General features: G+C 37.5%; 1 pseudogene; it reads left to right on the top strand.

Annotated features, from left to right (window-relative positions):
- The first annotated feature begins 23,560 nt into the window (after nucleotides 1-23,560).
- Nucleotides 23,561-39,207, top strand: LOC141570131 (protein FAM13C pseudogene; annotated as a pseudogene).
- The last annotated feature ends 32,882 nt before the right edge of the window (nucleotides 39,208-72,089 follow it).

Genomic DNA, 72,089 nt, shown 5'->3' with positions numbered 1-72,089 from the left:
TAACATCTAGGCAGAGAGAATAGAGAAAACATGGGAAGCAGGAGGAATAATAATAGCGTAGGTATAGAAATGAGAAAATGATCAACATTCTGGTTTGGCAGATTAAATTCCAATATGAATTTAAAAACTTAGGTTTTGGGAAATCATTAAACTATAAGAACTGCATCCTTTTGTGTCAAGAGCTTCAAATACTGTTATATTTAATTTAAATATGTATTATTTTTTTTTGTTTGTTTTACACTACAGCCTCACAGTGACATAATTTTGGAATTCAAATTAGTTGAACACATTTTAATTGGAATATAAAGACATATAAGTATCCTGAGAAATCTGGTTAGTTCTTCCAGAAATAGCTTGCAGATATCAGGGACAACAGGACAAAATTGCAATATTGTTTTTCTCTTGGATGTGCGTGCAAAGTAAATTTCTGCTAAAATGTAAACAACATATAGGTTTTGTGGTGACCATAAAAATGCACAACTCAGTTCTCCTCCCAGGGAGCACAGCTGACCAACAGACCACTTGCTGCCCCTCTCGATCCACTAATGTATTAACATGGAGGCCACTTTCCCCACAGGTTGCTCCCAGCCAATGAATGAGCATGGCAGGGAGTGAAAAAAGCAGGCCCATTATGAGAACACATGGGACACCCCAATGGGTGACACTGGTTGTGGACTTCCCATTTGTTTGATTGAAACTTTTATGGAATAGTTCTGCAGTCCAAGACACTACCTACCCAATTCTTCCTTCTTCTTTCTCACAGGAATCAGACTTACGTTGCTCACCAAGCCCTCTTCTTTATCTTTTATAGGCCTTTCCTCAGTAACTCCCTAGTACATCTAATCATTTCTTGGAGTCTGTGTCGTTGGAGAACCTGGACTAACAGGCAGATTAAGTGGGTCTGAAACTGTATTTGACTGTGAACTTATACGTTATTAGTACACTTAAAAATCCACGTACTCACTCGTATCTTGAAATAGAGGAAAACTAAGGGAATAACCACCAGAATAAAGAGTGGTAAAGCTCCCACAATGACCAAAACTTTTCCAATAATATCCAGTGCACAATTCATCCAGATCGGTAAGTAGTAATACAAATGCATATCAACTATAAATATGTCCTGAAAAATTTGATATCAGGTCACTTCATTTTGAACTTCTCATAGTTTAAAATGAGAGGAAGCGAAGTATATCATTCAATGCAAAAATAAAAACCATTTGCCCAGATGTGACAATCTAATAATTAAATAAGTCTAACTACATGGTTGATACCTTCCCCAGTAGACTTCCACAGATTCTTCTCCATGGTCAATTGTAACCATTAAGAGGGTGTTCTAGTAACAAGATGCCTATGATCAAGCAATTTGTATTCCACAATGACAACTACCCAGCACATAATTTATAAGACTAAAGTCAGACTCCACTGGAAAAAAAAAAAGAAAGAAAAAGAAAAAGAAAAAAAAAAAAGAGTCCAAATGCCAGTATTGGGTGTTCAGGGGTATTGGCCTAACACTATTTACTGTTTAAAATTGTAAAACATTCCTGGGCCACTTATTCACTGAAAACTTGTCCAGCAGCCTTTTTGGGTAGTCAGATCCTACAAATATCAGAAGAGGCAGGAAAATACAATAATCTTCTTTTACAAGATTAGAACCCGAAAGATGAAAGTGAATAATGGGAATAAGAAAAGGACATGGGACGGTCATGCATCAATACACATATAATTTAATGAAATCTATGTTTGTGGTGTAAGGTATGACTTAAGAGAATCCAGGGAATAGGAAGACACCCAAACTTGAAGAGATGGATTACTCAGTTCAGGACAAAACTTATACAAAAATGGTGATGGAATTGTATTAATTCTTAGTCTTATTCTGAGATTTCCCTGATTAGCTCACAAACCAAATAGTGTAAAAGTATCATATTCATGTGTAACTTCCTGCCTATCTTTAGAACATGTCTTCCCATATTCTTGTCTGCTCCAGACCTAATCATTTGACACGCTACTACATAAAAACAATAGCTATTTATTAGAGTCATAGAGAAATGTCCACTGAGAGCCTCTCAGGACAGAATGCTGGTAATTAAGTTCTACTGATTTTCAAAGAACAGCATGTACATTGGTACGATTAAGCAAAATTTAATATTTCTTCAAGCAATTATTATGATAGATATCTCCATTTACATGTTCATGTTTAATCCTCATCTCCTCACATATATATAACATTAGCAATATGTGGCTATCGAGTATTTGAAATGTGACTACCACAAATTGAGATGTGCCATTAAGCATATGATACAAACCAGATTTTGAAGGCTTTGCAACAAAAAAAGAATTCAAAATATTTAGTTAACAATTTTATATTAATTATAGTTTGAAATAATGTCTCAGATATTCTGTGTTAAGTAAAATGTATTATTATTTCAACTGTTTCTTTTTACTTTTTTATTGTGGCTACTAGAAAATTTTAAATTACCTATGTGGTTTGCATTATATTTCTATTATACAGTACAATTACAAGTGCTTAATAGTAAACACAAATGGGGAAAACCTACAGGTAAGCAGAGACACTGTGGGAAGCTCCAGCCATCCCCCATTCACCATAAGCAAGGTGATCGTTTTCTTAAAGGCAGACTGATTAAAATCCAGATATCTACATATAGATTTACAGTTTCTTCCCCTTCTCACAATAAACCACTGATTCTTAAACTGTGTGTAAGAATTGGAGTTGTAAACACCAAAGCACATAATCTTCTTAGATTCCTTCAACAATTTTCAAGGGTTATAATTGTGTGTGTAAGATTTTACTCTGTTATATATACATCAATTATAAATGTCCCAAGAATTAGAAATAAAATAATGAAATCTAAATATAATCCCATCTTTTCATGATAATATTTTTTATAAATGTGATTATAAGGTAATAAATATAGATTATCATTTTTAGGTATGCTATTTAATAAGGTATAGCTTTACTTATTCTGGTGAACCAAATGATGATCTGGCCTATGGGACTGCTTCAAAAATTTGAAGTGGGAAGTGCAGCACATTATCCAGTAGCTGAGCATGCAAAGTTTAAGAGGCAACTGGGGATCCTTTGCTGAGTGCATAAGCTCCATAACAGACAAAGAGACCTAAGCACAAACTGTTATCAGGGCAATGTTACCATCTCAAAGGAGTTTTGTATTTTAACTCTCAAAAGGTTACCTATAATAACATTTATTTTTAATGGAGAACTTAAAACTTGTCATTTTGGACCAAACAAAGTATAAATGTATATGGTGCATTGAAAATAAATACAGACACTGATGGGTTGCTATGCTAGCAGAACAGGAGTCTCCTTATTCATCACAGGCATAGGTTCTAGATAAATGCACAAAAGATAAGCAATCAACCAGGTTCGCAGAACTTTAGCAACCTATTTACTTTATGATATCTGTGAGACAATGTGGTGTTGAAAGCCCAATAATTTTAGTTCTCTTGGCTGCTAGGTCCATGGTAGAGTTGCATTTTCTGGCCGTCTTATGATTGATGGGACCAAATGAATAGTTCTGAACAATAACTTGAGGGAGGAACAACACAAGATACTTCCATGTTAGAGTACTTAATTGCTGATATCAGACCTTCTAAAGCCCCTATTCCCATTGCGCAGCACCTGCCAATATTTCAAACAGTAGGTGGATTGCTTCTTCAACTTGGATCCCTAGAGTAAGCAGATTCCCTTTCCTGGGTCACAAGGGACACATGGTATGAGGCAGAAATATATATATTTTTTGGTCTCTTAAGCTACAGAGATGTAGTTGGTGGGAGGGTTCTTCTTACCACAACTTAAAAGGCAGAGAATATAAATAATAAGCACATAGTTTAGTGAAAAAGGTTGGGAAACAGTTATTAGCATTTATTGCTTATTGTTAGCTGCATTTATATGACAAAAGACCTGGTTAGGTCTTTTCTGAGCTATCCAAAATGGGAAACTTGGAGGACTGGAAGACAAAATGATTCATTACAATGATTGGTTTGAGAATGGATATGTGACTTAGATTATTTCAAGGAGAGTAATTTCTAGATTTCTATGGAAGGAAGTTCTTTGAAAGACAACAGTTCCACCACCATGTGAAACCTGAGAATTAAGTCAACAAGAAAAATGAGTAGAGGGCCGGCTCAGTGGCTCAGGTAGTTGGAGCTCCGTGCTCCTAACTCCAAAGGCTACCGATTCGATTCCCACATGGGCCAGTGGGCTCTCAACCACAAGGTTGCCGGTTAGACTCCCACAAGGGATGGTGGGCTGTGTCCCTTGCAACTAGCTATGGCAACTGGACCTGGAGCTGAGCTGCGCCCTCCGCAACTAAGACTGAAAGGACAACAACTTGAAGCTGAATGGCACCTTCCACAACTAAGATTGAAAGAACAAATCTTGACTTAGAAAAAAATCCTAGAAGTACACACTGCTCCCCAATAAAATCCTGTTCCCCTTCCCCAATAAAATCTTTTTAAAAAATGAGTAGAGATGATACATAAAGAGAAGTGGACACTACATTTGAGCCTGAGGATGAAGACCTATGTCTGAAGATGGTGGAGTAGATACACACTGTGCCTGTGTCCTTCCGTGTACACATTAAAATTACAATTAAATTATAGAACAATCAACCTGGAGAACCATCTGAAGCCTAGCTGAGCAGAAGTTCTATAACTAAAAATCTAAAGAACAAGCCAAGCCAAGGCTGATTGGAGGGATGGAGCTATGGAACGGGCCCCAAACCTCCATGTGGTGGATGAGAATCAGAAGGGATATCTCACCATGTTGGTTCTCCCAGAGTAGTGAGGGACCCCAGACCCCCAAACTAGGCTCCCCAGCCCGGAGTATTGATGCCCAGAAAAGGAGTCCCCACAATACCTGGCTGTTAAAAGCTGTGGGAATTCCAACACTTCAGGTGGGATGGAAGGCTGTGGGAAACTCAGATGTCCTCTTAAATGGCCAATGCACAAACCCACTCACTTGCAGGTACTCACCTTGAGATCCAGCGGAGGGACAGTGATGCGGGGGTTCTCAGAGACACATTTGTGGTTTGAGGGGAGGACGGGAAGATAGTCGGCATTTTCCCCAGTGTGGAGTCCTTCTCCCATGCAGCCGGCATGCAGGCGCCATCTTTCCTGTGTTGAGCCCGCCCCCCACAGGCCAAATCTGAATCTGATTGGTGTGGTGAACTCCACTGCTCTGCCCTGCTGACTCAGCTGGAACCCCAACTCACACACTTTCTCGCATCTGCATTGTACTATTTTTTTGAAAACTACCAAAGTCTGGGGCCCCAAGTGGGTGGTGACTGGCCTCGGTTTACTGAGACTTTTCCTGAGCAGTTTCAGACTCAGCACTGGCACCAAACCAGAATCTACATTAACCTGGTAACCACAATTCTTCCCACTCTAGTGACTCCCTGAGACCCTACCTCACCCAACTTATACACCACACGAAGCTCTATCAGTGGCTGAACTTTAAGGGAGACAGCAGGTGGCAGCAGATCTCTGGTGTCCTGGCTTTCTGAGGAGTTACCCCAGGCCTAGTACTGGTGGCAGCCATTCTTGGTTGTCAGCGTGGCCTCTCCTACACACCACTAGGGTTAGCACAAGCAGCAAACAACTGCAGATCACTTTATAGCTCTGTGGGGAAAGAGCCCCAGAGATGTTTCCAGGCTCTCGACCTCACATAGAAAGGTGCTGGCTCAGGTAGTAGATGGTCATCAGCTGTGACTAGTTGGCCATTGACTGTTACCGGTTAGCTATTAGCCACTGATATAACTGCCGTGGCTAAGCTCACAAAGTGGTGGTGTAGTGGCGTGGCATGGTGGAGTGTGGATTACGGATTGCAGAGAGGCAGATTGCAGCTAGCAAGTGAGGTTGGTTGGCAGAGACAAGTGGATGGTGGGTTGCGGATTGTGTGGCTCCTGCCTCCTGTGTCTCCAACCCAGCCGCCAGTGAGACTATAGTGGTATGACTCCCCTGTCTATGGCTCCATGGGTGTTCCTTTTTGGTCTCAGCATATCCTGCATGCTTATGTGGGGAGTGGGACTAGAGACCCTGCAGACCGCCCTGCATGACAAGCTCCTACCAGGTAGTCCCCAGCTGGTCATAGGCAGTATTTATGGATACAATATTTTGAATCTCTGAAGATATTAACTAGACATTTTAAATTTCTGTTCCAAATGTAATTGGTTTACTTCTGGGTTCAGCTGCTCTATTTGTTGGCTCTTATTTACTCTGTTGGTTTAATTAAAATACATGACCATCCATCATTATCAGTTTAAATGTGCAATAAAGACATGATTCATTAATAGAGTTACCTAGTATGGCTTTCTTCTGCTATTGCATATATTAATGTCCCCCAACATTTCTCTGAATGGCAAGGCTGCTTCAAATTCCAATTAAGTAGCTGATGTGACACTGGAAGTTTTGATATTGGCTGGAGCTTCTCCAAAGCCACTTAAGGAGGATTTCTTCTATGTATGTCCCACACTCTAGAAACCCTAATTTCCTCTTTAGATAACAGCTTTCTAGTTTTCATGGTACTGCTCTTATGCCAGTTGCTGTATACATTGGTGATGGTGGACGCTGTAGGAGAGGCTGACGGGCCAGAACAATGATCTAGTGAATTACTTTGAATGTTTTTATGCATCTCAATCCTATTTTCTCCAACTGTGATCACAAATTTAGTGTTTCTTCAGCTCAACTGAACATCTCCCTCTTCTGTTAAAACTTCTCCAGTATCTGTTCCTGGCTACGGGTTCTTCTACTCTTGATTATGTCAGTATAACTGCTTATGTAGAAATTTATTACTCTGAAATCCCCTGAAGACTTTCCTTTTATATATATTCACTGTCATTTCAGTAGAATTTTGTGAGGTAGGTAAAATAAACTTACTCATCTTAAACTGGAAGTAGCAGTGTATTCTTTAAACACTGTACTTGGGAAATAAGGTGCCTATATTTTACACATTGGATTGGAGAAAGGATATAACAATGAGGCATGAAACACAATAGATGGGAATATTCAGAGTGTCCTAGAGATTCTAAAGCAAATAGCTGTGACCCAGGGGAAAAAAAAAATGTTCAGGACTATTTCTTTTTCAGAAAATGAGGTAGGATCTTTATTATTGTTATAAAATATAGATTTAATGTTTTCTGCTTCAATACTCTAGTTTGTTTGAATGTTAGCCTTCTATATTATTCATAGTAGGCCTCTGGTATTAAAATGTGAAAATGCTGTTTATGCTTTAAAGCTTTAAAAAGAAAGTGAGTTAGGATGATTATCAGTGAATCAAAGCCTGCTTTTGATTGAACCAGATTGTATAAAATATAGCTGTGGTCTACTGAAAAAAAAAATCAGAAATAATAAAGTTTCATTTCTTAGGCTTGCCCTATTTATGGATAATTTATAATTGCATTTAATAATAAGTCTTGAGAAAACCTTAAATTTTTTTAAATATAAAAAATTAAAAATGCAGAAAAAAATTAGAGCAGATACATATATTTTCTAATGACTGTGATCATTACAAACAAAAAGTCAACCAGGATAAAATCTTTTTGATTAAACTGTCCACAGCCTGTTGCCTTTGTTACAAAATATCTCCTATATCTGCTGAAAGTTAATTAGCAAAAAGACTTTACAAAAATAAAATTATGAATACTAAACTTGCGTACCTTGTCTAGTATAGGAAATGGTATTTGCTCACTTAAAATATTCTTCAAAAAATATTGAATCTCCCTTAAAGGTGTAACATGAACTCACTGGATTAGTATGGGTTTAACTCTCATATGTACTTTTTTATAGAAATAGATACAGAGATGCATGTATAAATAGAGGTTTCTCTAGCTGTTCAGAACCTAGGCCTCTATATCTATTTTTTCCTCGCTAAGTTGCCGGCCAAAAAAACTCAACTCTGACTGATTCAAAACCAAACACATTGTCATTCCTATTCTTTCATACTATAGGTAACCCTTATATCTCATTTATTTTATTAAAGTAACATCTCTTTCCCCAATGAATGTTAACAGAATAACAAAACAAATCTATCTCACAATATTTGCTTATTTCTGATGGAAACACTTACAAGCAGTACTATCACCACACAATAAAGATAAGATGGGAGAGGAGAAAAGAGAAGCAAAGTGCTGTTTCATATTTTTTATTTTATCTTCATTTCCTTTTACTAAAAGTATGTATCTCTTTCTGTTTTCCCTGTGAATATCCTTAGATAACACAACTCCCTCCTAGATGACTGTCATTCTCTCGAAAGGTGCCTTCCTTTCTTCTTATAAACACACAAAAAAGTATCTCTATTTAAAAATCTTCTCTTTAATTGTACTATACTTTTGCGTATCCTTTTTCTTACTCTTTCAAATCACTTAACTTCTTTGGAGGACAATATGCCTGTACACCTTAATTATCAAACAATTATTCAACTATCTGCAATCTGTATTCTTTTCCCATCTCTTTCTTTATGATGTATCTTTGACTAAATTCGGAGTCTTTTTCTCAATTTTTTTCTCCTTAACATTTTTGCAGCATTTCAGAACCATTGAGAACTTCCTTGAAACACTTTGTTTTGCTTTTGTTACATCGTACTTATCATGTGGAAGGCATCTCATCATAGTATGGGGGTTCCCAAAGGATATTCTGTGGAACACAAGTTGCTCAAAATGTAAATGGAAAACACAAGAAAAAAGAGAAATTCCATGGTCAGATGGATTTGAGAAACATTGTATTAAATAGAATTAAATTGGTCAGTTTATTGTAAAATATCTCAAAACTTTTAACGAAATAAAGAAAATGTCAGAGACACAGAAAAATATAGCTCTGTTTCCTAGATCTATTGGAATATAGAGCATCTCTGCTGTTTCATGTACAAGTCTTTTGGAAATGTTAATTTAGTGGTTAAGAACAGAGGTTGGGAATCAGATAGACATGGATCCAAATCCTGGCTCTGAAACTTTCTAGCCATCACAAATTGTGCATATTGTTTATTTTCTCCGTTGTGAAATAATAGGTAACATTTATTGCACTCTTTCTATATATGCATAGCACTTTTCTACATGCTCTACATGTATTATCTAATTTAATCACTGGAACAATGTTTGATTAGAGATTATATGTATTATATAAATGATAATGTTGCGGAAAAGCAGCGAGGACTGAGAGACTCAAGCGGCACACAGAGATCAGGGAGAACACAGCTTTATTACGCCGGCGGGTTCAGTAGGATTATTCCCAAAGACTGAGCACTTACTGGGGTTGGGAGCTTTGTTTTATAGGGTTAGACCTCCGGATTTGGGGGGGATTAATGCCATTGCTATTGCAGCACTAGGGATTGGTTAAATCTGGCCGGGGAGGCCAGTCCCTAACAGCTGTGATCGCTCAATACTATTTTGACGGGAAAGCCTCTAACTGCTGTGCTTGCAGGAAAACTGCTCCGATAAGATATCGGAGGAGGGAGGGGGGCAGAAAGCTCCCAAGGCTGTGCTCGCAGGAAAAAAACCGTCCCAACATGTCACCCATGTTGATGATCGGAAGGGGAACCCTGAAGATCATCATTTAAACTGAGAGGGCGATAGCCCTTAGGGCAAGGATGGGGGCGGTGGTCAGACGGGAGACGGTATTTTCGATGAAGCGGACAAGGGCATTGAAGATGCATGGGCCAGTGGTAGCAAGGAGGAAAATAGAGAGTAAGGGACCCGCCAAAGGGAGGTTCCAGAAAGCCCAGGACTGAGAGCTAAAGCCCCAGGAGAGGAGCTCCTCACGGCGGTGCCGTATGCGATCCCGGAGTTTATGGACCTTCGTAGCGACGATCCCACACTGGTTTATGTAGTAGCCACATTCTTCTTGGAGGAAGAGACAGGTCCCACACTTTTTGGCCGTGAGCAGGTCTAGGGCTCACCGGTTCTGGAGGGCGACCGCCACCAGGCTGGAGAGTTGGGTCTGGAATGACGTGAGTGAGCCTGCCACCCGATCTATGTTATTATTGATTTCTTGAGAAAGTTTGTAGTAAAAGTCGATGGAAGTCCCAAGGCCGGAGGCACCAGCAGCGACCCCTGTAAAGATGCCAACACGTATGAGGAAAGGGATGAAAACCACCTGACGGGTGCGAAAGGAAGGGGAAATCCGAGACTGGAACTGCGAGTCAGTGTACAGGGAGGCGGAGGGGAATATAAAGGTGAGGATGCAGCCAGTGTCATTGGCCCCTCGGCATCTGAGAAGTAAGCCACCTTTGTAGGAGAGGAAAATGCCAGGAGGGGCACAGTAGGGTAGTGGCTCAGTGAAGGTAAAGCAGCGGAGGTCAGGGACCTGTGTGCAGCCTGGGAGCAGATAACAGGTTAAGTTCAAGGCAGGAGCTAGGGGATGGCGATAGGGCCGGAGATAATGGAGATGTTGAGCTGCCGGTTAAGGTCCTGGGTATCTGGGAGTGTGGCCCTGCGGAGGGAAGTTAGGTTGAGGCCATGGTAGCAGGGCTGGGGTGGGGTAGCCTGAGCTATCACAGGAATCCAGGTTGCTGCAGTGTCGTGGAGGGCAGTGTCCTGGACTCCACCGCCATCAGAGGACCCAGCCTGGGCCAGGTAGGATCAGCAGACAGGCCCTTGGGGGAAGGAATTGCCGGGGGATTGGAAGGTCTGAGTCAGAGTGGCAGTACAATAGATATGGCCGGATTCTGTGCAGGTATTCGGTGTAGTTCCCCAGTAGCATTCTTGGGGCAGGAGAGTGTAGAATTGGAAGTAGGCTCTTGTTCTGGACCCCCAGAAGCAGGGATATTTCGAAGAGAGACTTAAGGGGGAAAGGCAAAAGAGACTTAAGAGCCAGAGGGCCGCAGGCAGGTGAGCATGAGCAGAGGAGAAACCCATAGCAGAAATCTGAACAGGAGGAAACCCCTCTGGGTGGGGTTTCCAATCAGGCAGGGTCACAGAGATAAGAAGAAAAGAGGCCAGAAGGGTCAGCAGGCAGAGGGCAACAATGGTTAAGGGAGGTACAAATGAGAACTATTATTCAGTTGGTCTTCTTAAACGTAATCTTCAATGATTTGTCGGGCACTGGATGAGAAGTCCAGGCAGGCTGGTCTGACTCTGCTCACTTGACTCAGGAGTGGTGACTCCACGGTGTGATTCCAGAGACCTTAAGAGCAGTGGGGTGACAAGGATTACTGTGTGTGGGCCCATCCATATTGGGCGGAGGGGCTCATGCTTCTAATCTTTTACCCAGACCCTGTCACCTGGAAGGTGGGGATGGACGGGGGTCCCTAATGAGACAGGAGTTTTTTCTAGCAGATGTGAGTGTAGGTCTGTAAGGATCTTTCCTAGGGCAATAAGCTGACCTTAGAGGTGGGAGTCACCTACTACTCTGAGGTTGCCTGGGATGGATGATAGCAATGGGGGAGGCCGGCCGTAGAGAATTTTAAATGGGCAGAAGCTATCCTTCCGAGGAATACACCAGGAGTGGAGGACGGCTAAGGGAAGTAGATCTGTCCATCCCAGGGAGGTCTCTTGGCATAGCTTAGACAATGTCTCTTTGAGGGTACGGTTCATGCGCTCTACTTTCCCTGAACTCTGAGGTTGGTAGGCCGTGTGAAACTTCCAGGAGACATTGAGGGCTGAGGCCAGAGTCCGTAGTACATCTGAGACAAGGCTGGTCCATTGTTGCTGTGAATGGTGAGGGGAAGCCCATACCGTGGGATGATTTCGTGGAGGGAACTTTTGGTGACTTCTCTGGCTTTTTCAGTTTGGGTGGGAAAGGCTTCTACCCAGCCTGAGAAGGTACAGACTAAGACAAGAAGATATTTTGTCCCTCAGTGAGGGGTTATTTCTGTGAATTCTACCTCGATATCCTTAAAAGAGGCAGATCCCATTCGTTGGACCCCAGGTGATGGGGTGGGTCCGGTCTTGGGATTGTGTCTGGCACAGGTAGTACAGCGCTCTGTGATAGAGCAGCATAGGGCTGTGAGCCTGGCTATATAGAAGGTTTTGGCCAGCAGCCTTTCAAGTCCAGTCTTCCCTAGGTGGGAAGTAGAGTGTTGTTCCGAAATGATGCGGGGAGCGAGGGCAGCCGATATGAATAAGTGGCCAGCACGCAGTATCCACCAACCCTGAGGATGCCGGGTGGCCCCCTCATTCTGTGCCCAGCTGTCTTCTGCTGTGGTGTAGGTAGGGCTTGGCGAGGCTGGGGTGGTGGAAACATTGATGGCTGCGTCTGTGTCCTGGGCGGCTGCCCTCGCGGCTTGATCGGCGAGGCGGTTGCCAGCAGCCGGCTCATCGTTCCCTTTCTGGTGCCCTCGGCAGTGGATAATGGCTAGGCACTGGGGTGCCCAAACAGCTTCCAATAGTTGTAGGATTTTGCCTTTGTTTTGATGGTCTTCCCTTCAGACGTGAGGAGGCCATGTTCTTTGTAGATGGCCCCATGTATGTGCATGGTGGCAAAAGCGTACTTGGAGTCTGTAAATATTGGCCTTTTTGTCACTTGAAAGCTGCAGTGCCCGTATGAGAGCCCAGAGTTTGGCCTGTTGAGCTGACTACCCGGCAGGGAGTGCCTTTGCTTCCAGAACCTCCGAGGCTGTAGTCACAGTGTAGCCAGCTCTACGCAGCCCACCCTGTAGGAAACTGCTGCCATCAGTATAGAGTGTAACCTCTGTGTCCTGCAGAGGGGAGTCCTGTAGGTCTGACCGTGTGGCATGAACCTCAGTGATGAGTTTTAGGCAGTTGTGTTCTGGCTCGCCTCCAGCTGTGGGGAGGAAGGTTGCTGGGTTTAAGGCTTGAACAGTCTGGAGGCTTATGCGAGGATTTTCCAGAAGGAATCTTTGGTAATGGGTGAGCCTGGCGCTGGAGAGCCATCATGGACCCTGACAGTTTATGAGCATAATAACAGAATGGGGAAACTTGACTCTGTGTTGTTGCCCGAGGGTGAGCTTGTCAGCTTCCCTGATGAGGAGTACTGTAGCAGCTAAGGCCCGCAGGTATGGGGGCCATCCGGAAGCAACCGGGTCCAGTCCTTTGGACAGGTAAGTAATAATGTCTCATCCAGGGCCCAACTGTTTGAGTTAGGAGCCCCAATGCAGTTTTGTCTTTTTTATGGATAAATAGGCAGAAAGGTTTTTCTGTATTGGGTAGGCCTAAAGCCAGGGCTCTTCCGAGCAAGTCTCTGAGTTCCATGAAGGCCTTTTCCTGTGTCTCTCCCTATTTCCTTTTTCTCTCTCGCATTACCCAAACAAAATTGGTTTCACTGCAGTTTGGAGACTGGGCAAGGCCCACACTGCGCTTGCGGAATGCAGGGGCAGCTGGGGTGGCCGCTGGGGATGCTCCCGAATCCTCAAGCCGAGCTGGGGACAAGCCTGCGAGTGGCAGCAGTCAGGCCGTGGTTTCACCTAGGTACGCAGCGCGGGAGCACGTGGGGCGTGGTGGCAGTGGGGAGCCTGTGGGCTTCCTCAGAGGCGGCCGAGCAGGGAGCAGGGACCCCAGAGCACCCGGGGAGCAGCGCTCCTGTCGCTGTTTCAAGGCTCTCGGGTTTCTCCCTCCACCCTGATGCCCACTGAGCTTCCACTGCAGAAACGCTCTCGGTGTGGAAAAGGCAAAAGAAAGGGACACTATTGCCCCAGGTTCACGCCCTGGGAGCCCTGTGCTCCCAGCTTACGCTGCCCATGCCTGTGTCCCCGGGAGGGCGCCCCTGTTCCACGCTTCAGAAACACAGTGGATTGCGGCTTTCCTGGAATGTTTTTCTGGCACTCAGACGTCTATCCTCAAACATTCAGTGGAGTTTTCTTGTGTCCTCTTGGTGAATGGGCTTTGTCGGAGGGGCATTAGGAGTTCCTTTTAGAGCCTGGGTTACAAGAATCCTACACTGTCCCTTTTTACTAGAGTGGAACCGTACCCAAGATGGAAGGGTTCTGGCAACTTCCAACCAGGAGTCGATATATGGAAACTAATCCGGGTGACCAGGATTGCCGGTCACCACGATATAGATGCGTCGGAGGATGGCCAGGTCTAGGGTTCCCTCTGCTGTCAACCGACATTGAAAGTGGGCTATTCTAATTCACAGAGGTTTTTTAATTTTCCTGGGGTCATGCGGACTCCATAATCTCCGCCAAAACCCTTTTTAAAATTCTTTAACATGCAGTCTAAGACTGTGGGCTTACTCTGCTTCCCTCCCATAGTGTATGATGTCACAGACGGTGGGGAGGGGGATTTACTTGGGTCCTGCCCTGCTCGCATCCCTCGCGGGAACTTAGGAGTGTCTTGGCTAAGGTGTACCAAATAATTTCCAGAGTAGGCCACTCTGTGGAGTGAATCACCGTTATGCCAAATGATGCTCCGTGAGAATCAGGTGAAGCTTACTCAGGTTTCCATAGGCAAGGCCGGGGAAGCAAACATTCAGGTACACAGTCACTCATACAATTACACCGGGTTGACACCCTCCCATGGGCGTCCCTCCCTGGGTAGGTTATAAGAACCTACCGGGAGGTGATCAGGCTCCCCTTCTGTCACATGGGACAGGACTGACTCGGACAATGGCCCCAGGGCTTACCTGGTCCGATGGGAGGATCTGGCTGGTTGTCCCTGGTCCCTCTCAGCGGGTCCAGCTGGGGAGGCACGGGCCACGGTCACTGGGGGAAGGCCCGGTTTGGGGTCGCCAAAATCGGCGGGGAGCGCCTACACTCTTCTCGGGTTCCCTGTCGCTCCATGGCCCGCCTCTCACCCCACACCAGTGGCACAAGGCGTTGGTGCAGTTGGGTTTCCCGGTCAGAGAACCAAATGTTGCGGAAAAGCAGCGAGGACCGAGAGACTCAAGCGGCATGCAGAGATTAGGGAGAACACAGCTCTATTATGCTGGCAGGCTCAGCAGGATTTTCCCAAAGACTGAGCATTTACTGGGGTCGGGCGCTTTGTTTTATAGGGTTAGGCCTCCGGGTTTGGGGGGGGATTTGCGCCATTGCTATTGCAGCGCTAGGGATTGGTTAAATCTGCCCGGGGTGCCAGGGAGGTCCGTCTCTAACATCTGTGATCACTCAATACTGTTTTGACTGGAAAGCCTCTAATTGCTGTGCTTGCAGGAAAACTGCTCTGATAAGATATTGGAGGAGGGAGGGGACAGAAAGCTCCCAAGGCTGTGCTCGCAGGAAAAAAAAACGTCCCAACAATAAAACTGAAAGTTTAAGTAACGTGAACTTTAAGGAGTCACTCATTAGAATATATGTTAATGGAATTAGTCAATTAGTTTAAAAGATATGAAATTGCCACTTTTATGGGTCATACAAGGTCAGATATTGGCAATTTCATTTGGTTCAACCTCTAGAATTCTGTCTTTTAAACAAAAGATCAAAGAGATACTTATCTTAAGGCAAATCTAGGAAACCCTGAATTGTTCCCTTTCTTTTCTAATCTTCACCTTCTTCCTTCCCATCTGTCCATAGAAAACAACACATTCTCTACATCTTAAAATGAATACCATCATCACAAAAATGATCCTACTCTCAACTCTGTGTCCTCTTTCAGTTACCATCCTACTTCTTGTCTTCTTTTTTTGATCTAAACATTTTTTTCTGCCAAACCACCTTTTCTCCTCAAACATTCTGGGGTGGAAGCTGTTTCCATCAACAGGGCCTTGACAAAATAAGTAAAATATGTACTGCTGGCTCCATGGGATATCTTGAAAATTATTTCACTTAAATTCCCCATGCCATTTAACATCTTTGACGATTCCCTGTTTAAGGGACCTTTCCTTTTACTTCCCTGTCTCCACATATTTTTATTTTTTCCCACCTCTCTGGCTCTCCGTTAGTTTCTTTTTAGGTTCCTTTCCTGTTTTCCCTTTAATGCTATGTTTCCTTAGGCTCAGTTTTCGTCATTATTTCCTATACATGCACACACTCTCCTAGGAATCTCAGCTACTCACACAGTTTCAATAACCTTCTTCTTTGTGAGTGACCCTCGGATTGATTTCTCTAGTCCATACCTCTTTCCTGAACTCCGGATTCATACAGTAAAATGCTTACTTGCCATGTACTTTATCTCTTTACTTGTTCATGTCATGTACACCCTAAAATGAACTAGTTATCTCCCTACTTCCTCTAAAGTTTTCACTGGCTTCGTAAAGGGCCATAACACTTCCTCTGTCTCTAGCTTGGTGCATTTCCAACCAATCACCAAGTACTTGTCAATTCCTCTAGAATTGTATTATTGAAGAAATATTTGGAAAATACTGAATAGCTTGAAGAAGAGTAAGACAAAGGAGAGAAGGAAGAAGAGAAGGAGAAGAAGGAGGGAGAGGAGGAGGGAAAACAGGAGGAAGAGAAGTAGGAGAAGAAAAACAGATTCAATCCTGTGCTCCAGGGACATTTGGTGCTAACATGCTTGTGAAATTGCTATAGTCTTTTCTCTACATGTGCGTGGTATCATAATAAAAATGTTGTTCTAGAACCGGTTTTTAACATAAAAAAATAATTAGATGTAGTCTTTGTAACTCAACCTATAATAAAAACCTCAAATATTGTTCTATAACAGCATTACATTTTATCATATGGCAACATAATATTTTATTATTTTGCTATATTAAAATTTATTTAAAAAAATCAATGGTTATATTGGTTGCAGTTCTTTCCTACTTTAATTATTACTATAATGATCATTCTTTTTACACATCTCTCATTGTCTTTTGTAGGGACATAGAAGCATAAGGTAAACTAAATTTTAAGTCATTTGATGTATCTAATATCAAACTGACCACAAGGAATACTGAACTGAGGTACGTGTCCCCATTTCCCCATGTTTTCCATTTTATTTCTCAGAATAAGCAGTGCCTAATTTGATTAGTCTGGTAGTTCTTCCTTTTCTGTCTCTAGCATGAGTGTCAAGAAACATTCTGTAGGAGGTTGCAGTGCATGTCCATTGTCAGATTAGTTTCACCATGAGAAAAAAATGAACTATTTAACAGACACTTTCATTGGAACAGCTCCTGGTATATGATTTGGGTTAATTACTGTCAGCATCCTTTGAGCCTTTGGCATGGCTTCTGTTAGGATAAGCAAATTTAGCATTGGTGTCAAGCCAAAAAAATTAATTTTTAATGTAGCTGGATATAAAATGCTATGAAACCCAACTGTTAAAAGAAAATTAAAGCATCCTAATTAGACATAACTAGCAAAGACCAATAATTTATTGGACACTATACAGGAGGGTATTGCTTTTCCAGACTACAGTATTATGTATTCTGTTTTTCCACAAAAATACTGCATTTGGTTCTGGGCACTTTGTTGTAAATAACAAGTTTTATTTGAATTTTAAAAGAGCAAGTTATTTTATGCTGGTAGGGACATTTTAAAAATGAGTCTTGTTCTGTCCTTCAGAAACCAGTTGGCACAATACTCATCTGTATATTTTTGTATAAAAGATATAAAATTAGCATACTGAAATCATTATCCCTGAACTGAACATACAGTTGCAAAAAGAATAGAGTATGTACGGGAGGATTAAAGTGATTAATAGAGTCTGACATGAAAGCTAGAATGGGGCCATCTAAATACTAAAATAACATCCCCAGTTTATTTTATTCAGGGAAGATAGCAATAAATACGAAAGAAAAGAAAATAATTAATATATGCTATATAAATTTTGACCAAGAAATGAAAAATCAAACGTGAAAACAGTTCAAATTATTTTAGCCCCTATTAGAAAAGTGATTAATGTCATAAAGTAATTCTAATTCTTAAATTTCAGAGGGAGGAATTCTCAGACATTATGTGGTCCAAGGCCCTTCTTTTCCACCTCCCTACAGATAGGCAGTTTGCCAGTTTCTCCAATAAACTTTCACAAGGAGAACCTTTCACGAGGAACGCTCATTGTATTCTATGTCAGTACACCCCATTGTATAATCTCTGTACAAAGTTCCTCCCTGCTTGGAACTTCCAATCCCTATTCTTTCTTAATTCTGCACTAACTGGAAATAATTGGATAATTCTAAAAATAATAGAAAATTAGGTTGAAAAGTCAGGAAAATTTTTTCCATGTAGTATTATCTTACCAAATAATAAAGTAGGAAAAAAAGGAAAGCTAGAATAAGAAATAGCATAAAAAAGTAATAAACTAGGAAGTACATAAAAAATAGTCAAACATGCACATATTTTGGAAAAATTAAAATAAGTTTCTGGTCTCTCAAATGCAAGATAAAAATGATTTAACTACTATGATTATAAACAAGGAAAGATCAGTGTGGGGGGACTCATGGACCCCCAAGAACACTGCTATCACAGTTGTTAAACAATAAGCTAGACACTGGGTTGTGTTGAAAAGAATATGAACATGCTGGAATTGAAGTGATCTTCCCAATGTACTCTTCATTGAAGAAGTAAGTTTTGAAATGCTGGCTCCACTGTGAGCCTCCACAACTTCAGAAATGTTTAGAAACCAATTCTATAAACAAATCTTTATAGGGAGTGGGGTTCTTTTTCAAGGAAGAATTTCACAAAAGTGGTTCACAGAAACTTTAAGGGGTTCAATTTAGATATTATGACTAACAATGATTTTATAAATAAGGAAAATTGCTTGATTATAGAGGGAAGGGTATGGTTAAGTTCATAACAATACTTACTGATTTTTAAGTTTTAAGCTTTTAAGCAAGCAACTTACTGAGTCCATGGTGAGACTATACACAGGTGAAAAGTCACTTTATGATTTAGATATGTGTATGTCCTACAGCACATGAACTACAAAACCTGTTTCTATGCTTCTGGGTTTGCTTTTCTTGGAGGGCCTTAAAAATTGGCACTCATTTAAATGCAAGCCATTGTTATAATGGTCAAAAATTAAAATAAATGATGGATTAGTTAATACTCTTGAGTGTTCTTTCAATCACCAATTATTTATTCATCCATTCAACAAATATTTACTGAACACCAGTTTGTATGCTCTTTAGTATTTAGTTGAAATTTGTTATTTAGATGGCAATAGAATGGTAAACAAGTAGACAATTTCTACTCTTATAAAACTTATAACCTAGAGGTGAGAAAAAGAAACAAATAAGAGTAAATAAGTAAATTTCCCAATATGCAGAAAATTAATAAGAATTATGGATAAAAAATAAAATCAGGAAGAGGGTAGGAAGTATTGTGATATAAAACAGGGTAGCCAAACGCATTTTCATTGATGAGGTGACATTTTAGCAAAGACCTGCAGAAGGTGAGTGAGCAAGCCATGCAGATATCTGGAAAAAGGAAGCCCTAAGCATCAGAAAGTACAAAGGCCGTGGGGTAGGATCATACCTGGTTGTTTCAAGAAGGGGAAGGAGTCAGTGTTGAAGCAGAGTGGTGAGGGGTGAGCTTTAGGAGGTTGTGTGCTCAGAAAGGTAAATAGGTCCAGGTCCGGCAAGGCTTTCCAAGTCATTGTGAGGACGTGGGATTTTACTCTGACATTTGAATCCTTTGGACATTTGGGGCAGAAGAGTGATGCGATCTGACTTATATTTGTAAAAAAAAAAACCACACTGGATGATAGGTTGTAAACAGACTTACAGGGCAAGGATGGCAGCAGGAAGATTTGTAAGAAGGCAATTACAATAATCCAGGTGAGAAAAGATAGTAATTTGGACAAAGGGCAGCTGTGAATAGTAGTGGTTGAATTCTGAATTACTGGATATACTGTGAAGATAAAGCCAATAAGATTTGATGATGAATTGGATAAGGAGTAAGAGAGAGGTCAAGGATTACTGAAAGATATTTTTTGATCTAAGTAACTGGAAGAACAGTGTTGTTATTAGCTGAGAAGTCTGCACTAGGGGCAGGTTTTTATGTGGGGTGGGAAAATAAAGGCTTCTGTATTGGACATATAAAACGGAGATGTCATTTAGACATCAAAGAAGAGGGTCAGCTGGCTGAGCTTAGAGGACAGGTCAGATTGGAGATACAAACTTGGAGGCATTAGTGCATAGAAGGTATTTGGAATTACGAAACTGGATGACAACACCAAGACGATAAAGAAGAGAGTGGTCCAAGGTCCTTAAGATCAAAGAGGAATGATTTAGTTGGCCTATTGAGTCAGCTAAATATGGTATGCTGGCAAAGCTCCAACCTGTAACATCCACACATCCTTAAAAAATATTCAATCTTTCACAAAAAAGTAAATTCAAGGTCCATTCTTTTATTCAAGATCCAATCTACAAAATTCTGCGCTATTGGATCCTGAAGTGCTTGCTTCCCGGTAATCCATTGCAATTCTCCGTTTTAGCAATTTTGACCACTGGTTGCTTCCTATAATTCTAGCCACATACTTTTTAATCTGCTTATTTCTATTATTTGTTGTTTTTGTTTTTTCTTTCAGTTTCCTGTTTGCAACTGCTGGGGGGGGGGCAGGTATTGGGGCAAATAACTGATTAGGCTAATTTGCTTCAACCACTACTCTCAGTTACTTACATTAAAAAAAAGGAAGTATAGTATAACAAAATCCAATCAAGGTCAAAGTTTTATTATTTTTATTTCTCTCTCACTTTCTCCCATTCTTCTCTCACTTCCTTTCTCCCTCTTCAGCCCCCACCCCAACCTGCCTCTTCCTTCCCTCCTCTTGTTTTTCTAAACAGATTCTTTAACTCCTCCTCCAAGACTATATTTCTAGGTCACATATTCTGGCCTGATAATTGTCCCAATCCATTGTAGAATTTTCATGTCTAATGCCTATTTTCATACTCACATCTGTGGTGTGTATGAATGCTATGGGTTGGGGATATTTTTGGCTTACACTCACACACACACACACACACACACACACACACACACATAATCAGAATAGATTCTACTGCTAGAATTTGGCTAGAAAATACAGACTCTAATTAACATGTGTTTCCCAAACTAAGTTATATTCATTACACTTAAAAATTAAGAGAGTTCAATCTTACAGTTTAAAATTTAGAAACCACTAAGTACATTTTACATCCCCTATAATTTATAGACACTTTTTAGAGGATGCATTTTTAAATGCTAAAAATGTAATTAGTTAGTCCACAATCCCAGTGAGCCTGGTATTATCCTAATACTCACCTATCATTTTGCTCTTAGGATTGGGTCTTTCAGTATATTTATGGAGTTGATTATACTGACTTGCTTTAAAGCATGAGCTGGACAGAAAAAATGGGTGTTTTTACATCCATATAAGCAAGTAATGCCCCAAATAGAGAGAAATATGATGAAAGATTATATTTGGGGGGCAAGGGAGTGATAAAATGTGCATTGTTAAGTTCCATATCAGCCATTATGAAAAGCAGGATCTAGTTCAAGTTCTATTTTTCATAAATGGGAAGAACCAGAGGAGTTAAGTCATTTCTAGGAAGACTTACCTAGTTATGCAGTCTCAGAACTAGAACCCAGGGCTCCTGAAATTAGTCCACTGTTTTTTCCACAATCTTATGCTGACTTTTACTCCCACTGTAGTGTCACAAAAGTTAACAAGAACTTTAAAATAGAAAGATTGACCTTACAAACGAATAACAGACTGAAGACCAAAAAAGATAAATTATAATAAATAAATAATAGATCATAGAGTGATTTCAGAACTGAGGATTACACTTCTGAAATTGTACTCCTTATAAAGCAATCTTTTCCCCCTAAATCCCAATAAAAATGCTCTCAGATACAATTCTCATGCAAATAAGAAAATGAAATTCCCCAGAGACAAGCCTGTACCTACCATCTGTGACAACAAGGGTAAGGCTTGTGAAGTCATATTTAGGCCAGGAGCAGAAACCACTTAAAAGCCATCCTGTCTTGCTTTATCTTCTAGTATCTTCTAGGGGCCTGTGATCAGCCTACCTGGGCAGGCCTGGGAGGGCCTGGACTATCCAGACAGCGACCTGGGGCCAGGGTGTGGAGCTGGAGGGCTTGGTCATGCCCTGAACACCTTTGTCAACAAAAACCCCTGAAGCATTGAAGGGGGAATAGCCTCGTTTACCTCCTCCTATAAAACTCCATACCTCTTTTGCTCAGGCAGGTTATGGTCTTTTCTAGCCTGACCTCCTGCAGCTCAAACACGCCAAATAAATTCGAATAGGCCAATTTTGGTTTCTCACGACAATTTCCTCCAGCCGTGCCTAACAATGATGTTTTTCCGTGTCCCCAAATGGTTTTTTCTGTGTCCCCAAATGATGTGGGGAATTTCCTGTGAGTGAGTGCTGGTATCCTGTCTCGTGAAACCGGAGAATGGAAGGAGAGGCGAGGAGTTGTAAAAGAGGATAGTTTATTAAAAGTAAAGAGTAAAGAGATGAGTTAGGCACGACCAGAGGAAGAATTGTGAGAGACCAAAATTGTTCTATTAGAATTTATTTGGTGTGTTTGGGCTGCGGGAGGTCAGGCTAGAAAGACCATAACTGCCCAGAGCAAAAAAGGGGTATGGAGTTTTATATGAGGGGGTAAACGAGGCTGTTCCCCCTTGAATGCTTCAGGGGGTTTTCGTTGTATTGTCTCTAGCAACCAAGGGTTTCCGGGCATGACCAAACCCTCTCGGTCCACACCCTGGCCCCCAGCACTCGGTCCAGACCACTGAGGCCCACAGATCACAAGCCCACAGGAGACAAACAAGGTACAAAGCAAGGCAGGATGGCTTTTAAGATAAGAAGGTTCCTGTTCCTGGCTTAAATATGGCCTAACAAGTCGCAGCTCTTGGAATGAGAGGGAGTCCAGTCCGGGTTGCCCAGTACCGGGTTGCTCTTACTTTTGTACCTTCCCTTGCTTGTTCGGGGAAGGGAAGCTGGCGCCTTTTAATGGAATTCGTCTACCAGGTTTGTTCTGTTTGCCCACACTGAAGGGATTAACAAACTCACTCCTGTCTATCAGATCTGTTCCTTTGTTGGGCCAAAAGGGATTTATGAGATAATTTATTAACCTCAAGGCACTTTCTTATATCTTTGTCCTGGAGTGAAGGAGCCATTCCAGAACCTGGAGTTTCAGGATATGGCTGCCTTTTGTTTATTCCACCAGGGACCTCCCTGTTTACCTAACAACATGCTAACTAACCTTTCTCAGTAAGAGGATAAGAAGCCCTGCATGCCTTATGTCTAATTATTTAATAGTTACATATTGAACTAATCAATTCCTAAATAAGCTCTATCATTTACCCTGGCAAATGGAAGGCAAGGTTCAGGTGAGAGTGTGGACTCTTGACAATTCTTCTGGGGAACATGGCAGTTCCTGATGAGGTGGTCTCAGTCAAGCCCCAGGCCCTCTTCTCTCCCATCCCACCTCTATCCTGTGCCATCTATGAACACCTCAGTCCACATGTCCAGGCTCTGCCCACACCTCTCCAAGAATAAAACATCCTCAGGTCAAAGATTGGTGAATGCCAGTAGAGCAACCTGTGTTACTCACAGCTGGAGGAATGAGTGGTGGGAGACCAAGATTGGTCTATTAGACTGTATTTGGCGTGTTTGAGCTGCAGGAGGTCAGGCTAGAAAAGACCATAACCTCCCTGAACAAAAGGGGTATGGAGTTTTATAGGAGGGGGTAAATGAGGCTGTTCCCCCTTCAATGCTTCAGGGGGTTTTCATTGACAAAGGGTTTCAGGGCATGACCAAGCCTTCCAGTTCCACACCCTGGCCCCAGGTCGTGGTCTGGATGCCCAGGCCTGCTGATCACAGGCCCCTAGGAGATAAAGCAAGACAGGATCAAGACGAGATGGCTTTTAAGATCAGGTTTCTGTTCCTGGCCTAAAGATGGCTTAACAGCCTGCCCTTGGGAGGGCAAAAGTGAGGAAATATAGCCCAAGTCCCTGGAAAAAGCTTGTCAATGGGGCAGAGACTTCTTGTTCCCTTCACAAAACAATTAAATTTTTTTGCTGTTAATAATACCAAATTTTAAGTAATAAATACTCAATAAAATAATATTTCTGTAAAAGTGCTATGCATCAAAATACCATTTTAAAAAAATCAGCTAAACTAAGAACAACTCATTTTGATGCATAAAGCCCTTTAGAACATGGTATTAGTTCGTGAGGTAACAATCATATAAACTGTCATCAGAATAAGTAAAACTGAAAAAATATTCATTAAATTTTATCTGTAAAAGAGCAATATAACATCTCATTTTTTCATGTGAAATTTGACTACTTTTCCTGAACAAATAAAATATTGGAATTTTAGGTACAATTCTATGCAGATTATCCTCCCCCTTGCCTGTAAAAGCGTAAGTGATGCTATGGCTACCTTGTTTTTCAAAATGTCCGAAGACCCAATCACTTTTTCAAAAAGTTGCTTTCCAACATGAACATCAATGGCATACAAGGGGTCATCCAGGAGGTAGATGTCAGCCTCACTATAGATAAATCTAGCCAGACTTATTCCATGCTTCTGGCCCTCACTTATATTCACACCCTGAAAACAGAGCAGGAGAAGAAAACCAAGATCAGAGGAAACGTAGCTACATCCCAATTCTGTTCTGTAGCATGGATAGATAATAAGTCAACATGAATACTCAAACCATTCTTTATACCAGAATTCCACTGGCCTTCCCCCACCTCCTTATTTCCCAGGGTTACTAAATTGTGCAAATTAACAGATATATCTACTTTCCCTTAATTGCTTACACTCAGATGTAGATGTTACCAGGAGATACTTAATAGGAGAAAAAAATTTCCAATTCCCTAACTCTGAAAAGTCGTCCCAGTGGAATATTAAACAAGAACATTGGCTGCCAACCATATACTAACACCAGTGATCATTTTTCAATTGACACATAGGAAATTGAGAACAATAGCTAAATTACCAAAGCAGTAATCAACATGTCCAATTTTCTTCTCTAAAAAGATTAGTACAAGTCTTGTTGGCAAAACTACAACTCTAAGAAGCAAGATTAAGGAGTATACATCATTCCATGTGAGAATTAAAGTTGACATGTACAGCCATGTATGGAGAATTATGGGGCCAGGCCCAATTTACTTGATTTATTTTATATTTAGTGTTTACAGATCTCATTTAAAAGCTCTCCATGCTACAGAGAACTTAGCCAGTGACCTATAATTGTATAATGCTTTTGCTTCTTTTCTTTCTCATCCTCCTACTCAACAAATATCTCCTTTGCATAACTATATTCTGGATGCTATGCTAGCACTTGGGATTCAAAAGTAAATGACTCTGCGTCTCTGTCATGAGGAGGTCACAGTTTAGCAGGGAAGACAGGAATAAAAAATATATATATATACTATAAAGTAATATGATACATACATATGTATATAGGTATATTATATATGTGTGTGTGTGTGTGTGTGTGCGTGTGTGTGTGTGAGACAGAGATTATAATAACCCCCAACTCATGGTTCTGTCATGAGCATTTAATAAGACAAATGTAAAATATTTAGGACAAATCCAACACCAAGTATAGGCACAATCAGTATTAACTATTATCACCTAATCACTCTTCTCTCCAATCTGTCTTCCACCTTGTCACTTATTCTGTAATTATTTCATCATCTTGATTAAAAACCTTGTAAGCCCACATCTCCCTCTTCCACTTATCCAAGATCAACAGAAAATTACTCAATATAAATCTAAGATACTTATATTCTGCATTAATCCATCTTTCAACCACTCTCCCAATGCTGCCCTCAGGTGACTGTGGCCTGCCAACCAGACTAGCCTGCCCTGTCACATCTGGGCAGAGGCAGTTCTGCTTGAGAGCCCATATCACCTTTTTCAACTCAAAAGCTACTCATTCTAAAGCAATCTTCCACCCAGTGTTCCAAGTAAAGTGATGCATTCTCTCCCCCGTGTCTTGCAGCACTCTGTTTACTTGCCCCATTGCTAAAAATGGTAATACCCATGGCAGTTTCTCTCACCAGCCTACCAGCTCCTACCAAGTTCATCCCTGCATTCCCAACACAGACAGCCTCTGACACTGGGTGATTAATAAATATTGGTAAAGACAGTTCATAGTGTTGGCAGAGATCCACGAGACTGCAAATCCCTTGGAGGTAGGGTGCTAGCTCCCTTGTTCACCATTATGTAAACTCATAGCAGAATAAAGGTATATTATGGATTAGTAAATATGTGTGGTCAGTTGAAGAATGCCAAAGGAAAAGATGAATAAAAGTGAGGAAAATTCTATATCTGTTATCTCGGTTGTCTTGAAAACAGCTGTAAACAATTTCCTTTGAAAATATTTAATTGCATGTTAATTTTAAAGGACATCATCAGACTGGAAAACTTTATGAAAAGCAGAAATTATAAATGGCAATAATATTGACTGCCTATACTAAGTCTATACTTCATGTTTTGAATTTTTCCTCTTTAAATTCTTTTTAGTTACATATTATCAGCTATTTCATATTATTAGAGATCGACTTTATCAGTATAATATTCACCATGTATTAACAAGTTTGAAGAAGTCACATGTCTGCATAATTTTAGATATGGTACCATTTGCCTAGGGATAGTGAAGATGCCAGAATAAACACAAGGGTTGGGAAAAAATTAAATCTATTTAATATTTTGAAAAAAATACGTCTGCAAAGGAATAGGCTATGAATGAAGCCAATGTAAGTCTAGTTAAAGGTAAATTTTGCTTCCTCCTAGATTTTAAATATTTCCACTTTGTAAATTTTATGTATTTTATTTATCAATTTATATAACAGAAGTATTAAATAACAATGAGGCCATGGATAAAAATGCCTATCAATATTATGCAAACAGTCTTTTCAGAAATTCAAAGCCCTCAGTAAGGATTATTTATTCATCTTCATAGTATGCATGAATCTCTCAGGCAGGGGCTGCTTCTGCATTCATGTTTAATTAATGGAGATTTTAGTCATGGTTTGAGGATAATCTCTTGGGGTTCCTACTTTGGATCCTGATATCTTGTTTTGTTTTTTAATTTCAAAACACTGGGCAGCATAATGATTATTCATTAACTCAATGAAAATAAAATAGAACAAAGAATGAAATGGCTGGGAAACTTCCTCTTGAGCAGGAATGAGCAACGTGGAGTGGGCACACTCATGGCACCATCATCTCAGAGCCTCTTTAGAACCTGGCCTTGGTGCCATCACTGGAGACTGGTGCTCTGTTGCTACTGTCCTAGGCTTGACTTTGTGCACCAGGAACACATGAAAAAACAAAATGTTATTCACTCATTAGACAGTCAATAGCATCATGCCAGCAACTGAAACAAAGTGTTGATAATCCAATTGGTAGCAACAGAATTTCCTGCTGATTTTTAATCTGCTCTCCAAATATTCAATTATCAATAATTATTTGTCCTTAATATTGCCATCTCTTTCATAGGAAATCTATGATGATTTTTTAAAAAATTATAGTTGTAGAGCTCTTCAAGATGTTAGTAAAAAGGCTCTAAATATTTTATTAGCACAGCTGAATAGAACTGCGTTCCTGCATGTGATGAATTATATTTTCCTTATTCTTTCTCCAACCTCAATTTGATCTCCATTTGGTAAGGTCTCCAAATCGGGAAGGAGAACACAAGCTTCCAATACTCACTCATAAAAATGCTTCTGCATGACAGAGCCAAAGGGAATGTTTTCTTTCAAAATGCAATTCTGAATCCAGGCCTGCTGGGAAACATAAACCACTGAGCAAGGAAAGAAGGAAAGGAGGGAGGGAGGGAGGGAGGGAGGGAGGGAAGAAGGGAGGGAGGGAGGGAGGGAGAGAGGAAGGAAGGAAGGGAGGAAAGAAAGAAAAAATACTCTTAACAAGGAAAAAAGGAGAAGTAGTACACACCACATTAAAGGAATGTATGTATTTAGTCCATGGGTTTGCTTTCTTTAAGTTCAAATTGAATTAAAAAAAAAATCTAGGTTATTTCTTAAATGTAAGTATATCCTATTTAATTTAATTTTAATCTTCTATTGTATTTTATTCATAAGTATGTTTATTAGAGGGCCCTTCAAATTGAGTTACTTCATGCTTCTTCTTTACTTTTACTGCAGCTTTTATCAAAGTTACATGTCTCTTCTGGTGGGTGGGATTTTTCTGGAAGCAGGTGCTGAGTGTATTAGTCAGCACTGGCTGCCCTACAAAGATATCATGAACTGGATGGATTAACCAACATAAATTTATTTTCTCATAATTCTGGAAGCTACAAGTCTGAGATGAAGGTATTGGCACGGTTGGTTTCTTCTAAGGCCTCTCACCATGGCTTATAGACGCCATCTTCTCTTGAGTTTTCACATGGCTTTCCCTCTGTATGTGTCTGTGTCCTAATTTTCTCTTTTTATAGGGACATTAGGTCATACTGGATTATGGCCCATCCTATTGACTTTACTTTAACTTAATTACCTCTTCAAAGTCCCTATCCAAATACAGTCCCATTCTGAGGTCCTGGGGGTTAGGACTGCAACATGTGAATTGGAGGGGAACATCGTTCAGTCCATAACACTGAGTCTAGGGTGCAAGTTATTCATTTGGTATCCATTCTTGTGGGAGGAAAGGAGGAAGGAGGATTGGGTAGGGGGAGAAGTCACACCATGATCCAGATCCAACAAAGCTTGGCCAACCCTCTAAGGAGCTCTGGAGGAGTATCAGCCACCAGAGTTATTCTGTGTTAGGTTGAAAGGGCCTGACCTTCAGGGGTGGCACCCCAGCCAGGCCACGCTCCTCAGATGAAGCCAACCCTGAAATCGCTGACTAGCTGTATGTACTCCCACAGCCAGGTGGCAAGCCCTTCCTGGAACTGGGATCTTGGTGGCATATCTCTGTGTTTTTTACATATTCACTACTCCAAAATGCAATTTTTGATGATTTTATGTCTTGAAACGATTCATGAATACATGGCAGTCTGCTGCATAAAATACCCTCTTACCTAACCCTTCTATTCCTGTAAAGTACCCACAATATTTGAATTAGAGACTTACCTTTCAGTCTGTCCCATGGATTCTATCCAAACATCGGTTTTGGATGATTTTAATTACTATTCACCCTATAACAATACCAGACATTTACAGTACTTTCTGACATGGACATGTATGTAACTATTAGCCTTTTGATTTCTATCATCTACTTTGAAGATCAAAGATTAACTTTTAATTCTTCTTTGTTCAGCATGAAAGACATAGAAGGGCTTTTGATCCAAAACAATATAATTCTGTTCTGATCTGATCTTGAACACAAAAATAATTGCTCTTGAATAGCCTTGCCTAGTGAATAACCTTTGATTAGAAGAGCATATCAAACAAGGCCTCAGGTGATAGAGATTTTGAACACTTGCTACATATTAGTCAAGATAAGGGGAACAGAAGATGAAGAACACAGGAGAAAAGAGTGAAAAACATAAAAAAGTGACATACAATATAAAACAAAACTAAACACTACACTGAGAGGTATGGACTCAATGTATTGGTATGACAGGAGCTGGAAAATAGTTGATCAATTTTCACAGAGATGCAATTTTTTCCTTTTATTACTATTATAATTATTATTTGCCTCTCAAATATAAATTAAAATGTGTTTTTGTTTCATTTCAATCTTGAAAATACTACTACAATACAAGTTTTGCTAATTCAGAAATGATCTCCAAATCTCTGATGTTCCATCAAAGAACACTGAATACTGAATACTCTGCATGAATTGTGTCTGGTACGAGCCTTTGGTACTGAGAAGAAATGTTCATAGTTTGAACACTATGATATGATATGCCTCAAAACACTGCTAATGTGAAATCTTGAGAACTAGAAAGATATATACAAAAGCATCTTGTTTAAAAGCACTAAACATTAAGTTGGCATTATGAATGATTATGATTATTACTAAACCAGACATAATCAGTGATACTTATAAATTTAGGATTACAATGTTTTGGGAAATAATTCAGAGTGTAATAACCTCAACTCCTGCCACTAATCTAGACCAACAAGCTTCCTGAATGACAAAGTGGCTGGTTATATAGACAGAGAATATCCTCTTTCTTCGATAACTCTTGCTTAACCTAAATAAACATCCCCTCTACTTTCTGATCAGTAATAGCATTGTTGTGGGATCTTTCATCACCATAAACACTATCTTAATTAGTAACCCTCAAAGGTATCAGAAATAATCTTTAAATCTCACCATGAAAGCATCGACAATACGATGAAGATAACAATAACCATAAACATTCATAGGGAGCTGGCTGACTCTGTGCCAAGAACTCAGCTAGGTCTGTATATTATCTTATTCAACTGCTCCTCAGCCTTTTCAGCTCATTATTATCATTTGTGCATTAGGTGAAATTTAGAATTGACACTGTTTTTATCTTGATCAATTCCTAATTATTTTTCAACACCAAATAAATGGCTACTTCCTCTCTTGACTATTTTTCCAACTCTTCAAAGAAGAATTTGTTGTTTATATTTTGATTCATTTTCTATATCTTATTTAAACCTTTGTTGTAATTGATTTCAGGATCTCTCTCACTAGACTATGAAATCTGTAAGAAGAGGGGCATATCATATTCATGTTTGTTCCCTTGGTACTAATTGTTTGGTGAAAATAGCTGAAGAACCTAAATGCAAATAAAATCAATATGACAATCATATTTTTAAAGGACACTCACTGGCCTAGGAAAAGTTTACAGTCATCTTGACCTATAAACAAATGGCTTATTGCAATCACTATAAAGAACATAGGGCCACAAAGAAAGTATATTTAAGATTAAAAATAGTGGTAGACATTAAGTGTAACCTCATCAGAACAAGTCCTAGAAGTAACACACTAAGTAATAGTAATGCTGAGAGAGAAAAGAATAAACAAGGTATGAATCATTAAAGGACTGGAATCAGGAAAGCTATAAGGATATGAAGAAAGGCATATTATGATGAAAAGTAACAGGAGTTGAAGATTTTTTCCTAGAGAGAAAAACTGAAGAAACTGGTCTCAGATCCATAGAGCTTTTCCATCTTGTCAGAAGTGAGAAGTAAGGATTAAGCTAGTATTTTACCTAAGAGTTAGATCTAAGAAGAAACTCACCAGATAGTCTATTGTTTCAAAAAAGACACAGCTAAGAATTTCTTGAATTCTTATTGCTATTGACCTTTAAGAATTGAACAAATGGCTGGGAGTGGACCTCTCCACAGTCCAAAGGCTGACATTTAAATATAAGCTAGTAATATTATCATTTTTATGAGGTTTTTCTAGGTCAAAGATTCTACCCATGTGTAACTACAAAACATCTTTGAAATGGAATGGCCGTAATTACTTAGGAAACCTTGCAATGAATGATAATTAAAAACCTAATCAAATTACAGTATAAATCACATTTGTTTCTCTATAATTGGTTGCAATTTAGTTAATATCATCAAACAATTACCATAGCATTCACAAATGATTTGCTGAAGTATTTGGAGGATAGAATGCTGTTACTAATCCATCCATACTAATCCATTTATGTGGAAATTGAAATGTTTGTTACAAACTAGAAATGCCCATTAAATACTTGCATCTTCAATTCAATCTGATAAATTCTTATTGACACCAATGATGTGCTTGCTGGCTGTAGTTCACACAGGAGATGTGGAAAGAGTGTACTGTGGCTTTACCTTTCTTTGGACTACTCCTATAAGTTTCTCTATTTCCCCGGGATAGTTTCTCTAAATCCCCAAATGATTTTTTAGATCCAACTTGTCCTATCACAGCTACTAAAGCTCCTTCTGGAATCATTTATGTTCAAGTTGCATGACAAGAAATGGACAGAGATGATGTAGTTAGCTCTTGGTACAGTTGCTTTTAATGGATATTCCTAGACAAGTCCTTGTATCACAGCACTGAGGTTAATCCCTGAAATTGCTACTATTCACATTATTCCACAAACACCAAATCTTCCAAAATGAAAAATGCAAACAATAAATTCAGAGGAAATAGAGGAAATGAATAAAATAGAGTAGAACAATCATAAAAATGAAAGCTACAGTGAAGGGTTAAAAAAAAGTGTTATAAATTTCAATATATTCACCTTCTGCTTAAAAAAACTCTACAAAATAAAAAAAAGTATTATAAAATTTGATGCTAAAAGTATTTTTGTTTTTAATTTTCCCCAAATCATGACTTTTTAGCACTGGAATCCCTATTTCATCCACGGAGAATAAAGCAATTGTAATAGCAATGGCATAATCTGGGAAGGAAAATAAATACAATGATGCATTTTATATACCAATTATCTTCAACGCAATAGTCAAATAAATATTGGATGTAAAAAGGAACCACTGACCTCCTATGTAGTTTGTTTCAATATTTTGAGGAAGAAGATCCTCAATGTCAAGAAAGTCTTCCAAACGACCCAATGCTGGTCTTGTCTATCAAAATAAACACAGATAGAAATTATTTGGTGTTCAAGCAGAACTTAAACTAAAGAGAGTTTATTGTGATTTATAGCATAATTAAAATTTTTGATGCAAATTGAAGATATTGATATAAATATTCAGCAAATGTAGGTTGATTTTATTTTAACATTATAAATAAGTTCATCCCTAAAGAGAAAGAACAGTTTCAAGATCAAAGATGAAAATAAATGTCATATATGCAGGAAGGCATGAGAAGAAGAAACAAAAATTCCTTAACACTCCAGTAAAGCCACACAAACTGATTTATCAATAATTACAGAAAGATTCACTTTTAAAAGCAACTTCAGGATTGTTGAATGAATTCTGCTTTTGAGTATAAACAAAATTATAGTTTTGGCAACTACAGCATTTAGTTATAGTAAAATAGCTATAAAATGTTTAGGTACAATTAGAATAAAAAATGATTCCCCCCCCCCATGAAACTAATTTCCATGAACTTACATGAAATCGCTAGTACAGTTTTATTCATTTTATGCTAGAAGACATCTATTGGTAATGGATAAGGTGTAACCGGGCTATGGTTTTGTTTACCAGGTCCATTGTATCAGTATGCAGGGCTGGTTCTTTTACTTTATTCTCTCCATCCCTCCCTCCCTCCCTCCCTCCCTCCCTCCCTCTCTCTCTCTCTCTCTCCCCCCCCTCGCTCCCTCCCTCCAGCCCTCTCCTCCCCTCCCTTTACTTCCCTTCCCTCCTTCTTTTTCTTTCCCTCCCTCCCTTCTTCTTTCCTTTTTTTTTTTTTTTGACAATCATTTTCCTTGTTTAGTGAAGACATAGTGTGCCTCTAGGAGTTAGAGAACACGTGGAGTAACCAGACTTTTATCCAGATGCTAATTTCAAAAGCGAAACAAAACTGTTCCTCTAAGAATGTCATTTTCTTTCAGTGTGCTGTGAAACAAGTGTCAAAAGCACCGCATCAATAGTACTTCGCTGCCCTCTGTTGGTCATTATTAGTAAAATAACATGAAAAAGGCATGATGTTACAAAAATGGCTTGACTGGTATTCACTGCATAATTATGTTACACTTCATTCAAATAATGTAAACCTTTAAAGACAAAGTTCTTAGATCAATGAGCTGGTTCAAATAAGCAAAGATTTACTTTGTTTATGAACCCAAATTTAAGTAGGATTCGATGGGGGATACCTAGACAACCCAAACCTAACATGCAAAAAATTTAACTGAGAAAATCTCAGGGCAAAGGAATCAAGGAACTCACCTCTTTGGATTCCCTGTGGTGTTAGCAGCCTTTAACTCATGAATTATCTAAAAAGCCTACAGCAACTGGAGGTTACAATAAAGGCAGGTGGAGCCAGATACCTCATACATGGTTTGTTGGCAGACTGACATTAACAACCCGATTTTTTCCCTACTTGCTTCATTCAGTACAGATGACATGCTGTGAACCCTGGGAAAACATTCAGATCTAGCTCCATACAAAGCACCTGGTTAAAACAATTTCAATTGAAAACAGAAAATAAACTCTTTGATGGTATGGTGTCAAACATCAACTTTTAAGAAGTGAAAGAAACTCTTAACCAAGGAAACAATATCCTATGTTGAAGTATTTGAAAGTTATTTTGATAGAAGAAAGACATAAGCAAGGAAGACATAATTCCTTTTATTCTATAACGTTTTCTATTACTCATTAATTCAGGGAGACTAAGTTTGAAAGCAGTGTTAAACAATCAAAAACAGTGAAAGAAGATTTAAAACAAGACAAAGAAGTAAGATGTGTAAAACCATAGGTTTCACTAGAGGAATGATTCTTAGTTTAAGGACACTTTGAATGTATCTGGACCACAGTTGAGAGCATCATTGGTAAACCAAACAGAGGAAGTCTCGAAATATTAAAGACATAGATGTGAACACTTTAGTGGCTGTTAAAATGTTAAAATGTTTCCTTTGTTCAGTAAGAAATAGATGCCAAACGTTGCCAGGGACACCTAATAAACAGAGATACATTATTTTCTTCAAATATTCACTGCCAACAACATTATTAGTTACAGTCCAAAAAATTAGGGAAGACAATTTTAATAACACTTTTTGTTTGTTTGCCAAAATTCAGTACTCTTTCTGAAGGATATAAAAATCAAGGTTTCATACAGATAATGACATTCTTGAGCCCATGTGATCCAGCTCCCTTCTTTAAGACATGTCATAGTCTAACTAGAATTATTATTCCCATTTAAAATGTATACCAGTTCATCTTTTCTTCAAAATGGAGACGTTTCTGTGTGAACTTATTTTCCAGTGGTGTGTGCATACATTCTAACTCACACGTAGTAATTATACACTTTCCTTATGTCATAAAATTAACTGAAGAAAGTATGGATAAATCATAGCTGATAAGATTTATATTTGCTCTTATAAATTTCATTTAGAAAAGGCAGAAAAGTTCATGCATGCATGAGAACTCATTGACTATCATGTACATAAGACTGGCTTAAGCAAATGATTCTTTGACATTTTTACCAAAGTATTCCAAATATAAATGTTGCTTTTAAGTTCATAATAACTACAAGTTTCTTTAAATAAAAAAATTACAATATTTAAAATTATCAACAAAGGAGACATGGAACTTCCTTTGACCCCATCACCACCAGGAGTGGGTACCATTGATTAAAATGCTCTTTCAGTTATATGTGGTTTAGTTATCCTTTGGCTTCCACACATTGCTTCACACCTCAGGACAATTTATACTCTAGTTTAAATGGAATGCCACATGCACGATGTGAAGGAGAATTGAGCTCAGATCATATCAATGCACCTACAAATACTAATTCTACAACTTTGAGGATGGACTTCCTTTTCCTCTTGTGAAATGAGAAAAGTAAATGCCTTATTATTGCAAGAATGGAATAAGGCAACGTAAACTACTTGTCTGGTACTCAGTAGAAAGAATAACTCTCACTTCCCTTCCCAACTCCATATAGCATGATTTTGGTATTGCTTAAAAGGGATTAATCATACAGATCAAGATATTTTAAAGTGAAAATGAACTCTAAAATGTAGGTTACAATTTTTAAGAATTAGGAAGGCATATGTTTAAACTGTGAGAAATTTACAAAGAAGTAAAATCTTATATATAAAAATACAGACCAATGAAAATGTACATAATAGTTTCCCTTTCTTTAAAATTTCATCCTCTAATCTACATGAATAATGACTAGATTTCTTGAAAATTTTAATTCAGATATAGAAGATTTGATTTTGGACACTTAATTCCAGGTAATTTGGAAATGGATCTGCAAATCAAATTTGAATATCAAAACAGGAAATATATGCGCTCACCAAGAATGGAATGCAAGTTAATGCCAACATAGAAAATACAGCATATACTAGCTGACTCTTGAACTCCCAATTTCTGTTCTCGAATTGCAGTAATCTTTTTATAGAATTCCCATGCATAAAGTTTGAGAATCTATAAAGGAGTCAGACAATGTCTATTTAGCAATAAATATCATAGAAGAAATAAAAACATACAGACATACACACATATACACACAGTATAACACATGCACACACACAATTGTAAAGGGAAAAGAAGATGGTACATTAATTATTCCTATTTTCAATGAGTCAAAATATTTCCTTGAATTGTGGTTTTCTTGGGGGGTGGGTGGATGGCAGGAGGAAATCACCATCTCCTCAGCCTTCTGTTCCTCTTACTCACCAACAGCTTCTTCTTACACCAGACTTTGGCAACATCCCAGCTCCAGGCACCAGCTCCATAGCATTTTCTGTCTAGTTCAATCTGGTCATTTTTCCTGGTGGTTCAACTTTTACTTCTGTCTACTCCCTATTTCTTAATAGCTAAGCTTCTAATTTATTGAAGACTAAAGTCTTGGGACTTCAAGTCATTTTCTGAAAGATGACTGGTGTGTTGAGATTGTAAACTATTTCTGAGAGGGAAAACTTAGAGAAGCAGGATCATACAATGGCTCGCTGCATACACTTCAAAATGAGATAGACCTACATTCAAATTCTAACTCTATCTCTTTGTGGTAGTTAATTTTATGGTACCCAATTGTTTGATCAAATACAAGTCTAGATGTTACTTAAAGGTATTTTTCAGATGTGATTGACATTTAAATCAGTAGACTTTGAGTAAAGCTGATTACTCTCCATAATATGATGGGTCTCATCCAATCAGTTAAAAAAGCCTTAAGAGAAAAGACTGAGTGAGGTTCCTCTAGGAGAAAGAAATTTTTACCTTCAGACTCAATACCGCAACATCAACTGCTGGCGTTTGCAGCCTGCCCTACAGACTTCACACTTGCCACCCCCACAATCATAGGAGTCAATTCTTTAAAATAAATCTCTATTTCCCTATCTACCTATCTACACACACACACACACACACACACACACACACACACACACACACACTCACACGCACACATTGGTGTTGTTTCTCTGGAGAGGCCTAATGATCTCTCACTGGCTCTGTGAACTTAGACGTGACGTTTAACTGCTCAGAGGCATTGTTTAATTATTTGTAAAATGGGGGTAAGAAATCTTTTTCTTGGGGTTGATAAGAATTACATAGGAAGCAGATATAAGTTGATAAGTACAGCATGTGACACATAGAAACTATCCACTAAAGCATAGTTATTGTCATTAACAGAGAGAGGCTTCATGGCACCTGTTATCAGACCACAAGGATGTTGACCTTTAAACTATACTAATTGATTGCCAGTTGGACCTCTGCCAATATTCCGGGGTATTCACTGCTGGGACTGCTATTTCATATCTTGAACTTTGCTCAGATCTTGAGGAAACATTCTTTTATTTTATCTATACTGTCCTAGTCCTACTTATAATACAAATTTCCTTTTAAATAGCAATATTCAAATATTTCTCTATTTCATAAAATATTTCAAAAAATAACCTATAAACACTCTTTGCTGTACTTTTGATGGATACAGGGGCTATCAGCCCACTGAGAGGTGCAAGATGCATTTGGACCATATTACTTTGGGAGTTTATGACCTTATTAAACAATCAGAGTTAAATTTCAGAGCTACTTAAGGCTACCCTTAATTTCAGGTAAGTACTAAGTAAATATCAGTCTCTTTTCAAAGTGTCTTTAATCTAACAATGTCTTTCACTTTATAAACTTACAATTGTGTGAAAGTTCTTCAAAGCACAATGCAGCAGAGCAGTTATTGATTCTAAAATGAATCAATGCATACACACAATGAGTATATCCTGCATATGTAATGATAGATGCACCAGACAGAAGGGATTTTCTATACAGTTGTTAATGCCAGAAGGAAATTCTATGGGGGCTTTACAAATTATGCCCCTGAGAAAAATCTGGAAGACATAATTCAGGTATAATAGGATTTGAAATTATATGTACACAACTTGATGAGGTTTCACTAATTTTATCAATGAGAAAATAGTAGTGGTGTGGGGTGAGGGTAAATTTTCTACAGAACAAATAATTTCCAACATGCCTTTTGTAGAATAGCATTTGTATGACCATTTCTATTCCACATAAAGAACCTGAATGACCTCTCATCGCTTCCCCTATATAAATCTGCGTTCATACTAATGACAATGTTATTTCCACTCTTGCCTGCTTTATTCGATCTCTTCCACCTAATACCTTAAAACAAGTCATATTTTGTGTTTTTGGGGATATTTGTTTTTAGTTGTTGGGCAGGGAACAAAAAGAAAACACCGGCATTTTATTTGGCTTTGTTTAAAAACTATTTTTTAAACAAAGAGCAGCTTCCCTCTCAGGAAGATTCTAAGGTAACTAAGCAAGACAAGAACCTCATAAAGCCTCTTTATGACCGATGCAGAATTATTAAGCAAATCTTGTCAACTCCTTCCCTTATTCCAACAATTGAGGAAGAGGACTCGGATGAAGACTGTCCACGGGGAAGCCAAGCACCTTCTCTGCCAGATCCAACATCTCACCTTCCCGGTGGCGTTCAGCTCACCTACTCTAATGAGACCGAGCCTGTCAGGGTCCTGCTACCAGATGAAAAGAAAGAACTCAAACAACCAGCCCTCTCCATGTCCAATTTACATGAGGCCACCATGCCTGTACTTCTTGACCATCTCCGAGAAACGAGGGCGGACAAGAAGAGACTTCGGAAAGCCTTAAGAGAATTTGAAGAGCAGTTTTTTAAACAAACGGGAAGAACTCCACAAAAGGAAGACAGGATACCAATGGCAGATGAGTACTCTGAGTACAAGCACATAAAAGCCAAACTGAGACTCCTGGAGGTCCTAATCAGCAAGCAGGATGTGGCCAAGACTATTTGAAGTTCAAGACATACTTGTGATTCCTTTTATCCAACGTAAAGTTTATGTTCCTCTGCCATTCTTGCTAAGTAAGTAGTTTTGACATACGGAAAACTGAAGCACTTTAGTAGTAGTGTTAGCTGTTTTTAAGAAGGGATGGCAAATGTAGTTATAAATGAGGAGGAGGGATTTAGATGGGGGGAATATACTAAGTAACAGTATCGTTGGAAAAAAAATGCAACTTCTTCCATGCCAAGGAGAAAACTCACAGCATAATTATTTTGGAAAACATTTAATATTTTATCAAATCTAAATAACACATAGCATCCACTTGCGCAATGGGCCACTTATTAGGGAAAGTCTACTTAATGTCCAAAGACTGCTTATGTTGATGTATGGGGAAAAAAGCATGATTTAAAAAAATAGGAGGAAAAGAAACTCTTCTTTTTATCTAGGAAGGAATACAGATAGTAAGAATGTAACTTATTTGAAACTAATAGATTTTTAAGTGATTAAAATCTCCTACCTTGTCCCCTGTCTGCTAGGCTTTCAGTACCCGAAAATATACTAGAATGTGTCACTGCTAATTTTTTATTTCTATATAAAAATAGCACATTATTTTATCTGTTAATTGAAATTTTACATTTCTGATTACCAAAGTTCATTCTGATAGCATGTACTTTGTGAATTATCTTTGTCTATAACTGACAGATGTTTATATTAAAATATTGTATTAAAATTTGAAAATAGGTATTTTGGATAGATAAGTGTCTGCAGTATATAATCTAATGTGATCACAGTTATGATTGCTAATCTTTTTGTTTACTATAACTAAGATTATATAACTATTTTTCCATTGGGAATATGCATTTTTCTTAATGTTCCAAGGTCTATACTTTGTAAAGACGAAAAAGCTTTCTCGTAAGCTGTAGTTAATCTTCATTCTGTACAAAATGAAAGGTTTGAAAATTGTTTGCTATGATACCTTGGAAAAGAAGTCAGAATATTTTATTTGCTTCATCAACTTTAGTGTATATTGTTTTGTTATTTTGTACTAAAATACATGTTTATTATTTTTGCTTTTGTAAAAACAAGTAAAAGGTCGTTTTCTCTCTTGTACCAACCATGTTTGTATTTCTATTTTCTGTAATGTTTAAGCATGTTGAACAAATTCACATTTTCATATAGTTTGGACAGGAAGAATATTGACTATTTCAGAGGCTTATTGTTTTTTCTGTATTTACCTGATATTTTGTAACTTTTATGAAGCAGCATAATGTCCTTCATAAACCTGTTTAATTAAAGTCATCTACTTGTAACAGGACAGATACACAACTATTTGAGGTTTACAAACTACATCTTTGATAAGGGAAATGGTTTCGTGACATGTATACAATTGCTATTAAAATGTAACTATATATTCTATATGATTGTAAATATTTTATACAACAATGCAAATAAAATATTTTTCTATTATAAAAAAAAAATATATTTTAGCAATTATACTTCCTATATGTCTGAAATCTGAAATACTTTCCCAGCCAATTATACATATATCACATTTAATATTGAGAATGGTAAGCAATTCATTTATTGACTAACTTATTGCTATTTTCTAAATAGTTAAATTAAAGGCATATCCCATTTATATTATATTAATCTTATGTAATATTTCATTGAAGTTTTACATATTTATTTTTTCTTCGTTTGGCTTTTGTATTGAATGGAAAGAAATGAAAGCATATTTGACAAAAGTTGCTAATACTTTAACTTAAGTGGCCATAGTTATTTCAAAAAACTAGTCTATTTCCTCTATTTCACAAAATATTGAGTTGAAGAAAACCATCTTACAATAGTCATACAATATTACTCCGTTGATAATGTTAGAAAATAGTCATAAATAGATATTTTAAAAACTTAAAAGTGACCAGAAGTAGAATAAAAGCAAGGTGTATATTTTCCAAAATACTAGAAAATATATTTATTTGAACATAATTTATTTAAAATTCAATATTAAAATAACTTCTACATTCTATTAAAATGGGATACAATCCCCAAAACCTCAATCAATTTTATATATATATATATGCACACAGAAGTATCACAGGAATAAAAATAAAGCTCCCTATAATGTTAGCTGACTACCTTAATTATGCTTATCAAAGTACTTACTAGTACTTAGTATCAAAGTACTTATTAGTACTTTTGAAATTAGAGTGATTGAAATGTATATTTTCAAATACTGGCTCTTTTCTTTGTACATACTATGTATATTATATGTTTATTGAATTTTTGTATATAATATTATTGTATATTTATTCAAATATTTAATATATATATTTATGTGATTATATACTTATCATTGGTTGAGTATGTCTTATTAAAGGTTTCCTCCAATAATGTTGCCACTATTCTGTTATACGTATTAGTAAATATTTCTATATTTAACAAATAATATATTTACAGTTAATATGCATATTATTTTTTGTTTCATTAAAGGCGTTTTTCTGCTTAGTACAATTTATACATAATATTGCAGCCTCTTTGAAGGTTTAGGACTTTAGATAAAGGTCCCCAAAATGTATTTCCATTCTTAAAAATTTGACTTTAAATTATTTAAAATCCATATTTAAAAAAATAATTTAAGTGTATTCATTAAATTATAAACAAACCTGTTCTTCTAAATACTAGTGTGTTTAGTAATTCATAATTATTTCATAATTATTTTCTAATTCTCAACTCTAAAGACTTGTCATCTTCTTGGTAATTATTTCAAAAATTCAGAAAAAATATAAAAGAAGGTGTAAATTCTCAGCACACAAATGTATTAAAGTAATTGAAAAATCTCTTTCCATCTACTAATAATTTCACTTTACTGGTAACTAATTTTAAAAAACAGGTGCTTTATCTCTAGATTATTTCTATGTTTATACAAATACATTTATATCTATATATCTTCATTTATTTACTCTATCATACCCATGTGAACAGGTATAATCACACTTAAAAATTGATTAATTATATACATATATGCTTGATGTGTGCATATACATATATGTGTATACACAAGGTGTGATCAAAACATATGGTGAATGTTTAAATTTAAAAAAATTGTTACAGTAAAAGACACATTACCATTAATCCTCTTCAAAATACTCCCTCTCCCTTCAAACACACTTATCCCATCGTTCTTGCCACTTTCTGAACCAGATCTGGAAGTCCTCTTTCGTGACTGTCTTTAGTTGCACTGTCATGGCTACCTCAATGTCCTGAGTCGATTCAAAACATTTACCTTTCATGGTCATGTTGACGTTGGGGAAGAGCCAGAAGTCACACGGTGACAAATCCAGTGAATAATGTGGATGAGGACACACTGTAATGTTTTTATTTCACAGAAATTGCCGTATACCAGAAGCGATGTGTGACACAGAGCATTGTCATGACAGAGGATGATTTATAGCTCACTTTAAAACACACCTTCTCTCAACTGTAGCTGACACCCCACCCGACTGACTGCACCAAACAAGTTGAATCTTGTCACATACTGTTACTAAGGTTCAACGTACTACTTCCCATATTGAAGATCCCTGTCTTTCTGTTGGATGGCACTCAGCAGCAGCATTCACCATATGTTTTGATTACACCTCATACATACATACGTATATGCTTCTTTATTTACATACATACATGTATATGTACATATGTGTTTCTTTATTTTTTTCCTCTAATATATGATACTGACATTTTCATGTCAGTATATAGGTATTATTAATCTTTGATATGTTTAGAACAATCAAATAAGTGTCATAAGGAATAAATCTGCTCTATGTATGTTACTTTACCATGTGAAACCATCTATCTCTCCCATTACGGCATGATATCCTTGAGCACAGCAAACTATGTCTTGCTTCTCCATTCCTATAGTACAGTATAATGCATACTGTCTGGCATATTGCAGACGTCAAAAAATATATTCACAGCAAGACAAATGACTGAATGTAAAGAAAGAATGTTAAAATTGATTCAGTTTTACTGTCCATTTTGCTGCATGCAGCTACTCCTTGCTCACATTAGCCCACTCGCCTCATTGCCACTCTTCAGGCAAACCTAGCCTACACCTACATCTAGGCTGTGCATACACTGTTCCCTTTGTTTCATGTATCGTTCTCAGACATCCAACATCCACACAGATTGCTCCCTTACCCCACTAATATATCAGATTCTTCCCAAGAACTTTTCTGCCCTGTATGAAAAATGGCACCCTTTGTACTCTTATCATCGAATCCAAATTTACTTTTTTTCATACACAAATTAACACCACTCATTATATTATATATCTATTTACTTACTTGTTTGATACCTGTCTCCCCCAAAAGCCCAGTGAGAGCTGGAACTTGTCTGCTTTCCTCACTGCTATACTTCCTGTGTCTGGCAGAGTGACTGGCGCAGGACAGAGGCACAATTAATATTGGTTTAATAAACAAATGATACGTTTGGATTTTTTCCATGTATCACCTCTATTTTCTATATATAGAGAAGTAGCTAGATGGTTATTATCAACTGAAGTCAGAAAACTCAGTTTCTGTTTGACTCATGTAACACAAGTCAATCATTCTCTTACCTTGAGCTTTTTTACACTAGTTGCAACTAAAACATGTATTGGTACAACAAACACAAGGACTGCCATCCACAGTAACACTGCTGGACCCAGCTCTTGCCGAAGGGGTAATATAGCCGTCAGGACTTGAAAAGGGGCTGACCAGAGGAGATTGAAATTTGTGGTCAAATCTATGAGCTGCTGGGATTTACTGACATCAACATAATGATTTCACCAGTGGAACACTTTTTTTCATGAAATGTTAGATGAAAGTAGGGCCTAGAAAAAGAGAAACAAAATATTTAGAGTTCATGGGCATCTTTATAATAAAACAATGATAACTTTTAGTATCAAAATTTAATATAATGTCAATAGACGTGTTTTTAGATGAGGAAATTATAATTATTGATCAAAGAACATAGTTTTAAAATTCACTGTGTATTGGTAAAGAATAACACTTGGGTTCCCAAGCAAATATGTTCATCTACAATTTATTGATTACAAAATTGTAAAATAAATTTATTCTAGATTTCTGACATTGAGGTGTCCCTCTAATCATTGGCATCCCTATAATGTTAAACCAATACAAATTACATAAATGAATCAATGAATATCTAATGAACGCTGATGAATAATATTATGCTCGAAACTGGAAAATTTTAAAGGGCACTCACTGTTCCAATTCTCTCGAGATTATAATCTACTTGTGGAGTCTATTCCTCCCATACAACCTCCACACAGGATGATTGTAAGTATAAAAATACCTAGAAAGTGTTATGAGAATTTAGAGAGAGAAGAATATTAGAAAGACCTCATGGAGCAGATGGAAATACATCTTTTCTTTCAAGGCCCAATTCTCACTTTGTCTCTGTTCACATTATTCAGTATTTTTACATTGAATTCAGTATCACCATGTTTAATTATTGGTAACGTCTTACTAAGCTTTATGTTAGAAATTAACTTATTTAACTCCCTACCTATTTAAACATCCCAGATAAATGCTTAAATAGTTATTAAAATAGTGGGAAATTGGTATTTATACTGGAAACCAGGCAAAAGTCCATTCGTACCCCAAACATTTTAAGGTATTTCTATTACATTGATTTAAAGAGAGACAGATTTGAGAGCTGAGGCTAAAAAGAGTAAATGGGATACAGGAGTCACTCAAAAAATCTATGTATTTAATGAATTAATAATACACAGTCACAGGAAAAGTCCACCTGGTAAATAAGTAGGCAGGGCCTTCGGTGGAACTCTCCTACCATGTTTCCCCGAAAATAAGACCTAATGGGAAAATAAGCCCTAGCATGATTTTTCAGGAGGACATCCCCTGAACATAAGCCCTAATGCATCTTTTGAAGCAAAAAGTAATGTAAGACCTGGTCTTATTTTCGGGGAAACACAGTAACATTCCCTTGCTTAAAGCACAGGAGCTTAGTGTAATGGGAGAAGCCAGGGGACCTGCCTGAGGGATTACACAGCCTTGGGAGGCTACCAGGTGCCAGAATCCCCCTAAGCTCCATAGCTATTATAATGGTCAATCCTCATTTGCATGTCTGCACAGAAGCTTGGAAACGTTTCTGCTGCTGAATAGTAAGGGGGACAGTGGTGCTGATGATCAAACAGGGACTACTATGGCCACAAGAGAAGAGAAAGAAAAAATACTAGTCACTACAGTAATTTAGCTTCTAGCTGTGTCTCCTCAAAATGTAGTTCTTTAAACTCCCCCTAATAAGTTACTGTGCCCGAGTAAAACAATGGAAATCCAAGAACTGTAATTCCCATTTCATTTAGTCCATAAAAAATTTTAAAGAGGTCCATTAGTCTCTAATAGAATCTGACCCCAACTTATCATTTAAACAAATATAAACTCTTTTCTCCCACCATTCTAAAAGGCGTAAATAAATAGTATTTAGTATTAATTAAAATACTAAAAGATTGAGAGGTTTGAAGTAACTAAATTATCCAAGGAATCAAATAAATGCCCTCCTACTGGAAAAAAAAAATCATAAGGAACATGAAAATATATTTGAATCTCTTTGTAATCTTTACAGTGAAAAAACATGATACCCATCAAGAGTGAATAGTAAGAATAGAAACACTTTTTAAAAATATTGAAAATATACTGTTATTTTTTAATGCAATTGTGCCATCAAAAGTACAAATGGATATTACAATAAATTGAAATTTTTAAACGAGTAGATATGTTTAATACCTTTCCCCAGAAATTAGGAAAAACCTGTTTTTAAAAAATAAAATGAGGGAAAACAAGAGTTAAGGCATGGAGAAGAGGTTCAAGAAATCACCACATACACATGAGATATGAACATATATGCATATATTTTCATGTATACTTTATATATTTCGAGTAATGAAGAAAACAGTCTCTAGAGCAGAATGCCTGGGTCCTAAGGTTAGCTCCTCCATTTAATAAGGTTTTTGACTATGAGTATATTATTCAATTGCTTTGAGTTTAAATTTCCTTACGTTATAAGAAGGTTACACAATTAAGTTCGCGAAGTCATCCTAGAAAAAGTGCTACATACCTCACTGCTGAATATCACTATGGTCACCTTCGAAGTACTGCCCTCGGGAAGCTATGCACTGATGCCAGCACCTTGTCCACCTTTCAAAGCAATTGTGGAACTCTTTTTCTGGAATGGCCATCAGAGCTGTCGCAGTATTACACTTGATGCCCTGAGTGTCATAGAAATGTCTTCTTTTCAATATTTCCTTTATCTTCGAGTAAAGAAAGAAGTCATTGGGGGCCCGATCAGGTGAGTAGGGAGGGTGTTCCAATACAGTTATTTGTTTACTGGCTAAAAACTCCCTCACAGACAGTGCTGTGTGAGCTGGTGCATTGTCGTGATGCAAGAGCCATGAATTTTTGGCGAAAAGTTCAGGTCGTCTCACTTTTTCATGAAGCCTTTTCAGCACTTCCAAATGGTTAACTTGGTTAACTGTTTGTCCAGCTGGTACAAATTCATAATGAATAAACCCTCTGATATCAAAAAAGATTAGCAACATCATTGCAATAAAGTTCGCGAACTTAATTGTCCGACCGTGTGTGTATGAGCATTATATCTACATCGACACCTATAACTGAATGTTTATCTGTGTCTATGTACTAACAGTGATTAATACAGGGAGCAACAGATATATACGTATAAATACACACACTAGTATTTTACAAGTTAAGAATAAGAAGAAAGAATTAAAGAAAAAAAATAGAAGACAATCGTTCTGAGTGAAAAAAATATTTCAAACCAAAAGCAGTCAGAAAGCACCAGCCAAATTAATTAGAAAACAGCACCTCCTCTTATCCTAGTGAAATTTGTAAATTCTGTAGTCTTAGAATTATCCTTAAGAAGAAATCCTTACAAGCATGCAAGCTGGGAAAAATCAAATGAAACAGATTATCCTAAAATGATGGAGGTAAGAGGTGGGGGGTTGGTAGCAGCCATCTCGGTCACACCTAGTATCAGAAGACAATGTTGCAATGGTTACAAAGGATGTGTGGAAAGAGCACTTTGATATACATCCATTGGAAATATAAACTGCTCCAGACTCTTTGAAAAATCTTTGGAAACCCTATTAAAGAGAAAACTATGTTCATGTTTCTTTAAGTCCAGCAATTCCAATCCTATGACAAAACATAGATATATACAAGGATGTTTTCTGCAGCATTGCTCATAGTCGGTGAATAAATTATGGTTATAGAACAAATAGAATACCCTATAGCCATTAAAAAGTATGATTACAGTTATAGCAGTGAATGTTCACTTTTCGAATAAGTAAAGCAAAATAAAATTTTTGAAAAAAAGGTGTTTATAATGTTACCCAAAATTTAGAAAACAATGAAAGGTATGTGCCCCCCACCCCCCAAAAATCATATGTAGTATGAGTGAAGGTGGTAATCTGGTAATCGAGGGGGAAAGCAAAATAGAGAAAAAACGACAATAGTAGGGAAAAAGTATAGTCTCTCTACATATGAATGTCTCTTCTATGCATTTATTTAAACTTATGTTTATACATAAGAATAAATGTATTTTAAAATGAAATCAAAGAGATTAAATACAAAAAAAGGAAGAGAAATCACGTTACAAAGTATTTTCTCAATATATTTGTTCCTGATATACTATGAAGTACATAACATTATAAAACAGTGTATGCCAAATATATATGTATGCATGTAAAATAAATATTAGAGGAAAATACACTAATGTTTACCTTTGCAGTCTGGAATTATGAATAGTTGCCATTTTCTCTTTCTTATTTTATGCATTATACACATTATCTTCAACATATAAAATAAAATTATCTTTAAAAATTAATTGCTTTCAAAATATTGATGGAAAGATGAAAAGGGCACCATATAATTTTGTGTTATTCTACATGGCATTTTTTTTAACACCAGGAGCACTGATTTTTTTTCAATATTTCTGTTTGTTTGCCAAAAAAACATTTACATTTTTGTAGGGACAAAATTCACAAGCCATGAAGGACAATTTAGTTGCCATTTATTGTTAACTATACAATCTAAAATGCCTCTTCATTATATGAAACAATTTGAAAGAATACTGCAATATGACACTACAATTACAGTGGACTATGCAACATGTTCTAGAATTGTCTGCTAGAAAGTTTTAATCTGCTAAAAGAGAGACAGCAAGACTGAGGTAAAAATAAGAACTCTGTTTGTAAAATCTAAAACAATGTAAAAGGTTGGGAGTTCAATCAAAATGAAAACTAACCAATTTTCATTTAGCAATTTTATTGTAATCATAATCACTTCTTTGAAACTGTTATTTTTAGATTCTGTTTTAGATTCTTTTGTCTACAATATTTTCATTTCATATGAATCCTAGTTCACACATAGAAAAGCACAACTATGTGACTCATCACTTTTTGAAACTTCATTCATTTCATTTATTGATATTTTGCTTGAAGAAGACACAGATGAATGAGATATAGTTCTCAGCCTCAATAACTCCTCCTACTGAACTCGAAATATTTTGATTATTACAGTGCTCAATTCACTAATATTTCATTTTATCATTTGATGATAAAATTTGTTTTGCAGTTTCATGTTCTCCCGCTTACATATTTGTTTCTTTCTAGATTCATTGTCATAATGGTAGTTAGTATCTTTTATTCCTGAACTATTAAAATAGTTCTAAGATACTCCTTATTTCCAACCCTATCCATTTTCAATCTTTATCTTGTGATCATCCACCCTATAGATCAAGTGAGTCCCAATTCCATATAGAATTAAGTACATTTTTACAATGTATCTTTCAAGTTTAAAAAAAAATCTACAAATACTTTTGTATTACTACCCTAACCCCCTACATCCCCTTCCTATAATGAAACACTGACTCTAGCGAATTACTAATCTACTCATTTTCTGAGAGCTAGTACTCAATTCCGTACTCTTTTCCCCCTGTATTTCCAACAGTAGAGCCTTTGCCTGATACAATTCATCGTTCAGATCAATATTACACAATATGGTACAATATTAACGACAATATTTTTCTTGACCATCCCAACTATCAGCAACAGGCATCATGTAATTTAGAGCTGGAAGTGCCCTAAAATTTCCTACACAGTGAGTCTCAACCAGTGGTGAACATACTTCTAATGAGACCTGATGTACCTAAAGGGACCCTTGTAAGAATTCATTCTTCTTCATTTTCTTTGTGTGCAAAAAACTATGCAAGGATTCTCCTTCTGACTCTAATTGCAGGATTTGAATTCTAACTCTTCATCTCCTAACCACACTTAAGTATCTCTATTTTAAAGAATGTAAATTGTATCAATTTTCTTTTTATTTTATAATTACCACAATTAAGGTACGGACAAAATTTTAACTACAGTGGTACCTCAGTTTTCTAACGTAATCTGTTCCAGAAGTTGAGTTCTGAAACATGGGAAAACCAAGGCACGGTTTCCCGTAGAAAGTAATGTAAAATGGATTAATCCGTTCCAGACCTTTAAAATCAACCCATAAAACAGCAATTTAGCATGAATTTTACTACCTAATGATAACGTAGATCGATAAAATGATACACAATGAAAGCAATAAACACAATATACTGTACTGTAAAAGCAATAATTAAAACACAATGTAAAAACAGTACTGTAGATGATAAAAATGAAAATGCAATTTTTTCTTACCGGCAATGATGATAGTCATGGTTTGGATGGGGGTCTCCTTCAATAATCACAATAGGTGACTGTTTTTCAGGTGTTCTGTGGTCCCCTTCCATAATCGCAATAGGCGAGTGTTACTCAGGTGTTCTGTGGTCCTCTTCCATAATCGCAACAGGTGAGTGTTGTTCAGGTGTTCTATAGCCCTTTTCCATAATTGCTGTAGGTGACTCCTCTCCTGCCATTCCTTCCCTAGTTTTTTTTTCACATCACTGACACCTGGTTTAGATTCACCAGATCTTTTCCTCACTAAAAATTTTTCAATTGACATTTGCTTTTTCCGATGTTTTAAAATTTGTCTAAAGTGAGACACAGCATTATCATTGAAAGTGTTAGTGGCAGCCTTATGAGGGAGATATTTTTCAACAAAAATTTGCACTTCAACCTATTTTGCACACGTTTCTTTGATCAGTGCAGTGGAAACACTTTCTCTTCCCTCCTCCTCTGAAGACAATTCCTCAGTTGCTGCCTGTTGCTCCATCAGAATGTTCTGAAGTTCTTCTGCGGTGAGTTCAGTCTTGTGGTCCTTCACTGACTCCTCCACATCATCACTGCTCACTTCCAAGCCCATGGACTTGCTCAGAGACACAACATCCTCAACACCAGGAGCATCCTCTCCAACATCCTCAAATGCACGTTCAGGGACAGCGTCTGGCCACAAATTCTTCCATGCTGACTTCATTGTTCTGTGAGACACATCCCTCCATGCTTTGTCTATGAGATGTAAGCAATGTAGGATATTGAAATGATTCTTCCAGAGCTCTCTGAGGGTTAGCTCTGTGTCCGAGATCATCTCCAAGCACCTCTGGAACAGTGCTTTGGTGTAAAGCTTCTTAAAATTAGATACTACCTGCTGGTTCATGGACTGGATGAGAGGAGTCGTGTTGGGGGGCAAAAACTTTACATTGGTAAAACCGAACTCTTCCATCAACGCATCGTCCAAGTCTGGGGGGTGAGCTGGAGCATTATCCATAACAAGTAGGCACTTCATTGGAAGATTTTTGTCTTGGAGGTTTTTTTTTACACGTGGCCTAAACACTTCATGAACCCACTCAATAAAAAATTGCCTGTTTGCCCTCCACCTCACATGCAATTTACTTTTTATGACATTGTTTTTCTTAAATACCCTGGGGTTCTCAGAATGGTAGACTAGCAAAGGTTTCAACTTAAAATCCCACTTGCATTCCCACAAAACAAAAGGGTTAGCCTATCTTTCCTGGGCTTGTGTCCTGGCAATGATTTCTCCTCCTGTATTATGTAGGTCGTCTTTGTCATTTTCTTCCAAAAGAGGCCTATCTCGGCACAATTGAAAACTTGTTGGGGAAGGAAACCCTCTGACTCTACATAATCTTTAAATTCCAAACAAATTGGTCGGTGTCTTCTTTGCTGGCACTGGCAGCTTCACCATGTCTCACCACATCGTGTATGCCACTTCTCCTCTTAAACTTTTCAAACCACCCCCTACTTGCCTTGAAAATATCACTCTCAGCACTTGTTCCAGGGGTATTTTTGATGAGGTCAGCATGCAAATGTAAAGCTTTTTCACAAATTATGCTCTCAGAAATGCTGTCACCGGTCAACTGTTTTTCATTTATCCATATGAAAAGCAATTTTTCCACTTCTTCAATTGTTTGTGTTCTTTGCCTTGTAAGTATTTTAACAGCTTTTGCAACATTGGCTCCTTAATTGCTTCTTTATTTTTTAAGATGGTACAAACTGTAGATTTGGCAATACCAAACTGCATTACCAGACCACATACACAGACAACATTTTCATATTTGGAAATAATTTCCTTCTTCACCTCTATCATTGTCCCGTTAATAATTCTCTTGGCTTTGAAGCTTTTATGCATTTCTCACAGCAAGGGGTGATTGGCAGAGGGCTCCTGAGATGACATGAACCAGACTGATTGCACACAGTCACAAAAACAAATTAGTTGCAAGAAGGCTACTTAGATTAGATGACCACAGATTGATGAACTGGGTTCCACACAGTCACAAAAACAATTCAGTTGCAAGAGTGCTCCTGAGATGAGATGAGCAAATTGATTGCCCACAGTCACCTAATAAGCCCAAATATCAACTCCGCGTTGCGTGGGTGCTCAGGACTCAAAGTCGACAGGTAGGCTTCAGGATCTTGCACTCAGCGTGACATGTTTGATTTCCAAGGCGTGTTCGAAAACTGTAGCATTTACTTCTGGGTTTACGGCGTTCGTACACCGAAATGTTCGTCAACGGAGATGTTCGAAAACCGAGGTACTACTGTACAAATGTAGACAGTCTAGACATGGTTATTAAATTTAAATTAACTGAAATTCAAAATTTACTCCTTTAGTCCTACTAGTCACATTTCAGAGGTTCAACAGCCATATGACTAACTGTTACCATACTGGACAGTGCAGATATAGAATACATTTAAAATCACAAAAATTTCTATTGGATAGTGTTTAATGGAAGAATGCCCCAGGATTGCCCACATTAAACCAGGACTAACTAATTCTGTTTCTGAACCATATCTTGTTTCTTAGTCCTCAAGCATTCTCATGGAGCCTGCACCTGTGAGATAAGGGGAAACAAATCTGAATTTGGAAACCAGACTCTTAAAGTGAAGAGTCTGGTTTCACAAGTGCAAAGAAGCCGATGTTCTTCCCCACAGACCTTAAAAATGTTATCCCCTGAATTTACTCTAAAGTAACAGCTATCACGTGGGTGGATACAGAATAAGAAAATTCTAACACCTCCCCTCCTCACCAAGAAAAGGGTCTGAGGCCTGACCCTGTCACCACCAAACCACTTAACCCCACCCTAATAACATGTTCCTGTGAAATAGGGCCAGTGGCAGGTAAATATGGGTCACCTGCGTCACTGTGGGAGCCATTTAGGATCTTGAAGGTGTCTACACATGATAAAAATCATAATCCTAAAGCCTATAAAGATAAAGGGAAATTTAACAACCTCAATTAGTCCTGTGGAGATAGTCTCCCTCTGGAAGGCAGGTGTAGGATAAGACTCAGAAGAAAGGCCTGGCTTATTATATCAGTCCTAACAGCGTGTGATGTCCCAATACATCCTGAAAATACAGGTCTTAGTGTCTTCTGCTGCTTGTTTGATGGACTTGGAGTTAAATTGTGATCCACACTACAGGATGGACTGAGCCTGCTTGACCGCCATACTCCTGTGATCCTTGAGTGACCTTTGTTCTTAAGCAATGTCTAAGGAACAATACAGCCGCAGCCCTGTAGTCACTGTTGCCTCTTATACTATCTTCAGGGTCTCTTTGCCCTTGCAATGGACTCACAAACAACACTTGCTTTTCCGTTTCATTTCTAACAGCTTGCTCTAACTCTTCTATTTTTATAAATTCACCCAATCTTATATGCAAACACCAAATGCTTTAATCAATGAATGGAATCCTGTTCCATATGAACCATATATCGAAAACAAGTGTTAGCGTTTAATCTGAGACAGATTCTTTAATAACTGTCTTCCATATCTGGATTTCTCAGAATTTCTCTGGCCCTATATTTGGGCTGTGCTATACAGAGCTAGCTCTGCAGAAAGTTCAGTTATATTCCCTGGCTCAGTTGATCCTGGGTCATTCCAAGATCTTCAAAACCACTTTATCCTTCCTATTTGGCCTAATATGGCCAAATTAAATGATCTGTGATGCTTCATGCCCAGCTAAGCTCAAATTACAATACTTCCTTCTACTTATACAAATTCTACAGCTCTACCAAAGACCATCTGAAGGCTTCCTCCCCATGTGAAGTCTTCCTAGACTGCATACAATCATTATAGATTTCCTGCTCACCTAATCTCTTATAAAATCTATATTTCGTTCCACACATTTATCATGTATGCTAATAATTCTCCCAGTTTCCTGAAGGCAATGGCTCATTTATTCATTTACTCAGTCATGCAACTTTTATGAAAAAAAAAATGTATAAAAGCCACTCTCTGAGATCATAAAGATACAACAAGAAAATACATTTCTATTCCAAATCTTGAAGAGCTCACAATTTATAAAGGAGTACAGAATAAGAATGCAAAACACACCTGTTAATGGAATAATTCAGCGATAACTATGAGAGGGAGGAAACCTTTTTTCATTGTTTCTAATTATGATGTAAATTAAAGGCTTAGGATAGTAAAGAGGTGTTATTTAAAATTGTATTATCGAGAAAGGACAAATTAAATTTTAGGGTTATTTCAGGTGTAAGGATCAGCCATGTTGGGGGTGGAGAGGGTTGGGGCTTAGAATGAAAGAGAAGCAGATAATAACTGTATAGAGAAGGATAGCTTTGTTGCATGAAAAAGTAACGTCGATTGATGAGCAGGAAGAAAAAACGTAGTATGTAGAATGAAAGTGATTGTGAAAAGAAATTTAAGGATACATAGACAACCATGAACGCATTCAATTCTATTCACTTTCTGAGAAGAAGTTAAATGACATAACAGGAGGCAAAGAACATCATTTAATTGCACAGATTAGGGTTGATTAGAAATTGCAGAGATTATAGGGAGAGGACCTTATAGAGAAATTAATGCAACCAATACTGATGAGTCAAAGTTCTTTTAAAGCGAAACAAATGCATATTCAAAGAGCACCCTAAAAAAATTTTAATATACTCTCTTATTTTCCTAGTTCTCTTATTTTAAAGCACATCTGGGAAGAGTCCATTTAGAAATTGGGAATTCCTTAAACTTTTTACCTTTTTGTAGATCAGTCCAATTATAGCTGTCTGAATTTTTGCTGAAGTGAGCATGTTAAAATGTTGATATTGCTTAAGGACCAGGGTTTGCAAAAAGACTACAACAAAAAGTGGCAAAGCCACTCCAGCCAAAATTGGGGCAGTGTTCACAGAAAACGATCATTTGCCTGAATGTCATAAAAACTGAGAACAGGGAAGAAATGTTAAACATCTAAAGTAGTTAAATGCTAATGAGAGTTAAATGTTGCCAAATGTTACACACACACACACACACACACACACACACACACACACACACAATCTTACCTGTTCTTTTTCTCTGCTTGCCCAATTTGGCATCTTTCTGCCCTTTGTTTTTTCTCAAGCATTAACTGAACAATTATTTTCACAGGCTTGTAGTGCGAGGTTATTTTCTAGTTTCCATATGGTAATCTCATCAAATAACTTTTCTTGTCTAATTTCATCACAGAATTTAAGACACAAAGACATATAAAATCTGTTTTTTGTGTGTGTTTTTTTCTTTCAATTTTTGGTAAATGCTGTGCTCACCTCCTCTCAGGACCACAAGAAAAACCACTATTGAGAATCAGCTGAAGTCTAGCTGAATCAAAGCCCTACAACTAAGGGCATGCAGAAGAAGCCACCTCGAGACTGGGAGGAGGGGTGGAATGGGCTGGTCCCACACCTGAGTGTGACAAATGAAAATTGGGATATTTCAGCTGGGGGGATAGGGTAGTACCAGCCTATTCCCAGCCTTCTTCCAAATAACATAAGAAAACAAATACCTACTTGTTTAAGTCATTTTTATTTGGCTATTCTGTTACTTGAAGCCAAACATACTCCTAAGTGATGTAGTTCAGATATACACAGCTTATGAGCTTGGTGACATGACTTGTTTATTAAGAAATTAAACCCATATTTATACCCAGGCCTTCTGACTCTATAGCTTCAGTTCTTTCCATTATAAAGTACAGTAGTCCAAGAGACCCTAACAAAATATTACACTACTACAAATTGGGACTGCTTTCATTGTCATTATTACTGAATAATCTCAATTGAGGTTATGAGAAAATTGGGCAGAACTAACACAAGTAAAATGAAATACATATATAAACTAACCATATATTTAGCAATGCTTGGGATGGATTTAAACCCTGTGGTAACCATGCATGCACTGGATTCAATTTTACTTTTATTATACTATATAATATCATATTACAATTCATATTTAACAAAAAGGCTTAACTATAATAAGAAAGGACCTTTAGTAGTCACATTTCTATTGCCTCAAATACATTGGACATGTTCCTGCAGCACGGTTTTAAAAACATATAAAGCAATAAACTACTTTCCTGTCATATTAAGTATTTCCATTCCATTCCATAAAATAAATATTCACTTTCAACATAAGATTACATTGATTTTCAGAAAAGCATTTACTGCCTCAGCATTCTGAGTTAGAACTGTGCAAAACTCAGCGGGTTTTGGTTCACAGGGATAAGTGACCCCTTGGCTTTCATGCTGAGTTTCCAAATAAAGCAGCATCTACAAGTGACACTTAAGCTGAACTGATTGTGTGGCTAAACAACATGTCTCGGTTGTTTAACTACTATGACTTCCCATTTCCCAGGTGTGTGCTTCCTCCTCCTCTTTTGCTCACTTCTGGTAGATGTAAATATTCTTATCATATGGACTGGTCTTAACTTCACACACAAGAGTCCAGGAGAAGAGCAAGCGGTGCTTCTTTAAATAAAATGTTAAGGCAGGTTTTGGGAAGCAACTAGAACCAATAGTTGACTCTCCCAATCAATGAAATGTAGCATCGACGAAATTCCCCAAACTTGTGGATTTTATTCCTAAAACAATAATAAGGTTCATAATGCATCTTGTAATTTTCAAATTGATATTTCTTTTCAAAATTTTTATCCTCACAACTCTCTAGAGCAAGCAGAGCAATATTAATACCCCCCCTTTTTTAAATTTATTGGGGAACAGTGTGTTTCTCCAGGGCCCATCAGCTCCAAGTCATTGTCCTTCAATGTAGTTGTGGAGGGCGCAGCTCAGCTCCAAGTCCAGTCGCCATTTTCAATCTTTAGTTGCAGGGGGTGCAGCCCACCATCCCAGAAATTGAACCAGCAACCTTGTTGTTGAGAGCTCGTGCTCTAACTCACTGAGCTATCTGGCTGCCCAATTTCCCATTTCTATAGGCAATTAAACACCAAGAACTCCTGAGACTGGTCACAGATTTTTAAATGTGATATAAACCTACTCTAACTTAACCAAAATCAGACAATGCCTTTAGTTAAGTGTAATATTTCCACACTTTCAATTTTATCTTAGAGGGAATGTTGACTATATTTAACTTTAACAACAGTACGTACATATTTCATCCAACAGATGTAAAGAGTAAGAAAACAGTGGCAGGTGACTAGGAAGATGAGATGAAATTTTGTGGATGAGTAATGATGTTTGAATATTTGGAAAGTGTAGGTAGATAGTAGCATTTCCAATTGTATTACTATTAGTAACCTTTTAAAACATTTCTGGAAAGGTGTGATTGTGTTATAAGAAAAGACAAGGTCAGTGTCCAAAAATCATAGAGTGGGACAAAGTCAAGAAATACACAACACTTATTAATATGGTAGGAAAAGGTAGAACAGATTGAAAGTTTTATCCCTAGTTACAATAATGGTTCAACTGTGACCTATGAAAACTTTATCTTGATTTTTCCATGTATGCCAAAGGGATTATTCTATGACCATAATTATTATACACTGATGACAGATTATATTTGCTAATATAGGCTTTGTAATTATTTGATCATCAAAATCTAGACAGCTATTGCCTTTGGAATCAAGGTGCATAAGCACATAATTTCCTAATTATTTGTATCGTATGAGCACATTTTAATTGAATTATTCATATAATTATGGGAGCTTGAAATTGGCCTAAGAAATAATTTCTGACTCAAAGAACATATCTGAGAAAAAAAAATAACTACTGTCTTCAAAGAGACATTCTTTTAGATAATAGCTATGTTTCAGCAACAATTGTTTAATCATGAAAAAAGAAATCGAATTAGATGCATGCCAAGGACAGTTCCAGATAATAGCATACTATGAAAATCATTTCCTATCTAGTTCTGAAATTTTAAATTTAAACACAATATAAATGTGATATTCAATAATCATAGCTTATTGGCTTGTTTTGATTGATGTAAGATATGGACTTCAAGGTATTCAGTTGCCATTTTTTAAATTTTCTATGCCTTATCTTGCTTGTCAAATTTAACTTCAGCTCCTTACTTTAAACCTCCTAAAATGATGTTTGTAATATTTAATATAAATGCATACAGTTTGGTAATTAAATTTTAAAAGTATATTTATCTAAAATTGATGTAGAATATCTTCTTTGTGCCAGGATCGTGTCTCATGAAACTGAAGAATGGAAGCTTGGACCAAGGAGAGGCAAGGAGTCGTAAAAGAGGATAGTTAATTAAAAGTAAAGAGTTGCAGCTCTCGGAATGATAAGGGGTCCTGACCAGGTTGCCCAGTGACTGGGGCAAAAGCTCTTACTTTTACACCTTCCCTTGACCGTTTGAGGAAGGGAAGCTGTCGTCGTCTGATGGAATTTGACAGGTTTGTCCTGTTTGCCCACCTGAAGGGATTAATGAACCCATTCCTATCTATCAGATCTGTTTCTTTTGTCTGCCAAGATAGATTTATGAGATAACTTACTAACTTCCAGGCACATTCTTATATCTTTGTCCTGAAGTGAAGGAGCCCTTCCAGAACCTGGAGTTTCAGAATATGGTTGCCTTTTGTTTATTCTGCCAGGAACCTCCTTGTCTACCTAACAACATGCTAACTAACCTGTCTCAAAATTAATCTTAGTTGTATTATGTAAATGCTATGATATCTTATAACTTAAAAATGACAATCTGAAATTTTTATAACCAGAGTAGACATCACTCTTTCGCTCAATTCATGGATGAAACAGAATTTAGGTTTGGAAAAAAATATCTATACACATATAAATTTGGAAAATCAAAATCATTAACTGTAAATAGCCCATATTTAAATAATTTCTATCTAAACTTTCTTTTCTCTAGTGTGTAACTTAATGTAGCATATTGCTATAAAAAAATTTGCAATCTTCTTTAAGTGATTCCTAGATTTGTATAACTTGGAATTCTTATCATACTTCAACTTATTCTGCCCAATTATTTGCTCACCAAGTATATCCATTTTCTACTTCACCTGCTTTCATAAAAAATCACCAATGATCTTCACATTGCCAAATTCAACGGAGACCACTCAGCTCTTTTTAAATGTATCCTTTTCAGTATTTGGTCCTATTGATATCTTTATTTTCCTCCTTATTTGAGTGCCCTTAGCTTTCAATCACACTCTTTCCTTGGTTTTTTGCTTATATTCTGCCTGCTTTTAATTAGCTTCCTTCTGGACTCCCTCTTCTCTCCCTATTGAAATCCTGAGAATTCTCAGTGTCCCGTTTCTGAAACTTATACAGTAGGCTCTCTTTCTGGCTAATCTCATTCATACTCATGGTTTAAATACTGACCTGCAGTCACTGACTCTCAAAACCATATGCACAGGTGAAAGGTTTATCCTAAACCTGAGAGCAGTATACCAAACACCTGTTAGACATTTTTCATGGGGATGAGTCACTGGCATCTTAAATTGAAGCTTCCACAACCCAAACTCACAGTTTTTCACTATAATAAACACCACAGTTATGTGAGTCAGAAACTGAGATTTAGTCTACACTTTTCCCTATTCCTCAATTTCCTCATTCAATCAACTCTGTCTCTTAAATAGCTCCTGAATTGCTTCCTTCCTCTCCATCACCTTTATCATTATCATAGTTCAGAGTGCAACCATAACTCTCCCAGGATATCTGAAGAGCCTCCGAACCACTGTCTCTGTCTCCATTTCCATCACTTACATACCATAGCCACACGATTACAAAGGTGATTTTCTGAAGTGCAAATATAATTGTCACTTTCTATTTAAAATTCTTCAGGGGCTTCTCATTATCTTCAGGATGTCCTAGAGAACACTTCATGATGTATCACTCCGGCTCCTGTCTCTGTGGTTTGCATATGGTGTTTGCTTAACTTGGAATGACACCTGGCTCAGTCCCACACATCTTTAAATGTTGTGTTAAAGCATTAATTACTTGTGAAACACTCCCTAACTATACAAACTAGGTTAAATGACACTCCTGAAAACTGTGTTTCTCTGTCATACTTATGCTGCCTTTGCCTTTTTGGGTAACTGATAGTGTACTTTTTAATCTTTCTATTGTGAATTCCTGGAAGGTAGGAACTAGGTCATTTCTCTCTTCATTTTTAAGGGTTAACATAATTGAGGGCATCTAGTGCACAAGCAATAGTTTCTTTTTTTGTTAAGGATTCATCTACTTCTGATAACATATCTGTAGATCACATTGAACAATTTTGTTGCTACTGACTATAAAATAAGGGATGCTGAGTTAAGATGATAAATTTAGTTTCATATTATCATATACTTTCTATTATGGGGGAAATAAATACATTTCTTAAGCAAGCTTCTGAATTTACAAAATTAGGAAAAAAACACACAACTCTTCTCATGTAATATGATTTAATTCTGTGTTAAAGCCCTTATCATACACTATGTATGAATTATTTTGTGAGATAAACAATATTCTATGTCCGATAAAAATAATTATGTGCGTCCGTGTATGTGTGATTTAATAGTTGTATACATAAATATATACGGGAACATTCCTAGTAAAGAGTAGAATGACAAAGCCAAAAAAAAAAAAAAAAATCATGAAACATGAACTCAAAAAACACCAAGTTGGTGTGTTCCTACCTGGGTCTCAATAGACAATTTACTTCCTCTCCTTGAACCTGAATTTTCTCATCTCTCTATGTCTATCTCATAGGACTTGGGGGGATAATTAAATGAAATAATAGATATACATAAAGTGGGTGGTAGATACTTGATGTTAAAAAAGGTCACATTTCTGCCCCTTCCTAGTGCTAACAGCAATGCAAATCCTTTTAAGGGGCAGCCATATCACAGGAGTATTAATAGTCTTACCAGTCAAACTATTTACTATTTATTTATGTGTGATTCCTCTGTAATAAACAATACGAGAGAAAAAATTACAAAGTTATTTTGTAAAAATATTCATGCTTAAGTTAAAGGAATAACTTTTAGCTGTCATTTCCCTTGGAATCTTCCTCGCTGTGGTATGCTACCATAAATTAGTAAAATTCCGAACTGCTAAACCAGTCATCTTACTGAAGAATGAAGCCCTTTTCTCTGGATTGCACTTCTGAAAATAAAAATGTAATAAGTAGTGTATGAAGAAAATATCTTTAATTTACATTTCCTTTTTAATAAGACTTTATTGGGGAACAGTGTGTACTTCCAGGACTTTCCAAGTCAAGTTGTTGTCCTTTCAATCTTAGTGGAGGGAGCCTGTCAGCTCCAGGTCCAGTTGCCGTTGTTAGTTGCAAAGGGCACAGCCCACTATCCCTTGTGGGAGTCGAACCGGCAACCTTGTGGTTGAGAGCCCACTGGCCCATGTGGGAATTGAACCGACAGCCTTCGGCATTAGGAGCCTGGAGCTACAACCGCCTGAGCTGCTGGGCTGGCCCCCTTTAATTTACATTTGAAATATCTTTGTCAGCAGGTGGAAGAGTAAATATGAAATAATTTATCCCACTAAATTACAGCTATATTGATATCATAATCCTTAAGAAATACAGTTAAATAAAGATATTCTTAGATGGTGGTTGGACTAGAGGAATTTTAGAATTTCTTCTAACTTATGACTCTGTTTATGTAGCGAAGAAAAATCATTTCTAACTCCTCTCTCTTTATATATATATATAGTTTTACATCTTTACATATAGGTATAGTTTTATATCTATATATAGTTTTATATCTATATATACTATATATAGTATAGGTTGTGTATAGTGTGTATGTATATATATATTACATATAGTATAGTTCTTTGAATTTATTGGCACATAATGGTCATTTATTAAATTAAAAAAATTATACGACAGTGTATATATGCATGCATATATATATATATATATATATATATACATACATAAGTTAGTTTTTACATATATATGTATAAGCCAAATTTAGAATATTTGAATTGTAAAAGATAGTTTTTTTCTATTTTCTAAAAAAACAGAAAAATGAGAGACTATAATAAGTATTTGTTTTCCTTTTGTATAAGTGTTTAATTACATATTTTTATGTAAATGTATACACAATTATATATTTTTCACAACTACAAATACTGTGTTTCCCAGAAAATAAGACCTGGCTGGACCATCAGCTCTAATGTGTCTTTTGGAGCAAAACTTAATATAAGATACGGTATTATATTATATTATATTGTATTATATTATATTGTATTATATTATATTGTATTGTATTATATTATATTATATTATATTATATTATATTATATTACATTACATTATATTAATTATATTATATTATATTATATTATATGACCTGGTCTTATATTCATTTTTGTTCCAAAAGACGCATTAGAGCTGATGGTCCAGCTAGGTCTTATTTTCGGGGAAACACGGTATAAGGGAAGGTTATAACATTTCCATAGAATTCTCTCCATTGACCTGGTGAGTTCAACCAAAAGAAAAGGAGATTTAAAAAGGAAGGCCTCAAAAACAATCATTTTACATGATGTCCTGAACATAGAGGAGAAAGCATCATATTCAACTTTAAATCTCTTCTCTGAGTTATAGCAAGCAATATACTATAAATCATTGATGACATATGTAACTTAACAAAATGGTGTGTATCCCTCTATGATTATCACAAGAAGTAAATGCAGTGATGGATATAAAGCATTTATCACACCGTTGACTCCAAACAACCACTGAAACATGTGAAATATGATATCATCATCACTATTGTTACCAAATAAATTATTTGGAAAATAAACACACATATGATTGGGGAAAATGTTCTGAAAATTCTCTAACTTAGAGGACTTTTTTTATGATATACATTCAAATTTCACAGGAGTTATCAAGCTGATAATTTGGCACCAATGCAAGGATCTTATTTACATCCAAAACATATATTTCTGTGACAGACTGCAAAAGGCTACAAATTCTTTGCAGATTTTCCCATCAAAAGGTAGTCTACTTCCCACTCTTTGAATTTGGGCTCGGGTTGTTTCTTGTTTTGATCATGAGAACGCAACAGAAGTGAAATTGAAAGAGCTCCAATTCTAAGAGTTTTGTCTGTGCTTGGAACCCTGAGTTTATCATGTGTCTGAGCCCAAACTAGCCTCCTGGAGAATGAGAGACAACATAGGACAACATCTTGGACAACAGCTTGAAAACTGCCAGATATGAGTAAATTGGTCCTAGATTATGCAGCTGCCAGCCAACCCTCCAACTGATTGTAGATGCCTAAAAGAGCTCAGCAGAGATCAGCCAAGCTGACCCAAACCGGGACACGAGCCAGGTGATAAAAAGAATCAAGAACTAAATAAAATGGTTGTTGTTTTAAATGCCTGTCTTGCAAAGCTACTAGAGAGAGTTACTTCAGCATACTAAACTCATATTTGCTTTATCATTCCCTTTAGGTCCATTTTCCATGTGAAAGCATCTTACATGAGGCCCTTTGAATCCTCTGGTAAAGAACCTCCTTAGATATGGGCCAGGCATCTTATACTGAATTCATAAGCATAAATTCTAGGCATATTTACCTCCCAAAAAGAATAGGAAGCTGGTAAAAAAAAAAAAAAATCTGGTGAAGGTCATTAATCCTTACAAAGAAACAAGAATGTATAAATGACTTCTCAATAAATAGGTAATTACTAAAATCATAGAATGGGGTCCAGCTGAGTTTATTATTTATATATTTCTGCAAAGCAACATGTATGTGGAAAAACAGAACTTGACAATTCTGAGAGCATCTTTCAATGTTCTAATTTATTCCCATCTTGTCCATTAACCATTTCTCAGTCTTTCTAACTCACCTAGTCTTTCTGGCAACACATCCTGTCTGCAGACCTAATTGACCCCAAAGGAGCTTCTCGTTTCCCTCGTCTCCTCAAGCCTACCACAGGCCTTTGTTTATTATCTATTGCACTTTTCTTATCTATTGTACTTATCTACCATTGAGTATACTGTGGGCATTCCATAAAAATACTCTAATATTGCAGACTGAAGGACAACTTTCACTTGAATGGAGGTCCTGTTGGATTATGGTGGGGGAACAGAAAGTATTTAGCCCATGAGGCCACAGCATAGCCAGGGTCCAGGATTTAGTGAAGTGTGTTGCTCTCAGTCTTCCCTGTTTTCAAACTTGAGAAATGACCTTGTGAAGATAAGGTTTGCGTAACTGTCACATTTAATAATATCTCATAACCCTTAACTTCAGGAGCTTCCTTTGTGTGTATTGGAGGAGTGTCTGGGAATAGAGGATAAAGTTAAGGGCATGTGGAACAACAAGCTCATGGAGAGGGGAAAGCATGTAAAAACCAAAAGAGAACTATGTTTCTTAATCACTGACAATGTGCAGATTATGTGCTGAATATTTTACCTCATTAAATATAACATGTATTTCTGGTTGGACCATTTTTGTTATGCCATTTTAAAGGTAAGGAAACTAAGGCCCAAAGTTTAAGAAACTTACCCCAAAATCCGCCAACTAGGAAATATAAGAGACTGGATCTAATCCAGTTACTTCATTCTATTTTTCAGTCATAATCCCACACTCTCAACTGTACTCCTTACAGGCTGTTTGCTGTAATTTAGAGAGATCTTCATGCCTGCCCATTTCCTTTCACATAATTTCTGGCTAACTCTTACAGGTGTTTCAATCCTATTCAGGATTTATTGCCTTTGGCAATTGCTCCCCTCCCACCCCAGCCTCACATCTCAGATTATAGTTTTGTGTTACCATAGCTATCTCCACAGAGTCCTGGGGGATGGGGTGGGGGTGAGGGGTGTTAAGGGCTCCTTCAGATCCACCCTCACTAAAAGTACCCTTCCTTTTACCAGACTATCTAATCCTTTATTGACAGATGTTCTCTCCTACTAGACTTGGTTCCTCTGGAGGACAGAAATTATATTTCACTTATCTTGGTATTTCTAGCTTTAGGCCAGAGCCTAGATCATAATAAACATTTTTTGGATAAATCATTGAATGAATGGATGGATGGACATTAATCATTGCCAACAAAAAAATATTTAGAAGCACTCTATTCATAGGTCACCATACCAGCCCTAGAAACTTAATCAGAAAGCCATGTTCTCAGTTTATAGGTTAAGTGGGGATTTTTATCTGAGATCTATGTCAAAAATGTAAAGTCTCAGCAATGAAATGTAATCATACAAAGTTTTCTATATGCTTTGAAGCCATTAACAAATTTTTTTAAAATTTGGCATCACAGAAGTAACACATAGAAAATGCAATTAAAATGAATACTTTCAAACTTGTCTGAATGGATTCCTGGTCCATAAAGCTATCTAGGTTGAATAATCATCATGGAAATACACATTGTTGGAATCTCACAAGAAGAGTCAACTGGAATTTGGGGTGAGGAAATTGTCTGAGTTTTGTAATTTCCACCCTACAAGTTTGTAATTTACTGTCCTTGGACACCTCTGCAGTTACACTAGTGATATGAAACCAGCTTGTGTGATCAAGCCTCCCACTTCACTGCAAGTAAGAAAGGTGTATCGTCCTGGTGGAGCTCGCTCACATTTTCTAGGGTCTTATTCAACACCTATATTTTACAGACCTTTAAGAGTACTTTATATATAATTTGTTTTACTTTTAAAGAATTTATAGTTTCATTTTATGTGATCAGAAGAATATTTATCTGACACTTGGAGTTACTAACAAAAGCATGGATTAGAACAAGATCCCCTGACTCTGAAATCCTGTTTGTTTATTTGTTTTCCTTTTTAAAACTACAGAACCACTGGTGTTAAGGGCTATTTCTAAGCCCCAGTCCTGTGTAGTGATGGAAGGTAAAACAAATGGAGCTTTTGTTAGGGAACTTGCTACTGAACACGAACTGTAGGGTTCATTTCCCTGTACTGCCTTAGCACCTGTCTAAGGAAGAAGCACATGTTATCCAGAGGGCAGAGCAAGGCATAGTTAAATATTCAGTTTCTGGATTTGCCCTAGACCTCAGTGTCCCAACACCATGTCAGTTAACACACAGAGTATTATGTATCTCCATTTTCTCCTGAGGTTTTAATGGGCTTCACTACAGGTGGTAGAATTCCATCCCAACCTCTACTACTTCAGCAGGTCAGGTCCATTCATTCTTATCTCAAATGCTCCTTTCTGTTTAGTCGGTTGTTACTTATTCCTTCAAAGATGCAACTTTCCCTCTTCCGGCAGCCACTGTGACTGAGATGGTTAGGATTTGGATTTCACCCCGTCTTTGGAACTGATCTCAGTCCTCACGATTGTGTGTGTGTACGTGTGTGTGTAATTCTACTAAAACTAGGATCTAAGACTTTAAGACATCAGCTCACACTTCAGGGTCTGAAGGGTCAGCTCTCCCGCTTCCTTTTCCCCACCTACCCAGAGTGAGCTGGAAACTGCCCCACCTCTTCTCCCAGGCCCCCTGCGCTTTACCTGTGCCCCAAGAGCCGGGAGAACCCCCACCTCCGCAGGATGGAAGACAAGGTCCACATCTGCGTCCAGTGACTTCAGGCAGAGAAGTGCCGCAACTGTCACCTCTCAAGGCTGGGGACTGTCTGTCCCCCATCAGGAAGGTGGGAGGACACGCGCAGTCAGCCCTGGCCGACTCAGCTGTAGCCCAGCCCTCAGCAGGCCCCACCCGCGAGGGGGGGGAGGCCGGATGTGAGGATGGGGGAGGGGAATGGATGAAGGGAGAAGAAACGGGACCACCTGTAGAGTCTGAGGATCTCAGCCTTTTGGAGAGTTTGCACTTGACTTGGTAGTTCTCAACTCTTTAATTTCCAGGCTTGCTTTGTTAGAAAATCTGTGTCCCTTTATGATAAAAGCACGAAGATCGTTCCTTCCTGGGATGACATTTATATGTTTGCAAACAGAATGTTACAGCTGTCTTCAACAGAAAACTTAAGGACAAAAAGTATGAGTATAATTCCACACAGTGACTTTTATGGCAATGGCTTTAAAATTAGAAACCAATGAAATACTTCCCTTACTATTAGAATACCATAACAGCATATGGAACCTAAATTTTACTCTTCGAGTTCATTACAAAAGAACATAATACACGAAAAACTTCATAGTAACTAGGAAATAGCAAAGAATTAACTGTGATCCATGAGATATGAAGGGAAATATGACAATTAAGGATGGCATTTCGGTTTTCAATAAACATGGAGGAACCATGAAGTACTGGTGTTTGCAACAAGCTACTCTGAGAAAGACCAGCTGATCCCTGAGATGTCTCATGGGTCTGAAGAAATACTTTGTTTCAACCGACTTTGGACCTGAAGCAACAAAAAAGGAAGCAATTTTAGGAATTCCGAATAATGGGAAGAGAGATAAGGCAGTGATAATTTCACAAGGATGGGTATTATGTTTCAGGACCAAGAAACATTGTCTGCTTCTTGAAATGAATGTTAGCGGTTACGTAGATGCAAAGAATTGAGGATTGAGGAAAAGAGAAGGCCAGCTGCATGGAGAAAGGGGCCCAAGATACTCGGGCAGTTTTGGCCTGCCCATAGAATGGGTCAGGCTATGAGGAATGAGAAACTTCTACACGAGAATTCGATCAAATGATGCCTCATGGAACTAAGGTCCTGGGGAATGTTTATAACACTGTTTATTTGGCTTTCTTCCTCTCTTTAAACCATATTTATCTGGCACTATGCAAAGAGGAAGTCGTAGATTTCACTTTAAAATAAATGTTTCTGTGAAGAATTGAAGTTGCAGCTCAGGACTTAGACACTTTGTCTCACTTCTTCCAGAACTTTACATGAGCTCATATGCCAGTTTGAGGACATCTTCTGCATGGCAGCGTCAGCCTAAGGGGCCTTCTCACCATTTACACTTTTAAACTATTCACTCTATGGATCCCATGTGGAAGGAGAAGACCTTGCAGAGATAGCCCTTGCTTTTTCAGATATACCATAGTGCCCCTTTATACATGGTTTCAGTTACCCCCAATCAACCATGGTCCAAAAATATTAAGTGAAAAGTTTCAGAAAAAACATTTCATTAAGTTTTAAGTTGCACACCATTCTGAGTTGTGATGAGTAGTATCACAATATTCTTTTTTTTTTTTTAGGTTGCTGGAAGGATTTATTATGAGGTTTCTTGTTCTTCCAGGAATTCTGTCCCACTTTACACGTTTTGCAGGCACTGCAACTCAATTTTTCTTGTTGAGGAAGAGTCTCACAGCTGCCTGTTTCCCATACTTATCTGGGCATTTGGTTTTCAACATGACAGAGAGGGGAGAATTCTTTACTTCAAGAAGGTTACAGGTTATGCTTTATGGGGAGTGTTATTTTTGTTGTTTTGTTAACCTTGTATGAAAAATTGAATTAACAATCCTATTTTGTTCATGGCATACAATCATTGTTTTGAGAAGGACCATTTTTATTTTGTTTATTTATATTTCCCCACTGATTTATTTTCCAATCCACTTCTTCTGCACCATAAATCATGTATCTGGAGTAACAAATAAGTATCTTTCCAATCCAACTTCTGTACATTATTGAGATACTTCTTTATCCTTGAAAACTATATGGTACAGTTTTATGTGTTTTAAAAATGGATTTAAATGATATATATTTTTTTATCAAGTCATTGCAATGCAATTCTCTACTCCCCCCCATATTTTTTTAAATGGCCATTATAGAGCTTCTACCCATGTAAAGATGTAAAGCTATGCACTGTTGACCCCTTGTTCCTGACTGCTGCATAGTGCTTTGTTCTGTGCAAATAACATAATTTCTGGAAATTCAAATATAACTAAACACATGGACTCTAAGGTAAGGCTGAGGTGTCAAGTTTGGTTCCACTATTTACCAGCAAGTCATTAACATCTCAGGGCTCACTTTCCCATCTATAAAATGAAAGCAATAGTGGTGCCTTCCTCACAGGTTTGTTGTAAGAATTACATGATTCAATCATGTAATAAGGAAAGCATTTAAAACAGCAAGGCACATGGCAAATACTGAATAAATTATGATGACAATTACTACTTACCTAGTCAACTACTGAACATGTAGGCTAACTCCAACTTTTTGTACTTATAGTGAGTGCTGTGAGGAATATATCTCTCAGAATTTTTGAAACCACTCCATGTAATTTTTTAAAAATTTTTATTTTGTTTATTTACTTAGAGAAATTGTTTATAGCCCCTTCATCCATTTCTTCAACCCCTCCCATGCCCTGCTTCTGGCAACCACCAATCTGTTCTCTATATCTGTGAAGTTGTTTTTGTTATTGTTGCTGACTGTGTGTTTGTTTAGATTGTACATATAAGAGATCATATGGTATTTGTCCTTTTCTAACTGATTTATTCCACTTAGTATAATACTCTCAAGGTCCATCCCTTTTGTTGTAAATGGCAAGATTTCATTATTTTTATGGCTGAATAATATTCCATTTATAAATGTACATTATAGATATACACTCATATATAAATATATACTATATATATATATATGTGTGTGTGTGTGTGTGCGTGTACATATACATTATATATTTTATACACAGAGGGTGCCCAAAAATGTATACATGTTTTAAGAAAGGAAAAAACTGTATTAAAATTATGTTGATGGTAACCATTTTGAGCACCTCTTGTAATTGCTGAAGTCAAATGTGACTTGTATTCATCTTTTGTTATTGGTATATATATTGAGTATTACAATTTTAATACAGCTTTTTCTCTTTCTTAAAATGTGTATACATTTTTTTTTGTTACCCTCTATACATATAAAACTTTATTTACTCATTTATCCATACATGGACACTTAGGTTGTTTTCATATCTTGGCTATTGCAAATAATGCTGCAATGAACATGAGGGTGTATATACGAGTATCTTTTTGAGGTAGTGTTCTCATTTTCTTTGAAAAAATACCCAGAAGTGGAATTACTGAATCATATGCTAGTTCTATTTTTAATTTTTTAAGGAACTGCTATATAGTTTTCTATAGTGACTGTACCAATATACATCTCCACCAAGAGTATGCAAGGTTTCCCTTTTATCCACATCCTTTCCAACACTTATCATTTCTTGTCTCTTTTGTAATAACCATTCTAACAAATGTGAGGTGATGTCTCATTGTGATTTTGAGTTACATTTCCCTGATGATTAATGATTTTGATATGTGCATTTCTCTTAGATCAAGAGTTCTCAATATCTTTGGATTCAGGACTCCTTTACATTCTTCAAAATCATCGAATACCCAGATAACTTTTTTTATGTGGAAGAGCTCTATTGATGTTTACCATATTAGAATTTAAAGTTTAAAAATATTTATTAAATTATTTAAAGATAATAAATCCATTACATATTTTCATAAATGCTAGAATATTTATGAAAAACACCTATATTTAAAGAACAAACAAATTTTTTTTAGAATACTGGCATTGTTTTAGTAGAAGACATACTCCCTTACCTGCTTCTGCATTCACTGTGTTACAATATATGGTTTTGCTTGAAGTAGATGAAGAAAATCTGGCTTCACACACATATGTAGTTGGAAGAGTTGGATTTAATTACTTTTCAGTTAATTCTGGATATTTTTCTTTGATATAAAGGCAAAGCTCTACTAGTTTCTTGAAAGTTAGTTGCAACCGGGACCTAAAACCCTATCAGAAATCCTTTTTCACTCTGTTATATTAAAATTCATTGGTCTGTCTTGCTTTTTGAATTGATCTTTCATCAATGCCTTATTTTTTAATGTCATGTATGGGCTATTTGGAATATATTGGTTCCCTGAGTCATGAATATTCTGAATATTGAGCATTGTCATATAACATCAACAATGTTTATTGCTATCACTACCAATTTCATCAGAGAATTCTTTAATCATTGGAAAGCTATTAGTCTCATGGTGGTGGACACCAGTGTTCTAAAAGTATAATATTCTCTAAAAAGCTTGAATTTTTCATTGGCAACAAACACTGGTAGTTGTATTCCTTAAAATACAGAATCACGTTACTTACTCTTGAGCAAATGTCTGCTAGATATACTAGCCTGAATAACCATAGCTTGTCTTTAGTCATTCTTTCATGTAAAAATGGTGTTTCATGTAATAGCAGCTGATTGAACTTGCAATTCAATCATACACGTGTTTTTCGTCAAGGCTACTATCATCATACTTGATCATGCTCCAGATGTGCTTTGTATTTCCTATTTCATCACACAAAACATTAAAAAGACATACTTGGCCAAAGAATTAGTAATATTGATATACACACACATTTTAATATACTGTGAGTGCACAGTGCTGAGGAATACAATGCCTACTAGCACTTGGTGTTGCTGCATTCATTCATTCTAAGGAACCAGTGGTTTCACTCATGATTGCTTTTGCGTTATTGATCCAAATACCAACATAGTGAGAAAGACAAGTTAAAAAATAAAAAATAGATTTGCTGGTAAGGATACGTATATGTCCATGGTAAGTAACAAGATCACCATCTAGAGACATCATCAAAATGCGGTATGAGGCGAGCCTCTGGAAATCTCCCCTAGAATTTACAACAAATTAAAGAGCTATAACTCCACAAAGGACTCCCTGCACAGCAGACAGGCAAGATGAAGAGGCTCACTACTGAATTCACCTACAGGTGGGCAAATTGCATGAGCAGGGGAGGAGGGAAGGGAGAAGTGCGGAGACGGAGCCACGCAGGCACAGGATGAAGACCTAGCTCAGTGCTCTGAGCTCGCTGCTTCCCGGAACTATCGCAGCTGCAGGAGAGGGAGGAACTCGGACTGCTAGGGCTCCGCTTATGGCCCACAGGGCTGAGGGGACAGCATATAACATGGCTGAACCCAACGTTCATGGCAGAGAACTGGGAGCAAAGACTGAGGGAAGAAGGCCGAAAATGGCGGTTTAAGCCCTCACTGCCGAGCAAAGAATGGAAGGCTTAGGCACTGAGACTAGCCGCTCTTCCTTACCCTCCCAGAGCTCGCCCTGCCCCCACCTACCCGGTGCTAGAAGCTGAACAGTAGCAGTGTTAGATCAAAAGAACAGAATACATTCAGTTCTGAGAACTGTGATCCACAGAAACAGATTTGCAGCCCAACTAGTTTCGGCAAAGAGGAGGGAGCTATGGAATCAGGACTGGCTGTGGTGGTGGTTGCTGCCATTGCTCTGGGCCACCTCTCACAACACATCCCGCCCCTGTCCCCACCTATCTGGGTGGATCCCTGAAGGAGTAAACAAAACTGATGAAATACACAGGCTTTGAATCTGGTGCAGGAAGAGCTTTGGAACTTCAAAAGCTCTCTGCATCCCCCCAGGGATGCGGCGCCCTATGACCCAGGTAAACTGTTAACAGAGGAGAAGCCCGCCTTCCAGGGAATCCCCACATTGTGTAGGAAGCTGGAATAGTGCAGAGAAAACATAACACTACAGTGTGAGAGAGAAAAAAGGGTTGCAGTCGGAGAGAAAATAAAACATACTACCAACACATACTGGAAAACAAAAGAAAGACCTCTTCCTATCAACCTGTTGCAGAACCCACTCCTGTAGATGTCTAGGAAGAGAAATAATAAATCATTAATTGTCATGAATAACCAAGGCAACAAGACAGCTCAGAAAGAAAGTGAAAATGAAGTTAAAGAATGGAAATATGTGACTTAAATGACAGAGAATTCAAGATAGCAGTTCTGAAAAAACTCAACGAGATGCGAGAAAATACAGAAAGGAAGTTTAATGAACTCAGAAACGCAATCAAAGAACAACATGAGCATTTTACCAAAGAGATTGAAATTTTA

This window comes from Rhinolophus sinicus, linkage group LG01, assembly GCF_036562045.2.
Source record: "Rhinolophus sinicus isolate RSC01 linkage group LG01, ASM3656204v1, whole genome shotgun sequence".
NCBI classification, from domain to species: Eukaryota; Metazoa; Chordata; class Mammalia; order Chiroptera; family Rhinolophidae; genus Rhinolophus; species Rhinolophus sinicus.
This window is presented reverse-complemented; position numbering and strand designations above follow the sequence as displayed.